We start from the raw sequence: 52,581 nt of genomic DNA on the forward strand, positions 1-52,581 counted from the left end.
AAGAAATGGAGGTTGGTGGTAGAGGAAACATTGGGGTTATTGGAGGAGCCATGGAAGTCATCAGAGGAGGAAGCAAGGAGGTTGGTGGGGGAGGAGGCATTGGGGTTGTTGGAGGAGCCATGGAAGTCATCAGAGGAGGAAGCAAGGAGGTTGGTGGGGGAGGAGGCATTGGGGTTGTTGGAGGAGCCATGGAAGTCATCGGAGGAGGAAGCTAGGAGGTTGGTGGGGGAGGAGGCATTGGGGTTGTTGGAGGAGCCATGGAAGTAATCGGAGGAGGAAGCAAGGAGGTTGGTGAGGGAGGAGGCATTGGGGTTGTTGGAGGAGCCATGGAAGTCATCAGAGGAGGAAGCAAGGAGGTTGGTGGGGGAGGAGGCATTGGGGTTGTTGGAGGAGCCATGGAAGTCATCGGAGGAGGAAGCAAGGAGGTTGGTGGGAGAGGAGGCATGGGAATTGGTAGAGCAGTATGCACAAAAGATGGAGAAGTGTTCATAGACTTACGAATGTGATGCTCCATGTTACCTATCAGAGTGCAAATCCCTTGTGGAGATAGGTGGAGCCCGTCTCTTGAGAGGAGGTTCCGGATCACATCACTGCCTTGGTCTTCACAATAATTATTATCATTCACCCAATCGATAATGAAGAGACTGAACATATAAGTATGAATGAATGAACATATTTATTACATGCAAGATGAAATATATTATAGATTTATAAAACTGTTGGAAATAGAATTAGAGAGATACTTGAACACAGATGGAAATTGATGAGAAATTGCATTCCAAATCCTAATGAATGAACATAATTATTATTAAAACAGAAAATACAAAGTTACATATAAATGTTGTGAACCACCCGGAAGACTTCTGTACTGTAAATATTGACAGCATATCCAGAATGGTTTACATCGTTATACTTCGGATTCTCGTTTGATAATAATTATACACTTGATCAATTGCAAATACATTCATGAAATATCCTACCTATCACACATTTGTCTGAACAAGACGTTCGCAACAATTGCCTTTCCATTCAAAAAATCGATTCACTCCTCTCCATTACGTCCCCAATTTTTGAACCCACTCACATCCCTCGGCAAGATGCTGGAAATGTGAATCAATGCTTTCTTGTGCTGAATGTGAATTTTCTCAATCAGCTTCAAAAGTCGCTGTGCAATTGTTGCTGGCCGGTCCCTGGTAGGGACATTATTTGTTCCCAAGTGAAGAATGATGTGATCTGTGTTCTCTGAGATTTGAACCTCAATCACATCTTAGATTCTCCGTCCTGATACAGAGTCCACAGTCACCTGAAGGAATACAAATCTTCATTGCATTAATCTATATACCCAAATCTAGTTCATATAAACAAAGTCAATGTATATTTGACATTGAATTTTAAGTAGGCCTAAATATCAAGTAATTATGGATATACCAAAAATTGATAGTATCAAGTTTAATATCTGTAATTGAATGAAATTTCAAGGAATCAACTTACTTTCAGATATCCTTTTTTTAAATATTTGTTAAAATATTTAGTTTGGCTAGCACCAATTATTATCATCACGTGGTTAGCCATTTTCACCTGCAATGAGAATTTCAGGATATCACAAAACATTACAACTCTTACTTATAGTGCCGGTTGCATAAAAGCCGGTCACATTTTAATCATGATGAATTCCAGGAAAACCAATCAGAGAAACCGTCTTATCAAAGAGACATTCTCTGATTGGCTCTTGTGATATTAATCACGGTTAAAATTTAACCGGCTATTGTGCAACCAGGCCCTAGTGTGAGAATGTGATTGCTATTATGAAACTCATTGATCAATTGGGCTAATATTATCATTAACGTGTAGCCTACATATCTACAAATACATCAAGTTATTTCTCATCAGCATGGCATATCTCTAATTGACACGTGGTTGGGCATTTTTACCTGCAATAGTTGCAGACTTAAAGAAAAACAAATAAGAATAAATAGATTTAAGAATAACATGGAAAGTGCTTAAGAAAAAAAATTATAGTAGGTACCTATATTTAAATGTTGGGATCATTGAAACAGATTGAGCAGATACTTATGTGCGAGATTCACTATTAATTTTCTTTTGAAATTCTGTATCGAAATCATATATCACATGACCACGTTACCATTTGAAAAAAATAACTTGGATTTCAAAACCTGAAGCTTCGAAATGAAGTTGGATCTGTATGACGCCAAGATGGTGGACAAAAGTTTTGAAGCGACAGAAAGTACTTTTTTCAAAAAAGTCCCTTGGACTTGCTTCTTATAACACCACTATGGATACATTTGTACTTTAATTCGTAGTACACGAGCTCTTCTTTTATAAAACGTATTACTCCTCTTCTTCTTGCATTTTCTATTGTTCTTGAATCATTTATAAAACATTGAATAAAATCTTTCTTTTCTTTTTCACTAATAAACTTTTTTAAATCTTTAAAGGATGTAAACTTCATGATTGATAGTTAGAAATCATAACCATAACCATGTGACCAAAAACCACTCACATCAACCACATGTGTAAATAGTCAGCCGTGCATGCAAAAGCAAAATAGATCCGTGACGGTCATGACTTTACCAGAAAGCGAATTGGATCCATGACGTATAACTTTACCGGAACCCGAATGGAGTTACGGTTACCGTAACTGTAGTCACTGCATTTTTCAAATTGGAGTAGGATTCCCATGATGAAACCTACTGTCATATCATACTTGTGGGGGCTAAAAGCAAAAGCTGCAAAATCCACTTTTTTCCGGAATTGAATTATTGGTACCACTGTGAGCTGTTCTGTGTCTAGTTTTAGAATATGTAACTCTTGAAGGCAAAAACTGCTCGGAAATATTTTATTTTAATATATGAAATATAGCCTTGTTTGCAAAGTCTGCAATATCCAAGTTCAAAGTTTGACGTCTGAGAAGCATAACCAACAAAATCCAATTCCACCAATCAGAGTTCTTGATTTTGTCATGTGACCAACATGGCCGCTTTTAGTTGTGATGGGCTGTATGTTGTTGACTTCCAATGAGGATTGGTTTGTAGTGAATACAGTAACTGCTCACGAATTTATTAATATTCATATTATTAAGTTATTTCAATAAACTTAAAGTGTAATGGAACCTGATGAAGAAAATGGTATTTCACCTGTGTCACCCAGTAAAGCAAGGAAAAGGCAGCGTCGTCCTGAAAAGTGGAAAAGAAATATTGCTAAGAAGTTGAGGTTAGTGTCTGCCTACTATAAATTTTATGAATATCCATAGTTTTCTTAGTTTGATTGTAATCTTAGTTGAAGCACCAAATTGTTAGCGTTGCCGTATGTTATGATTTTCGTAGGGTAACAATTGTGGGGCCTAAAAGCAAAAGCTGCAAAATCCACTTTGTGAAATTTTACAGGAGAGCAAAAAGAAAAGTTGAGGTGGTGAAACCAAATATACAGGGATGAAATTTTTTCTATGAATTCGAATATATTAATGATGAATTTTCCCAAAGTATTAAGGCTTCAAATTCATTTGTTGAGTAGTTACAGCAGTTTTTAGTTGTGACTTTGCAGGTTTTGCTTCTCAGTTTTGGATATTGCTGATTTTGCTTCCAACTTTCTATTTTATGGCTCAAGATGTTAATGAATATTGGGCATTTAAATCTAGCATTGCCTATTTTAACATAATATATTAAATTTTAGCATTGTTAAACCATCATGTTAGCGTTGCCTTTACCATAATACTACTTAGGATTTGAGGAAATAATGATGTACACAGGAATAAAAAGGTAACTTTTTTATTGGAAATGGAAAAAAGTCATTGAAAAGTGAGTAGGTAGTTGAGTTCTTCTACAGTTGATTTTCTTCTAAACAATAGTCTCAGGTGATTCTACAGTCTCCTCACACTCTGGTTCTTGGTCACCATACTTTTCGAGAAGATTTTTGTAGAAATTCAAACTCATGTTTTGAATCCAGTTGGGTCCGTAGTGAATTGCAAGAAGTCTTTGAACGTCGGTTAGTTTCACTTTTTTCACCAAGCCAACCTTTCCAGGAGAAATCAACTTAGGCTTAATGTCAGCTATTGTTAATTTCGATTTTGTCAGGAATTTGTATTGGCACGACTCATGATAATAGAAGTGCTCCCCCTTCACTACAACCTGGCTTTTATTTCTCACTGATCTCTTCAGGAAAAATCTTTTAGTTGGTGCGAACTTGAAGTGCCAGCTATTCACAGACTTGAAAACTCTGTAGGCTTCCTCCCTCCAGTCATGGATGTGACAATCTGTTCCCACATTCACTACAGTTGAAAAACTTGATACAATCTCCACATATTTGTCTGGGTTTTCTACTTGCTGCAACGCTTTAATTTTTTTCTCACAGTGTCCAAATACCCTGTCTGGTGGCATGAATGAATGGCCCCGAATTGGAAAAATGATTTCAATGGTTTCGATAGTTGATGTGGTGTCCAAAAGCCATTTGGAGCACATGGCAAGGAGAATTTGATTTTTATTCTGTCCCCCACATCCGTCAGCGAAGAGCCGTAATTTTGTTTTATTGTTGAAATCAGTGTTGTTCAATAAGTGAAAGATACATGAAGAAATCTCACTCAACCCCTTCTTGTGTTGGTCTTCTGTGCATAAGTAGCTGGTGCAGTTTTTTTTTGTTAGTTGATCTTTTGATGTACCTTTTACTGCAGTTAGATTATAAAGATAAATCTGCCGTCTGTAATAGGCTTCCTGGTCAGGGACTTTTGGCAGTGGCAAATTTTTTTGACAGTCAAATGATATATTCATTGCTTCTGGGTCATCTTGTTTTAGAAGGTCAAAAAATGCTTTGGCTCTCTTCTTGTGTATTGTTCTTTGAATGAGTTCTTGTTTTTTCTGAGGATCTTTCTCAAGTTTCATTCTTTCCTTTAGTTCAATGCAGGTTGAACACATGTCCAACCGTGGGCTGCCAAAGCCAATGTTAAAATTTCGATTAAAAACAAACCTAAAGTAACATTCTTTTGCTTTTAAATTTTCCTCAACTTTTCTATTATACATCCTGTGCAATTCTGCTATGTTGAGCTCACCAGGTAAATATTTACATCCACTCTTTGATCGGCAATAATGCACGTCACTGCAAGTCAAAGAAGAGATAAACTGAATGATTGCTTGCTTCTTCTCATTGAATTTTGTCGATACATGATCTCCTCCTCTGGTCTCTTCAGGTAAGTATCCTTTGTTCAAAAAGTTCTTTGAAACAGATTCAACTCTTGTTCTTTTAATTTGAAGAATTTGAAGAAATGCTTTTTGACATACAGGAATCAAATCATTGTCGTTGTTTTTCCTCACAAAAAAAGTTGTACTGAAAGATCTTTGATTGTTGTCATTATTTTTAGGTCTTCTTCTCACTACTGGTTTTGATTTTATGTACTGCAAAATGAAATTATTTTAGTCTGTCTTTATTTTCATAGAAGTTGGTGTGGAAATCCAAACACTGCTTCATTGTCAGGATGCTACATCTATAACTTTTGGTATGGTGACCACAGGTAGGGAAGGTAGGAAGGTTTTGTGCTTCGTATCTGTAATGAAAGAATAAAATCTTGTAGAGGAGATATTAAGCTGTTTCCATAATAATTTTCATCAACTCTGTTTAATTATAACAATTTGCGGATCTTTGAGATCAATACAACAGTTTGTATTGCTAGTTTGTTCTAATTAGAATGTTATAAACTCGCTTTAACTGTATGATTTGTATAAATTCTCACTATAATAGATGTTTAAAAAAAAAAACAATTTAATAAATGAATAATTTTTACGAAATCGCAAGCAAACTGACCATTCAATTGATAGGTGGTCGGACCAGCAAGTTGTTGACCAGCTGTTGTTGAAGAACCGCTAGTGCTAGAGTGCAGCAGATTGAAAAGAGAATAACTTGTAAAATGGGGTGAATAGGAACAGTTTTGAACTTTGGAGCTATGAATAAGTACTAAATTCAATAATAAATTATCAAAACTATACTCATATTTCCGGTCCTACCTTGTTCTTTGAAAAACAGTATGAATTTCATAGATATAAGTTATCAAAAAAATATAAAAAAATAAAATTATGGTGTTCCTATTCACCCCTCACAGCGGGATGAATAGGAACAGACCTTGTTTTTCAGCTTTGTTTTGATTTATAAATGTGTTTGGTGGATGGAAATATAATAAAAAGAAACTGTGGGCTTTTATAACATTTAATACATAAAATTTAATCGAAGAAAAGATAGATGTTCTTTGCAAGCTTTGTCTACATATCAAGATAAAAAATATCACGATACAGCTAATTAATTTCTAATTAACTGGGTAGGTAGTTAAGGGTTAATAAATTGACAGATTATCCAAGTCGTCTTGGAAAGAAACCATGTTACTGTATCCTGAGTTTGATGATGTTAGTGGTGGACGAAGCTTGCGAACAACATCTACCTTTTGTACAAAAGATTCTTCATCTGTAGGAGAAAATTTCTTTGTAAACAGAACTTTATTGAAAAATTGACAAATGTAGCCACCTTCTTCAAAGTCCTTGACTTTACACACATACAACCTACACTTAATTTTGGTTTTGCCAAACACTTTTACAACTACAAAATCATCTGGTAGCAATGATATTTGAGGGATTGAGGTATCAGCGCTAGGTTCATTATCATCATCTGAGTCGGACATGGAGAAGTCATCATTGTCAGTATCTTGCAGAGAGTAGTCAGAGGAATCATCATCGGAGGAAGAGGCTGATGTTTTCTTCTTTTTTGAAGTTTCAGTAGCATCAGTTGTAGAGGTACCGGTACTGGTACTTGGCTCGACTGAAGGTTCTTCAAAATCTGTAGCAGTGACACTTTTTCCAGCTTGAACTGGAATCTTGACCCTTTTTTTCCTAGTAGTTGGTGCATCAGTTCCTCTCAGGTTTTTCAACAGTTCTTTGAAGCAATCATCAATCTCTTTGACACTTGATTCAGGAGTGTTGGTGTTGGTACTGGTGCATGTTGACTGGTCAGTGAAGGATGTCTTTGGTAGCCTATCAAGAAGTTTTTTCCGATCTAGAGGGATGATTCCAGTTTTTTTAAAACCCGATATCACATTATCAGACTTGCAGGTGTCTAACAGCTTCTTCAATAAAGAGGGGAACTTGTCTTTTGGGATGGTTGCTTCATATCTACCAGGCCCATTTTTCCAGTCCTCAAGGATGGTCCGCCATGACATCTTTAGAGGACGAAAAAAGCTACATCCAGTGGCTGAGTAATGTGAGTTGAGTTTTTTGGTAGGAAAATGAACTTGATGTTGAAATTTTCACATTTCTCTATGATGTTAAGGGACAAGTGGGAAGACAAGTTGTCACCAATAAGATATTTCACTCCATCAAGGCGTCTGAGATGAGGGATAGCTATAGTTTCAACCCAATCTGAAAAAGTGAATGAATCAAACCATCCACTTTTGGTTTGATTGTATCTTGAATTGGCTGGGCCTCCTTCCCTCCAGCTCTCATACAAATGTAATGCCTTGTACACTACATACGGAGGCAATATGGTACCATCACCACTTGCTGAAAACATAACTGAGATGGAGGATTTTGTGGAATTCATGACTCTTTCCGGGTATTTATGACCTCTCCGAGTTATAACCTTTTTGCGACCCGGGTCGTCAGAAAGGTTGGTTTCATCATAGTTTATAATATTTGATGCAGGTACATCTTTCAGCTCATTTTCAAGGTTGTTGAAGTAATCATTGATGACGTCTTCAGATATTTCTGCTCGAGATCTCTTGATGTTCTGGCACATTCTCAGTGACAGGTCAGCTTTATGGCGTCCTAGAAATTAATAAACAAAGTCTCTGCCAGGGAGATTGTCCTTGAATTTCTTCACAGTCTTACCCCTTCGATCAAGGTAATCCTTAATTAACAGTCTTAGAGTTGTCGAATCTACTGGATATCCCCACTCACTGCACACTTTGAGCCTATTCACAAGTAGCTTCTCTTCTTCGCTGGATAAGGCAGTTTGACCACCCTTTCGCTTCATTGTGTTGCCGTTTTTACTATGTCGAAACAGTACACTTAAACTTATACCTGTAGTTTTTGCTGCCAGCCTCAGAGACATCCCATCGCTTACCAGTTGCAGTGCATTTTCAATCGACTGCGGCGAGTGTGTCTTGTGCTTTTCCAAGCTCTGATATTTCCTCGGCATCCTGAGAAAAAAAATACCATAGGTTAGGGCCATATTATATATTTATGTAAACTGAATGAATGAATGAAATAGACCTTTACCTTATTAAAGAATACTGAAGATATAAAGTACATGCCAGAGAAACAGAAATAGGTACCTTACAAATAATGTAAGAAAGAAAAATTAAGAAGATAATAAAAAAACTAAGCCATATAATTTTGACATAACTAAGAAGGTTGTCTGCCAGGATTCAGTTCTCTACATAACATGGATTATATTGAATTATCAAGTAATAAATTTTCACTCAACTTATAGAGTATTTTAGAGATCATTATCAATTAAAGATTATTATTATATTTACACTGTACTAAATAGAAATTAAATAAACTTAAGCCAACCAAACTACTCAATTTTCAGGTTAAAAAAAGAAAAACAAGGGTACGGTACCCTATATACAAACATCAAGGCTACAGCTTGATGTTTTCAATTGTATTTATACAAAACTAGAGTACTAGATTGCATTAATGGGCCATACACAGCAATTTTTATGATTATAAATAAGTATCTACTCAAATTTTCAAGCGTTTGCTTCAATTATTATGATAAGGGGTGAATAGGAAAACAAAAATATTTGTTTCCATTCACCCCACTGATTAAAAATTCCTGTTGTCATGGAAACGATATTATTTTACAACAGGAAATAATGGAAATTAACAGTTTTAACTTATATCTACCTTCTAATATTAAGTTATTGTTCAAAATAATAACAAAACTGTTGGTTTACAGTACTTGTTATTGTACTTACACGGAAAGTTTAGAAAGATTCAAAATTCACGGTTCATTCAGCAATGGCTTCCCACATCAGAACAAGAATCTGCAGCGCTGCCAACAGACCAAACTGATTTTTACCTGTATCTACAAGTAGTGCTCGAAAGCAAGACGAAATTTCCCCGATGCTGTTTAGTTTTGTCCTGCTATGACAAATTATTGAAAATATCGTGAAGTTTTGTTCCTATTCACCCCACCGTTCCTATTCACCCCATTTTACGGTAACTTAAAACAATTCACTTAAATAATGTAATAAGATATGATAGATAATAAAATATAATAATAATATTAAATTAATTGATAATATAATAATTATAGCAGTTTTAATTCCTATTTATATAATATATAAATATAAAATAAATGGTATTATAAAATATTATGATATAAAATTGTTAGATATTAAATTCGGATAGGGAAAAATCAATTTTATGAATTTTAAAATTAAGAATTCAACTTTTTGATAATATTCAATTAATGAATTTAATTTTTTTATAATAAGTTATAATAATGATCATTATGTCTCATAGTTCACAAAACGCCCAGTGGAGCGCTGTCAGCATTCCAAGTTCAGAGTAAAAGTCGGCCATCTTTGTAAACATTTCAAATTCCACTTCTATCGTTAACACGACTCGCACTGGACGGCCTAATGCCAACTGACAATGAAAAATGGAGAAACAGCGCCAAAATCAAAATGCCGAAGTTTGAAATCAGTACGTGAGATTCAACAATAATTAAGATCTATTCTTGCTTTACATAAGTGTTATTTGCCATGAAAATTAAGTATCACATGGACACATTGGAAATAAAAATAACATTCTCATAATATAATTATGATAGAAAAAGTGGGTCCTCAGGACCCAGGCTCATTACAAACACTAGAGAAATTGAGGGTCACAACTAGAAGGTTAATGAAATAAACTTATTAATATAAAAAATATTAATCTGCTGCTTTGTATATTTGTGTTCCATGAAAAGAATTGAAATCATCATTCAAATCTTGGCTTGTGTTAGCCAAGTAGTCGATGGATGAGTGAGTCCTCTATATGATAAATGTGATATCCATGGGCTGTTACCGGTTCCAGAGTTCTCATCTTCCTTATCAGCTTTTCCTTCCATGTAGGGTACTTAAATTTAATTTTTTTGCTATCCATTCCGATAAATAAGAGATTGCATCTTGGTTGGATTCGTCTTCTGGTTCATCACAATCATTAGAGAAACTTATTTCAAGTCCCTGCTCTTCGTTTCCAGCATCTTGACTATAATCATCTGGATTTTTCCCATTCACTTCGATTCCAGTCACTCTTAATACTTTGCTGACAATTGTTTCAGTGGCATTGCCTTGAATGTTTGTATTCGTACCACATTGGAGTACACCTTGTGTTTTTCCTAAAATAATCATCCGAAGCCTATAGATTGCATCTAAAGGGGAAGGAAGGTCATTCAAACTACCAAGCGTTCTTATTCGAAAACAGATTCTCAAGACAAGCCTAATTCAATCTGTGAGTAAGTACATATATTTAGTGTTGTATGTTTCTTGCAGTCCCGTGAAAATTTGTCGTAGAGACCTAGTTGTTATTACACAACCCTTTTGAAAAAGCTGCATCGTCTTTTTGCCACAGCATCGCATGCTCCTCATCAACTTTTCAACTTTATCAAGGATGTCATTTTGTTTTTCAAGATCTTGTCCTTAAGCTCTTATGAAGGACTCTCCAAACTGGCTGGGACAATAAGAGTACATTGTATCAAACCAACTGATTATCAAATCAATAAACTCTCCCTGTGTTTTGGGCTACCCCATCACCCTTCAGGTAATGATTCAGAGCAGCTGCTGTCGTGTGAGACACCAACTGGTTGGCTTTCCTCACATTTTGACGCTCAATTCTCTGGACACTCAAGTGCTCCTCTGTCAGCTTGTAGCAAATTCGCAAATCATTCTCTTCATCCATTCTTATTATCGCAGCTACCGGATTTTTGATAATGATAGACCGGTTTGATAGCTCGAAACCAGTTTCTAAGAACTAATTTCTTATCAATTTTAATACGTGTGGAGCATCAGCGATAAAATATATCCTATTAACTTTATCTTCTTGGACCGTAAAGTACGCATTTTCAGTAGTTATGCCCAATTGTTTCCATAAACCTATATTACCTCCTCCCATATCGCTCACACAGGCTTTAACAGTGAATCCTATACCTTTCAATTTTTAAATGACATTGGTAAGAATTTCCCTCAAAATATATGAAAATCACTGTAATTTTCAATTGTATTGATGGTCTATATTAATTTTTTTATCAAATTTTATCATGTATATGTGAGCTGAATTCATAGCATTCCTGGATTCTCTGGATCATGAATAAATTTGATTTTTTTTTTAAATTACCTCATCCATCAAACAAAACTATTGAAAATAATTTTAACGAATTAGTGGATGAACCAAAAATTCGGAATTGAAAAAATAGGAGATAAGAATTGAAAAAATAGGAGATAAGAATTGAAAAAAAGAATTGAAAGTAAAATTAGGAAAATGAGGGAAAGAGAAGATAAAAGCCTTTACATCTCCATCGAAATCAATAGAAAAAGAAACAAAAATTATTCAATTGCCCCCCTGTGGGGCAGAAAAACATGAAGTGATTTAATCAGAGTAATATTGAAAACTATTAAGGTGAAGTTATTGAAGGTGTAGTTCAGTGGAGACATGAATGGAGAGCTTTTTGATTCTTATTATATCAGTCTTAAATAATTATCAAGACGTATATGTTATGTGGGATATTTTAAAAACAAATTGAAATGACCACATGCTAATGGCTATAGTGCACTTACCCGGTATGTCACCATTAACAAGTGGCAATTCCATATGAATAAAAAATTATTTATTTTCAACAAACTATTTCAATAATTAAATACTTCAAATTTGAAACAGCTGAATACTCTATTTGCAGGCTATCGAGCTTAATTCCAAATATGCCATAGAAATGACCACATGCTAATGGCTATAGTGCACTTACCCGGTATATACCATTGATAAATACACTTTTCACCATTAACATGTGGCAATTCCATATGGCAATTATTATTATATATCATGAGAAAAAACATGTCCTAAAAAGGGACAGAAGTAGAAACTATCAAAAATATCAATGAATGAGATTGTAAACAAAGGACTAATTTTCTGATTTACTAGTAGAGTTTAGGGGGTGATTGGGTTATTAATTACTGATGAGGACCTTCAATTAATTTCAATTTTCACATTTCAAAAGTTACATGGGGTTTTGACTTGAAAGATTTCATCTATTATGATCATGGAAACATTATCTGATAGAAAATATGGACATGAATGAACCAAGAGAATAAACATTGGTTTGAATAAACAAGAAATTTATTGGAAGAAATTAGATCAAGAGATTCAATAGATCTATATTAATTAGAGTCAGCGATTAATTAGAATGATGGTTAGAACGGTGTGCCTTTAGGAAGCTCATATATACAATAGTTATTTGTATATCTAGAGTGAAAAGTACGACTTTTTCTCCCTGTGGGAAAAAGTTTGAAGCCCGAGGCAAAGCCAAGGGCAGCAATTTTCCTGAGGGAGAAAAAGTATTTTTCGCTCGTGATGTACACAACATTTTTCCTCCATCCACATTTTTTTATAGAAACTGCAAATAAAATCGTTCTAATAACATACGTATTGGTGACAATGATTCCTAACAACATAACCTAAATCTAAAACCTAAAAACCGGTCGTCTGGTTGGCACTGCCGATTGCGCTATCTATCGGCAAAAGTTGTAACAATTATATCAGCTGAGCAGCTACCAAAAATGGCTGACTCCAGATCACGCGGCTCAGATTTGAATTGCAGATCAAAAATATTTGTTGGCTGGTATTTTGAATAGAATAAAATATTTTAAAAATTGTATAAATTTTTTTTGTCTACTAATATTAAGAATATAATAATTATCATACAAACATATATTTCATGAGTTAATCAAATTTCTGGTTGTGGTATTGAATTCAGTTGACTCAATGACAGACACCTCTATTATGCTTTCTCATCTGAGCTTAGACCTTCTAACCTATTACAATGTAAGTTTCAAAATAGAGATGCTCCCAATGTTATTTAAATGGAGTCACTTTTACTCCCTAGGGAGTTTTTTTCTGTTTTTTACTACCGAGAGCGAAAAAGTGACACTTTAGTATTAGGTTTCAGGGAGTAAAGTAAGTACTTTAGACAGTAGGTGGAGGAAAAATAACATTTGAACACTGTTTTGGATGGGGAAACAAGTTTTTCAGAATAAAAATATGAAGTGTTTCAATTAGGGTGAAAAATTTATGCCATAGAAATGCACTTACCTGGTTTGTACTGTTGATAAGTTTTCACCATTAGCATGTGGCAATTCCATATAGCAATTTATTAATCATTTAAAACTATTCAGAATTCTGCTATTGCGAAAATTATCAAACTTTCTGAAAATTAACATCATATATATAATAAAATGTATTATTAATTTTGCTATATCATGGGAAAAAGAATTGATTTGACATTTTGATTTAGGTCAGAGATAACACCACCAAATTTTCTCGTATGCAATTAATTTTTTATTAACTTATTAGTTATTTTGGATGTTGGAAATTTATTCGTGGATTTTGAAAACATAATAATTTCACCTTGAATATTTTTACAACCCAAATCATGCTAATCGGATTTTAACAAGGATGCATAGAATTTCTGAAAAAGAAGGCTATGGTATTAAAGTGTGTCCTTTAGATGGCAGAAAGTTTTCAGAAAATGCTAGACGAAAGAGAACATATTTTACAGATAGGACACAGGAATTTTGCACAAGATTTTTAGAAGGCGTTCTAACAAGGAATGGATTAACAAGTAGTAAAGTCACTGATTCAGGTTCTAATTTAGAAGGTGTTAGTCACAATCAGATATGTCAGAAAAAAATATTCCAAATATTCACTCTTCCATGAACACGAATTTGACCTTGAAAATAATTATAAGAATGAATTATAATCAGAGATGTGGATCAGCAAATTGTATGAACAGCGAAAGTGTTGAATCAGAGAGTGAAATCATAACATCATCTCGCACTTTCAAAATATCTAGATTTGAGAGAGAAATAATACAACGTGTAGCCTATCCTTAGTTTTTCTCTCCCATTCAGTGCTTTCTTGTAAAAATAGAAAGAAAAAATTGGTTTCTTGAGAGTTTTTCAAGTAATATGAATAAAGAAAGAAGTCGATCCATAGAATTGATGTCAATAGAAAAGCATGTTGAAATTTTAGAGGAAGGCATCAGGCATACAAATAAATCAGTTGTGGATAGAAAATCTGACTTTTCCTTATAAGCTCAAAGGGCAGTAGACTGTGTTAATCTCGGTACTTAATCAACAAACAAACAAGAGATAAAAGACAAAATTCACTGGTTCTTGAATAGAATAGTTTTTGTCAGACGACTTCTGACTACAATTGTCTTTATTGATGATCGACCTACTTAGGTGATGCAGTCTTACTCTACAGTACTAGTACACTATTGTCTCGATCAAATTATGGAGGTGGATAGATTCTATTGGAGAATCAAACATGTCTCTTTTTACTCCCTTCATCACACTCACCACCAACCGGAGCATAATAATATTAGATTGATTGTTCAAATCTCCTATTTTATTTCTGATTCCGTAACACTACAAACGTGGATTGCATCCTTTGACGGCTGTACTAGGCTCTGTTTGCTTGAGCCTGAGCCATATTGCTTCATTGCTAGGGGAGACTGGGGCTAGTGTGGACACTTTTTTTCATTTTGCTATAAAAACTTGGAAACCCGTTATTATCGACGAAATTCACATACTTTGCATAGGTATTCTATTTACCTATATAAAGAACATGTACTCAGAACATGTGCAAAAATTAATGTTCTGGGGATGGAAATCTAATTTTAAAATAATTCTACATTAATTTTTGCACATGTTTGTCTAGAGTAGACAATCAATATTTTCGAGTGGGGCTGGAGTGGACAAAATAAAAAAATCTACTTTTTACAATAATTTTATTAATAACACATTATTTAAGAAATCTGTGAGTCATTTATAAGATTAAAAATGGAATAATAAGTTGAAATTGCTAAGCCTTTAGATTATTTGATATAATAATTTTTGAAGTTTACTTCAAAACTAAAATAATTGGCTGTCCTCTTTGTTCCTCTTTTTTCCACTGGTTTTAGAAGCTTGAAGCAAATATCTCCAATGTCAACTGTTGATGCATCTGTCACATCTGGAAATATGAATTTCTTCTGCTTTTTCCTGAGGTATTTCACTTCATATTCATTATCTGAAATTCTACTCTGCAATTGTCCAACATAGTAAACAAGACTTCCTTTGAAGCTTTCAAATTTCACAATTACAAAATCTCCCTGTTTCAAATTGCAATTAGGCCTATCCAGAAGTTCAGGCTCAGGAAGATCACTATCACTGTCACTGTCTTTGAAGGCTCCATTCTCTGATTCTAGATCCATTTCTATTTCGGACTCTTCACTTTCGAAGCTTGAATCTTTTTTTGAAGAGAATCTGAGACGTTTACTTGTCTGTCTCTCTACTTTTCTCTTCAATTTTTCTTCCTTCTCAACCAATTTCCTTTTCTTCTTTTCTTCTATATCTTCCAAACGTTTCTTTTCTGGAGTTTCGGTGAAAACTCGAGATTTTCCTCTTTCCCTCCCACTTGAAGAAATTTTCCTGGGTCCAGCTTTAGGAAAAGGCAGAACATTTTCAGGTGTGATGTTAACATCTTGCCTTGAATTCGTAGATTTGATGATTGATGAAGATGGAGTCTTTGAAGGAGTGATCTCAATGATGGAGGATGAAGATGGAGAAGTCGGTGCAAGCATGGAAGTCTCATTCGAAGTTTGAGGAGTTGGTGCAATTGTGAGGATTTCCTTTTAAGTCTGATTAGTTTGTGGAATCATGGGAACATCATTTGTTGTGTTATCAGATGGTGGTGGCCTGTCAGTAACGTAGCTGCACAGAAAATCTTCATCACAGAATGCAAGTCTATTCACAGGCCAAATTCCAGGATTTGAAAAAGAAGACACAATATTTTTGGCGTGAATGAATTGAGATAAGCTTTACCTACAAGACTAGCAATGTGTTCCACTCTTATCCCTGTGTTTTTTGAAGACAGTGTGCGAGTTAGATTATTGAAAGCTACCCTCAGAGCGGCTTTGAAAGGACCAAACACACCAATGTCCAATGGTTGAAGCCGGTGTGAGCAATGAGGTGGAAATGTTAAAAGTACAATGCCACTGTCCTTGGCAAAAGATACAGCTTCCAAAGTAATATGACTAGTGTGGTTGTCCAACAGCAAAAGGTATGGCCTCTCTTTTGTACAGTTTGTTTGCTCTTTTATGTGCTGTAGAACTTTCAAGAAGTGTTCAGCAGTCATCCAACCTGTATTGGATGGAAATCCTAGGCTTCCAGTAGGAGCTCCAGCAAGGTAATGACTCTTGTAACGAAGTCTTGGGAAAATAAAAACTGGGGCTAAACTATTGCCATTTGCAATAATTATGGCACAGACTGTGACTAGTTCCCCTCTCTTTCTTGCTACTATTTGGCCAACTTGTTTCTTACCAGTTTCTGCTATCACCTTGGGGCTTGGAAGTACAGTTGTGACACCAGTCTCATCCAAATTTAAAATTCTATCTGGTGAAAAATTATATTTATCCATTACTGCACAGAAGTTTCCAAAGAATTCTTCAATACTTGTCTTGTTGAATGCACTTGCACGTGCAAGGCTGGTATTTTCAGGTTTACGGAGACTCAGATTAGGGTGGCGTTTCATGTAACTCTGAATCCAGTCAATACCTGCACACTCATTGCTATCCCAACTTTCAGGGTATTTTACTTTCAGTTTTTTTGCATATTCATATGCAAGTTTTCGTGCTTGTAAATAAGTCAAACCATAGTGCATTGATGAAGCTTTGGTTAGATATTCTTGCAGCATCTTTTCTTGATCATCAGAAAACACTTGGTGAACATGGTATTTATGCTTACCTTTCACTTTGAGATTTGATGCAACATCTTTCTCTGGTGTGTTGTCAGTCTCTGAATCATTGCCCTCACCTGCTTTTAGAGCTTTGAGTCACTTGAAGAGCATAGATTTTGTGAGTCCAAATTTAGCTGCAGTTGCTCGTATGGTCTTCTTCTCCTTCATCACCTCATGTATTGCTTTCTTCACATTCTCTTCAGAAATGTCAGCACGGGAAGTTTTCCTCTCATAAGTTCGTACCATCTGAAACAAACAAAAATGACAGTTTTTTTAGTACCAAGCAATTAAATCATTGGGCTAACCTTAAAAATATTCTTATTAATTAAATTCTCAAATGGATGATTATGAATAATAATCAGGCTGGTTGCAATTCCATATGTCTTGAACATTGTTCCAGCACAAACATTAACACCAATATCCCTAAAGTCACCCATAACCAAAGCTAGTCAATCTAACTAATGTTGATATAATAATTATGTTTGAGGCATAGCCTAAGAAACTGCAGCCATTAGGCGTATTTATATTCTTGAAAAATAATCTAAATATATAATTAAATAACTCTTTAACACATTATAATTACTTAATAATTGAGTAAATGTGATAAATCATTATGTGTGTAGTGTGGGGCTAATGTAGACAATGTCCACAACAGCCCCTATGTGCAATGTCCACTCTAGCCCCCATAGACCATTTTAAGAAGAAATAGATTTGACTTATGAAAATTAATTGAAATCGGAGGCTTTATTCCTGAGTAATCAAGATTATATAACTAATATTTGAATTAAATACAAAGAAACTTTCCAAACATATAATAATTGAATGATTTATTACCTTAAAAGATGACGAGATTTTACAGTTGAAGCGCCAAAAAACGTTGTAATTTTATTCCGACTTAACCTCAAATGCGATCGACTCCAAACTTACACATGCGGTTAGAAGTCATGTTGCCAACCTAAGAAAAATTAATTTCCCGAGATTGTATCAGTATAGATGGGAACAGCTGACTTGTCTACACCAGCCCCGTGTCCACACTAGCCCCAGTCTCCCCTATTAGTCTGCCAGATAGTCAGCAATAGCTGCTGAACAAATTTCACACTATAGATTTTTTTCAATTTGTTTACAACAAATCCTGCTACATACACCACCACTATGTCATTCACATACTCAGATAGTTGCTGAGTATCTGCGCTAGAAGTCAAAAAGTAGCTGTGGTCGAGATGTCCATTCTGAGATTTAAAGAAGCTGCTGACGACTTCTATTAGATTTTTATTTTTTGAGGTGATGTTGGAGCTTACTGTCAAAATGATAATAGGGATGTCCTCAACACAATTGCTGTTTGCTGCTCCCGTGACTGCTGTGTGCGAGCAGGCGTTTGTATGCTGCTTTTAATTGTCTTGATGTGGGATTGTTATTATGACCCCCCCCCACCACTTCTAATGACACTAAAAAACACCTCCAAGTGATCCTGGCACAGTTTGTATGTAAGCAGAAATCAGAACCTCCGTGTCTGGTATTTTTCACAGTAATACCCATAAATACCTATGACTGATTTCAAGTTCATCACCAGTCCAACAAAACCAGTTGGCACAGAGGGTTGTCAGTGGGTGTTGACTTCAAATTCATTATGTATTCTATAATTTCTTCAATTCTCATGAAATCCTCTCTTGTATCCTTTTGCTAAATAGTTTCTGCTATTCAGCAAATCAAAAGCATCATTTAACATGCCAATAAATTTTTCAGTAGCCTCACTTCCCACAAAGTGTTGAGAATATTCAATAGATCGAAGATACTTGATAGCTTTGGCAACGCTCTTGCTCAGTGTTTGAACTGCTAATTTAACCTTCATCTTCTCGCATTGCCAGTTTATGTGGCACCTGGTCATTTCTGTTCCAGGGTGCAAACCTCTTTTTTCTTGGATTAAAACTATTTATTCTAAGAGCTCCCACTTCACTGCCTTATTTTCAGAGTCATAAATTATTTTGCAAGTCCCAAAGGAATTTCTCACCAGCTTTACCATATGTGGAGGTTTCTTGGATAATAAAAACTGGAGCCCCTGAAATTGGGTGAGGAAAGTCTGTTTTTTCAGTTGCTGAGAATGAAACACCAAGGTCATCAGCAGCTGAAATGTTGCTTGAAGCTCCATCAAATGTGATACTACAAACTTCAACTCCCACATCATGTAGCATCACGAGAGATGTTGAAATCAAGTTTGATTTTTGGATTCCATTGACTCCGTGAATGTGGAAAAATCCAATTGGTAGTTTCCAGCCATCATTCATACAATTGATCATTAAAACAAGTTCTTCGTTTGCCTCTGAAGCATTGTCCTCATGGTTATTGGCATCATTCGCAAAATCAACATACCTGGAAAAAATTGTTTGTATAACTAAGATCACATATTTTTCGTCATACTTGTAGGTTATGTCCAGTTTACCAAGCAAGGAATGAATGTGGTAAACAGCTGATAACATAATCCTAAACCATCTGCTGTCATTATCATGACACAATGATCATTATTAGTCAAGTAGACTCATAAAGGTCATCAGATTATTATTACCACAATTTCTTGGGTGGCTTCTGACTAATTTTGCACTCAAACCCATTTGACCAAAAGTTGAACAGCTGGCTTTTGGACATGATTTTTCTACAATGCTTGTTATTGACTAATATCGATATTGTAAGGGCCCTATCTGATTCATATTTCTAAGGAGGTTGGTGGGGGAGGAGGCATTGGGGTTGTTGGAGGAGCCATGGAAGTCATCGGAGGAGGAAGCAAGGAGGATGGTGGGGGAGGAGGCATTGGGGTTGTTGGAGGAGCCATGGAAGTCATCGGAGGAGGAAGCAAGGAGGTTGGTGGGGGAGGAGGCATTGGGGTTGTTGGAGGAGCCATGAAAGTCATTGGAGGAGGAAGCAAGGGGGTTGGTGGAAGAGGAGGCATGGGAATTGGTAGAGCAGTATGCACAAAAGATGGAGAAGTGTTCATAGACTTACGAATGTGATGCTCCATGTTACCTATATGAGTGCAAATCCCTTGTGGAGATAGGTGGAGCCCGTCTCTTGAGAGGAGGTTCCGGATCACATCACTGCCACCCTTGAATACTCTATCATTATTGATGAATCGACAGTATTCTAATCTGTAGAATAGAAATAATTGCCTGTTATATTGTATGTGACCTGAGTGGGGATGAGAAAATTGGTCTTCACAATAATTATTATCATTCACCCAATCGATAATGAAGAGACTGAACATATAAGTATGAATGAATGAACATATTTATTACATGCAAGATGAAATATATTATAGATTTATAAAACTGTTGGAAATAGAATTAGAGAGATACTTGAACACAGATGGAAATTGATGAGAAATTGCATTCCAAATCCCAATGAATGAACATTATTATTATTAAAACAGAAAATACAAAGTTACATATATGTTGTGAACCACCCGGAAGACTTCTGTTGCTGTAAATATTGACAGCATATCCAGAATGGTTTACATCGTTATACTTTGGATTCTCGTTTGATAATAATTTTACACTTGATCAATTGCAAATACTTTCATGAAATATCCTACCTATCACACATTTTTCTGAACAAGACGTTCGCAACAATTGCCTTTCCATTCAAAAAATCGATTCGCTCCTCTTCATTAAGTCCCCAATTTTTGAACCCACTCACATCCCTCGGCAAGATGCTGGAAATGTGAATCAATGCTTTCTTGTGCTGAATGTGAATTTTTTCAATCAGCTTCAAAAGTCGCTGTGCAATCGTTGCTGGCCGGTCCCTGGTAGGGACATTATTTATTCCCAAGTGAAGAATGATGTGATCTGTGTTTTCTGAGATTTGAACCTCAATCACATCTTAGATTCTCCGTCCTGATACAGAGTCCACAGTCACCTGAAGGAATACAAATCTTCATTGCATTAATCTATATACCCAAATCTAGTTCATATAAGCAAAGTCAATGTATATTTGACATTGAATTTTAAGTAGGCCTAGATATCAAGTAATTATGGATATACCAAAAATTGATAGTATCAAGTTTAATATCTGTAATTGAATGAAATTTCAAGGAATCAACTTACTTTCAGATATCCTTTTTTTAAATATTTGTTAAAATATTTAGTTTGGCTAGCACCAATTATTATCATCACGTGGTTAGCCATTTTCACCTGCAATGAGAATTTCAGGATATCACAAAACATTACAACTCTTACTTATAGTGCCGGTTGCATAAAAGCCGGTAACATTTTAATCATGATTGGCTCTTGTGATATTAATCACGGTTAAAATTTAACCGGCTATTGTGCAACCAGGCCCTAGTGTGAGAATGTGATTGCTATTATGAAACTCATTGATCAATTGGGCTAATATTATCATTAAATTATCATTAACGTGTAGCCTACATATCTACAAATACATCAAGTTATTTCTCATCAGCATGGCATATCTCTAATTGACACGTGGTTGGGCATTTTTACCTGCAATAGTTGCAGACTTAAAGAATAACAAATAAGAATAAGTAGATTTAAGAATAACATGGAAAGTGCTTAAGAAAAAAATTATAGTAGGTACCTATATTTAAATGTTGGGATCATTGAAACAGATTGAGCAGATACTTATGTGCGAGATTCACTATTAATTTTCTTTTGAAATTCTGTATTGAAATCATATATCACATGACCACGTTACCATTTGAAAAAAATAACTTGGATTTCAAAACCTGAAGCTTCGAAATGAAGTTGGATCTGTATGACGCCAAGATGGTGGACAAAAGTTTTGAAGCGACAGAAAGTACTTTTTTCAAAAAAGTCCCTTGGACTTGCTTCTTATAACACCACTATGGATACATTTGTACTTTAATTCGTAGTACACGAGCTCTTCTTTTATAAAACGTATTACTCCTCTTCTTCTTGCATTTTCTATTGTTCTTACATATCATTACACAAATTACATATAAATGTTTTCAATCTGAATATTCATAAAAATGTCACTACTCTGATTCCTCTGATACCTCAACCTCATGCTCCAAGCAGGATTCACAAACAGTATTCATATGTTTCATACACATTTGTTTTTTGCACTTGAAACATGAGGTCTTTACCTTCACATCTTTTTTCCTGGGGCATATAGTGCATCTGGACCTTGATCCAGGAGTAGCAGAAGGACCTGCTTGTGGATCAGCAGGAACATTTAGAGGATCCATTTTAGCCCTCTTAGCTGCTCTTCCCCTTATTTCTTTTGGCAAGTGCTTATTACTAGCCCTCATTTTCAGTTGTTCTGAAACTAAGTCTAGGCCCAACCTCTGAAGAAATTTTCTACGGGAAATTCTACTCTGGGGGAAGTTACCCTGATATACAATATAGCTATTTATTGCAGCAATCTCTAAAATTCGAAAGAAGAGTGTGAGAGGCCAGCGGTTTGTTTTCCTGGCTGTTGAGTAGGTTGCACACAACTTGTCTACCACATCCACTCCACCTTTTGTCAAATTATAGAAAGTAATTATTTCTGGTTTAGATGCTTCTCCTGTTGTTTCATCAATTGTGTCATCTTCCAAGTGCATGGTCGATAACAATACAACATTTTTATTTTTTTTTGGGAACATATGAAACTATAGATTTGTTTTCTTGAAATGCAAATATTGAAGATTTCAATGGACGATTTTTAGAAAAAAGAACTGGTGGCAACTCCTTCTTGTTTTTCTTCACTGTCCCTACCATTGTTACTCTTTTTTCTAACAATTTGTCTGCAAGAGGAAAACTAGTGAACCAATTGTCCACAGTCAAGTTTCTACCTGTACCATGGATTGGTACTGTCAGACGCATTGTTACGTCCATTGTACTATTTGAAACATTGAAGGGCCCATCATTTTGCTTCCCTACATAGACCTCACTGTTGAGTACATACCATGTTCTGGCATCCACCAGAGTGAACACCTTCAAGCCATACTTAGCTGGCTTACTCGGAATGTACATTCTAAATGAACAGCGTCCTCTAAATGGCACTAACTGTTCATCCAGAGTACAATACTCAGAGACAGATTAATATTTTTTGCAGTTCGAATTGAACTCCTCAAAAATATTTCGGATTGGGGACAATTTATCATGTTGTCTTCTCTCAGTACGTGTATTTACATCATCAAACCTCAAGTATCTGAGTAGAAATCTCAATCTTTTCAGATTCATTGTGGTATGACAGATTTCAATCCCAAGTTCCTCAGCATTCCAAATATCATCTAAGTTTTGATGACCTGATTTCACCAGACCACAAATGATAAGCAATCCAAAAACTGCTCTCATTTCTATGATATTTGTAGGATAAGTACTATGATCATTCACATGTTTATCTACATCTTTTTCAATTTTCAAATTCGTACACCTAACTATTTCTTGAATCAAAGTATCATCTATGAACAATAAAAAACAATCTTGAGGAGTTTTGCACATCCTACCCTCTGCTCGAACTCCTGGTAAATGCATTACAATATTCTGCTGTCTAGTTCTAACATTCTTTTGTATTTTATGCCTCCTCCATTTCGTAACTTTATCTTTACCTATGTAAGTTGGTCCATCACAATCACCTTCACTTTCCTCTTCATCGGACTGCTCACTCACTGAGTCATGTTCAGAATGGATTTCTTCATCTGGTTCCGAATCTTCACCAGATATGTTGATGGGATCTTCATCCTCATCATCATCAAGTTCCTGGAGAAGGTTTCGAATCTTCTCGCAATCAGCATCAGGATCCATTCTGCAACAAACAAAATAAATGGATTTTTAGAATATTAACACCATGATCCAAGTAGAATGTAGGCCTAATGTGTTGTGATTCTTTACAAATAAAAATTCTTTATTCTAAGAATAGAAAAATGATTCATACTTACTTGAGATGTAGGAAAAGATGATCCTGTAGTTGACAAGAACTATCACGTGAATGGTAACATGGGGGTCCAGCGACACCCCAATGACTTTGAACACTTGTAGTTAATCAGGAAACATGCAGAGCTGAGTAGATTGGCTGTCAACTAAACAGCCTAGAGGTAGAAGAAAGGTACTGTGAGTGCCAGAGCTGCTACCAACCGAACAAGAAAAAAATTCCCACATTTGTAGTGATGGGGTCTTTCAAGACCCCACGTTAACAATTGAAGGTAGAACTTGGGCAGAACTTGGTTTACGCCCCTATTCCATCTAGCTCCTCAATTGGAGTAGGATTCCCATGATGAAACCTTCTGTCATATCATACTTGTAGAGGAGATATTAAGCTGTTTCCATAATAATCCTCATCAACTCTGTTTAATTATAACAATTTGCGGATCTTTGAGATCAATACAACAGTTCGTATTGCTAGTTTGTTCTAATTAGAATGTTGTAAACTCGATTTAACTGTATGATTTGTATAAATTCTCACTATTATAGATGTTGATTGACGTTTAAAAAAAAAGCAATTTAATAAATGAATAATTTTTACAAAATCAAGGTTGCTAGTTTGGTCTAAATAGAATGTTATAAACTCGATTTACCTGTATGATTTGTTTAAATTCTCACTATAATAGATGTTTAAAAAAAACAATTTAATAAATGAATATTTTTTACGAAATCGCAAGCAAACTGACCATTCAATTGATAGGTGGTCTGACCAGCAAGTTGTTGACCAGCTGTTGTTGAAGAACCGCTAGTGCTAGAGTGCAGCAGATTGAAAAGATAATAACTTAAAACAATTTACTTAAATAATGTAATAAGATATGATAGATAATAAAATATTATAATAATAATATTAAATTAATCGATAATATAATAATTATAGCAGTTTTAATTCTTCAATAATATAATATATAATTATTTTCGGATAGGGAAAAATCAATTTTATGAATTTTAAAATTAAGAATTCAACTTTTTGATTAATTTTTTTATAATAAGTTATAATAATTTATGTCTCATAGTTCACAAAACGCCCAGTGGAGCGCTGTCAGCATTCCAAGTTTAGAGTAAAAGTCGGCCATCTTTGTAAACATTTCAAATTCCACTTCCATCATTAACACGACTCGCACTGGACGGCCTAATGCCAACTGACAATAAAAAATGGAGAAACAGCGCCAAAATCAAAATGCCGAAGTTTGAAATCAGTACGTGAGATTCAACAATAATTAAGATCTATTCTTGCTTTACATAAGTGTTCTTTGCCATGAAAATTAAGTATCCCATGGACACATTGAAAATAAAAATAACATTCTAATAATATAATTATGATAGAAAAAGTGGGTCCTCAGGACCCACGCTCACTACAAACGCTAGAGAAATTGAGGGTCACAACTAGAAGGTTAATGAAATAAACTTATTAATATAGAAAATATTAATCTGCTGCTTTGTATATTTGTGTTCCATGAAAAGAATTGAAATCATCATTCATTTTGTGTTAGCCAAGTAGTCAATGGATGAGTGAGTCCTCTATATGATAAATGTGATATTCATGGGCTGTTACCGGTTCCAGAGTTCTCATTTTCCTTCCATGTAGGGATTTAATTTTTTTTTTTTTTTTGCTATCCATTCCGATAAATAAGAGATTGCATCTTAGTTGGATTCGTCTTCTGGCTCATTGCAATCATTAGAGAAACTTATTTCAAGTCCCTGCTCTTCGTTTCCAGTAACTTGTCTATAATCATCTGGATTTTTCTCATTCACTTCGATTCCAGTCACTCTTAATACTCTGCTGACAATATTGTTTCAGTGGCATCGTCTTCAATGTTTCTATTCTTACCACATTGGAGTACACCTTGTGTTTTCCCAAAATAATCATCCGAAACCTATAGATTGCATCTAAACGGGAAGGATGGTCATTCAATTCAACAAGCATTCTTATTCGAGAAAACTGATTCTCATGACAAGTGCACTTTTCACCATTTAATTAGCATGTGGCAATTACATATGGCAATTCATTAATCATTTAAAACTATTCAGAATTCTGCTATTGCGAAAATTATCAAACTTTCTGAAAATTATCATCATATATAATAAATGTATTATTAATTTTGCTATATCATGGGAAAAAGAATCGATTTGAAATTTTGATCCAGGTCAGTAAAACTTTACAGCCCTAGGGCTGTAAAATGACCTTGAATAACAGCTGATCGTGTCCGATCTCACAAAAATCATAGAGATAATCTCATAACGACTGTAATAATCTATATAATTATGTATCGTGAATCGCGGTATCATGTCTATAATATATTTTATGAATTACTGTTTCATAATTTAATATTTATTATTGTGTTCTTGATATCAAACAATAGAATACGATGATATCTCCATAGCCTCAACAATATAATGTTGGCTGCATTGTCCATTGTCAGAAAGGTAAGTATCGCAAGTCTTTAAAAGTGAAGAATCAAATTTGAAATCAAAGTGCAATAATTGTATCAATATTTAAAAGTGAGGTAGAGTAATAATTGTTTCTTTTTTATTATCGAATTCCACTTCTTAATGCAATACAATCAACAATAATAATAGGAAAATACAGCAGAGTTCTAAAGTTTAAGGTAAGCCTACTGGTGAAACTCAGCCTTGACTGAAAAATTCCTAGTAATTTTTCCGTAATTCATTATTAAAACCTTTAGATAATTTTTCTTCAATATCAAACCATATAGAGAAAACATTAGGCCCACTCAAGATTGAATCTTCGAATGTTTTCTCTATGATTTAACTATTTTCAGAGCAATATTTTGTTGTGAAAATGCCGGCAAACCAGCTTCAAGTGTGCTGCTAAGTTTTCGACTTTTATTAGCTATTTTTTATATTAGTTACCATAATTTAAATTTCAATCAATTTTTTAGATATATTTTGAGACAAAACTGTGAAATATGCAATTATATTAATTTTTTAATCACATTATTTCAAAATAGTAATGAAAATTCTATTCATCCATCTATCCATGAGATATTGCACCAGGCGCAAAGCGCGAGCTATAAAAATTCAAACAATTATTATTTGAAATATTAATAGTATAAAAATATTGTCACTATTGTAAATTATTAATTAGTAATATTGAAATTAATTGACAGTGAAAGTTGTCATAACCAAGATTCAAACTATCAAAATAGGCTGTTTGAATTTTATTTATTTTTTAATTTCTTATATATTGGGAAGTTTTTTTTTGGTGTGGCGAAAAATAGCGTTCGCACCATGGGCAAAATGGAATTTCCGGCTCTCAATCTTTTCTAGTCCTCGGCCTACGGCCTCGGACTTGAAAACCGATTTCGAGCCGGAAATATCTCATTTTCGGCCCTAGGTGCGAAATATACTATTACAGATAGGGCACAGGAATTTTGCAGAAGAAGATGTTTTAGAAGGCGTTCATTCAAATCATGATATTTCAAGGAATTGATTAACAAGTAGTAAAGTCACTGACTCAGGTTCTAATTTAGAAGCTGTTAGTCACAATCAGATAGGTCAGAAAAAAATATTCCAATAGCATCTTGATGATAAGAAGTATTTACTCTTCCATGAACACGAATTTGACCTTGGAGATAATTATAAGAATGGATTATAATCAGAAATGTGGATCAGCAAATTGTATGAACAGCGAAAGTGTTGAATCAGAGAGTGAAATCATAACCTCATCTCGGACTTTTAAAATATCTAGATTCGAGAGAGAAATAATACAACGTGTAGCCTATCCTTAGTTTTTCTCTCCCATTCAGTGCTTTCTTGTAAAAATAGAAATAAAAAATTGGTTTCTTGTGAGTTTTTTAAGTAATATGAATAAAGAAAGAAGTCGATCTCATTATTGATGGCAATAGAAAAGCATGTTGAAATTTTAGAGGAAGTGTCCCAGTTGAACGATAGTAATAAGGCATCAGGCCTACAAATAAATCAGTTGTGGATAGAAAAGCTGACTCTTCCTTATAAGCTCATAGGGCAGTAGACTTAATCATCAAACAACAACTTAATCAACAAACAAGAAATAAAAGACAAAATGCACTGGTTCTTGAATAGAATAGTTTTTGTCAGACGACTTCTGACTCTACAATTGTCTTTATTGAGGATCGACCTACTTAGGTGATGCAGTCTTACTCTACAGTACTAGTACACTATTGTCTCGATCAAATTATGTAGGTGGTTAGATTCTATTGGAGAATCAAACATATGTTTTTCGTATGATGAAAAATGTCTCTTTTTACTCCCTTCATCACACTCACCACCAACCGGAGCATAATATTAGATTGATTGTTCAAATCTCCTATTTTATTTCGGATTCCGTAACACTACAAACGTGGATTACATCTTTTGACGGCTGTACTAGGCTCTGTTTGCTTGAGCCTGAGCCATATTGGTTCATTGCTATTAGTCTGCCAGATAGTCAGCAATAGCTGCTGAACAAATTTCACACTCTAGATTTAAAAAAAATGTTTAGAACAAATCCTGCCACATACACCACTATGTCATTCACATACTCAGATAGTTGCTGAGCATGTGGGCTGGAAGTCAAAAAGTAGTTGTGGTCGAGAAGATGTCCATTCTGATATTTAAAGCAGCTGCTGACGACTCTATTAACTTTTTTTTTGAGGTGATGTTGGAGCTTACTGTCGAAATGATAATAGGGATGTCCTCAACACAATTGCTGTTTGCTGCTCCCGTGACTGCTGTGTGCATGAGCAGGCGTTTGTATGCTGCTTTAAACTGCCTTGATGTGGGATTGTTATTATGCGACCACCCCCCCCCCCACTTCTAATGACACTAAAAAACACCTCCAAATGATCCTGGCACAGTTTGTATGTAAGCAGATATCTGAACCCCCGTGTCTGGTATTTTTCACAGTAATACCTATTATAAATACATATGACTGATTTCAAGCTCATCACCAGTCCAACAAAACCAGTTGACACAGAGGGTTGTCAGTGGGTGTTCACTTCAAATTCATTATATATTCTATAATTTCTCCAATTCTCATGAATCCTCTCTTGTATCCTTTTGCTAAATAGTTTCTGCTATTCAGCAAATCAAAAGCATCATTTAACATGCCAATAAATTTTTCAGTAGCCTCACTTCCCACAAAGTGTTGAGAATATTGAATAGATCGAAGATACTTGATAGCTTTGGCAACGCTCTTGCTCAGTGTTTGAACTGCTAATTTAACCTTCATCTTCTCGCCAGTTTATGTGGCACCTGGTAATTTTTGTTCCAGGGGGCAAACCTCTTTTTTTGGATTAAAACTATTTATTCTAAGAGCTCCCACTTCACTGCCTTATTTTCAGAGTCATAAATTATTTTGCAAGTCCCAAAGGAATTTCTCACCAGCTTTACCATATGTGGAGGTTTCTTGGATAATAAAAACTGGAGCCCCTGAAATTGGGTGAGGAAAGTCTGTTTTTTCAGTTGCTGAGAATGAAACACCAAGGTCAGCAGCAGCTGAAATGTTGCTTGAAGCTCCATCAAATGTGATACTACAAACTTCAACTCCCACATCATGTAGCATCATGAGAGATGTTGAAATCAAGTTTAATTTTTGGATTCCATTGACTCCGTGAATGTGGAAAAATCCAATTGGTAGTTTCCATCCATCATTCATACAAATAAGATCATGAAAACAAGTGCTTCGTTTGCCTCTGAAGCATTGTCCTCATGGTTATTGGCATCATTCCCAAAATCAACATACCTGGAAAAAATTGTTTGTATAACTAAGATCACATATTTTTCGTCATACTTGTAGGTTATATCCAGTTTACCAAGCAAGGAATGAATGTGGTAAACAGCTGATAACATAATCCTAAACCAGCTGCTGTCATTATCATGACACAATGATCATTACCAGTCAAGTAGACTCATAAAGGTCATCAGATTATTATTACCACACTTTCTTGGGTGGCTTCTGACTAATTTTGCACTCAAACCCATTTGACCAAAAGTTGAACAGCTGGCTTTTGGACATGATTTTTCTACAATGCTTGTTATTGACTAATATCAATATTGTAAGAGCCCTATCTGATTCATATTATTATAATAGCATTAGGAAGGGTAGGACTAATGGGTGGACTTCCACCCATAATTACCGTGTATGAATATCCACTCCACTTGATTCCTAAAGGTATCCACTCACGATGCATTTTGCCAGGCCAGTCCATAAACGACAAGTTGGGCGTGAATTCCGTCAATCAACAATTTTAAGTAGTACCCTTAACTTCAAACAACAAATTTACGTGAAAATACAACACTGTCGTGTGCTGTTTGAACAACTATTCCCTCTTCTAATCACCCCCTCTCTCCCCCTGAAGTTTTGGCTGCTCATATTCACAGCTATCATTAGGGCATACATGACCTATGCCGCCCCTGTCTGGTTCCCATACCTATCTAAGGCAAATAGAAAACGTCTATTTAGCAAACAAAACCGAATCATAAGAGCCATCTGCAACTTTCACTACAAAGTGAACAATAGGCTACTCTATGAATATGTTTCCACTCCCCAACTGATTGACTTCATTCAGCTCAAGTATCAGATCAAAAGCAATTTTCCTATACCATTTCAACGAATGCCGTAAAGCAGATGAATAAGCAGCCATCTGATCTGCTCTATCTATGTACGATTTTGCTTTATTATAAAAGATAACAATTTCAGGTTTTAGCACTGTTGCAGATCTCTTTTGGACCTCAACCATTGAGTCATCATGTCTTGTAGAAAGCAAAAGGAGATCAGTGGCATTGTTCTTTTTCAAAGCCCTCCATTTCATGACAACAACATTTGAATCATTTTGCTGAGCAAATATTTCTCCTTTTTTCAATTTCTTTTGTATAACATCTTTAGGGTTGTCAGATCTTTTTGAATTTAATGTTCCAACTAAATGAGTGAGTCTATTGTTGAGTGCTTCTGCCAGCCCTACACTAGTATACCAATTATCAGTAATTAAGGTACGCCCAGAATCTAAGTACGACTCCATGAGATTCATTACAGTCTTGGCAGCAATATTTGTCTGCCTAACAGACTCTTTACCTGCATAAATACTATATTGGAGAGTATAAAAATCCTTACAACACAACTTATACACTTTAATACCATATTTATTCTTATTTGATTTATTATATTGCCGAAAAATAATCCTGCCTCTAAATGGGACCATAGATTCATCAATGCAAATTACATCTTCAGGACAATACCATCTCCCAAAATTCTCAACACACATATCTATAAGATCTTGAATCTTGTAGAGCCTCCCACCTCTTGGATTCTCATTGTTTCCACAATGAAACATTGCAAGAATCAGCTCAAATCTAGTGGAGCTCATTACTTCAGGTAAAAAATTATTATGAATGACTTATTTACTCCAATATTGCCTGAGTTTAGGTTTTCTGTTCATCCCCATGAACATTATCACACCAAGAAATTTCCTCTATTCTTGTGATGTGATATTGGCCCATTTTTTTATTCTAGAAATTTTTTTTAAATTAGGGGCAGCAAGGCGAACATTGGCATAGCGGTTTGTCTCTACTACAAGAAAGTTAATCAAATTATCATCAATCATTAAACAAAAAAAAAAATCATATGGATTTGCATCCAACATTGTATCAAATAGGTCAGGGTTAATACCTACAAAATCATCCTTAGAATTGAATAAAAAGTTATTGAGTACATTCCTATCTACATTGTCAGTCCAAATTTTATTTGATGGAAACTCCATACTCCTAACTGGCACATCCTCGGGTGTTGAAGCTGCATCAACTGACATACTAGTATCTATTATTTCAATTTCGTTCTCTGGTATTAGTGTAGGATCACATAGCTCAGGGTCATTCAAACAGCCAGGGGATCTGTGAAACTGGAGCAAGTATTTGAATGCCATTTGAACAGCCAGGGATTGGTGAAGCTGGAGCAAGTATTTGAATGTCATTTGAACAGCTAGGGATTGGTGATGCTGGAGCAAATATTTGAAATTCATCTGACCAGCCAGAGATCTGTGAAGCTGGAGCAAGTATTTGAATGTCATTTGAACAGCCTGGGATTGGTGATGTTGAAGGACAACTTACATTTGTTTTTTGTAAATCACCATAATTTCTTGTGATGCCTGTCTCATCAGTCTCAGACTCACTGGAGGAACTGGGCTCATAAGCTGGGTCAGCATCAGAATCGTATCCTGGAAGACTTTCACAGTCTGAATCTCCATTCAGTATTCTGAAGAGTTCATTGTCACTTAGTTTTTCACTCATATTCACTTTAAGACACACAAATAAAACACCATCAACTAATAAACTTCTGAAAACCAATCAGATACATAGAGTAGGCCAATGATACATCCATGCAGACAAACTAGAACACACATAACCTAAAACAGCTCAGTTTTAATATGCTGACTTGATCATATTTTTCTACTTTGAACAGCTGGAATACCATATCTCATGTCTACAGAAAGAAAAAATAAAGTTATCAATATTCCAGACTTTGAAAATAACCAGAACTAGGTCAAAATATCATACTACTCATTTCACAAGAACTATTCTTTTCAAATTCAGCAGAGAAAACTGAAAGGGAAATGTCCTGGGTTAAGTGCTGATCCTAGACCCTTGGGTTATGTTTATTAAGCTCCCATATGAAAAGCATAGAGACTGATGGATCCAGGTGGCCTCACAACCAATAAATAAAACATCTGTGTGAGGGGTATGAATGAGCTCAAAACCTATCAACATAATACACTTGAGGGTCATGGATGTCCCTCAAAACCGCCAACGTGTTAACACGACTCGCACTGGACGGCCTAATGCCAACTGACAATAAAAAATGGAGAAACAGCGCCAAAATCAAAATGCCGAAGTTTGAAATCAGTACGTGAGATTCAACAATAATTAAGATCTATTCTTGCTTTACATACTTTACATACCTAAGTGTTCTTTGCCATGAAAATTAAGTATCCCATGGACACATTGAAAATAAAAATAACATTCTAATAATATAATTATGATAGAAAAAGTGGGTCCTCAGGACCCATGCTCACTACAAAACGCTAGAGAAATTGAGGGTCACAACTAGAAGGTTAATGAAATAAACTTATTAATATAGAAAATATTAATCTGCTGCTTTGTATATATGTGTTCCATGAAAAGAATTGAAATCATCATTCAATTCTTGGCTTGTGTTAGCCAAGTAGTCAATTGATGAGTGAGTCCTCTATATGATAAATGTGATATTCATGGGCTGTTACCGGTTCCAGAGTTCTCATTTTCCTTCCATGTAGGGATTTAATTTTTTTTTTTTTTTGCTATCCATTCCGATAAATAAGAGATTGCATCTTAGTTGGATTCGTCTTCTGGCTCATTGCAATCATTAGAGAAACTTATTTCAAGTCCCTGCTCTTCGTTTCCAGTAACTTGTCTATAATCATCTGGATTTTTCTCATTCACTTCGATTCCAGTCACTCTTAATACTCTGCTGACAATATTGTTTCAGTGGCATCGTCTTCAATGTTTCTATTCGTACCACATTGGAGTACACCTTGTGTTTTTCCCAAAATAATCATCCGAAACCTATAGATTGCATCTAAACGGGAAGGATGGTCATTCAATTCAACAAGCATTCTTATTCGAGAAAACTGATTCTCATGACAAGTGCACTTTTCACCATTTAATTAGCATGTGGCATTTACATATGGCAATTCATTAATCATTTAAAATTATTCAGAATTCTGCTATTGCGAAAATTATCAAACTTTCTGAAAATTATCATCATATATAATAAATGTATTATTAATTTTGCTATATCATGGGAAAAAAATCGATTTGAAATTTTGATTTAGGTCAGAGATAACACCACCAAATTTTCTTGTATGCAATTTTTATTATTAGTTATTCTGAATGTTGGAAATTTATTCGTGGATTTTTGAAACTTAATAATTTCACCTTGAATTTTTTTTACAACTCAAATTATGCTTATCGGATTTATACAAGGATGCATAGAATTTCTGAAAATGAAGGCTATGTTAAAGTGTGTCCTTTGGATGGCAGAAAGTTCTCAGGAAATGCTAGATGAAAGAAAACATATTTTACAGATAGGACACAGGAATTTTGCAGAAGAAGATGTTTCAGAAGGCGTTCATTCAAATCATGATATTTCAAGGAATGGATTAAGAAGTAGTAAAGTCACTGACTCAGGTTCTAATTTAGAAGGTGTTAGAATCAGACTTTAGTCACAATTAGATATGTAAAAAAAATATTTCAATAGCCTCTTGATGATAAGAAGTATTCACTCTTCCATTAACACGAATTTGACCTTGGAGATAATTATAAAAATGATTTATCAGAAATGTGGATCAGCAAATTGTATGAACAGCGAAAATGTTGAATCAGAAAGTGAAATCATAACCTCATCTCGGACTTTTAAAATATCTAGATTTGAGAGAGAAATAATAAAACGTGTATCTTTAGTTTTTCTCTCCCATTCAGTGCTTTCTTGTAAAAATAAAAATAAAAAATTGGTATCTTGTGAGTTTTTCAAGTAATATGAATAAAGAAAGAAGTCGATCTCATTATTGATGGCAATAGAAAAGCATGTTGAAATTTTAGAGGAAGTGTCCCAATTGAACGATAATAATAAGGCATTAGGCCTATAAATAAATCAGTTGTGGATAGAAAATCTGACTTTTCCTTATAAGCTCAAAGGGCAGTAGACTGTGTTAATCTCGGTACTTAATCAACTAACAAACAAGAATAAAAGACAAAATTCACTGGTTCTTGGATAGAATAGTTTTTGTCAGACGACTTCTGACTCTACAAGTGTCTTTATTGATGATCGACTTAATTAGGTGATGCAGTCTTACTCTACAGTACTAGTACACTATTGAATTATGGAGGTGGTTAGATTCTATTGGAGAATCAAACATATGTTTTTCGTATGATGAAAAAATGTATCACTTTTGAAGAAAAAAAAGTATCTTTTAATATGAATATCTTAATATGAATATCTTAATATGAATAAAGAAAGAAGTCGATCTCATTATTGATGGCAATAGAAAAGCATGTTGAAATTTTAGAGGAAGTGTCCCAGTTGAACGATAGTAATAAGGCATCAGGCCTACAAATAAATCAGCTGTGGATAGAAAAGCTGCCTTTTCCTTATAAGCTCATAGACTGTTAATCTCGGTACTTAATCAACAAACAAACAAAGAAATAAAAGACAAAATGCACTGGTTCTTGATTATAATAATTTTTGTCAGACGACTCCTGACTCTACAAATTGTCTTTATTGATGATCGACTTAACCCTTTCGGTGCTAACGGGACCATATGTCCCAGTCTCTTCCAAGACTGAATACATTGAGTTTTTGTAGACCTTAAAAGACGTAATACATTGGGTTTTCATTTGTATTATTTCTACCTATTGAGCAACCATACAAATAGTCTAATACAATTATTTGAGACTATCTGATTTTTATCTCCTCCCCGGTACCCTCACCAGCCAGAATATCCCATGGGACATATAAGTCCCATCAGTCATTGAATGTGGGACATATATGTCCCATTGGACCAATTGTCATACATAAATGGAATCATTCACAGACAAAAAAATCTATTGGTTAGTTTTATATATTTTTGAATATTATTGTCTTGACAAATTATTGTAATGTATGTACAAAGTAAAAAATTCTAAAAAGTGAAAAATTATCTGTGGTGTACTGCATTACTATTTGTGTATACTGCATAATTTTTGTGGTATACTGCAAAGCATTTCATGCAAAATGGATGGTTGCAAGCTTCACACATTTTTTTTGTTCTTGTCTCTTTCCCTTGGGAACTGCACCCAAAACACCTCCTTTTTGGTATTTGAACATGTTCGCCAACATTCACCAGGTTTCAAGTTCGTTTTGGTGCTGGTCCAGAAGATGCTCTCCTTTTCAATTATAGGTTTGCCCTAGGTTACATAATGTTCAAGAGACCCACGAAAGCGCCTAACTATTTGTCATCAGCTGTATTACATCAAGAGTTGAACTGTCAGAAAATCGCAAATTATGATTAGTGGGACATATATCCCATTAGAAAAGTCTAATGGGACATATGCATCCCACCTGGAAACAATATTGCTCATTCACAGTCATGAAATCATAAATACTATGTTAATTTACTGTATTGATGTTTCACAGTATATATTGAATAATCAATAGTGATAGTAAATATTTCATGAGAATTGGTATCATTCCCAAAATCAACATATCTGGAAAAAATTGTTTGTATAACTAAGATCACATATTTTTCGTCATACTTGTAGGTTATATCCAGTTCACCAAGCAAGGAATGAATGTGGTAAACAGCTGATAACATAATCCTAAACCAGCTGCTGTCATTATCATGACACAATGATCATTACCAGTCAAGTAGACTCATAAAGGTCATCAGATTATTATTACCACACTTTCTTGGGTGGCTTCTGACTAATTTTGCACTCAAACCCATTTGACTAAAAGTTGAACAGCTGGCTTTTGGACATGATTTTTCTACAATGCTTGTTATTGACTAATATCAATATTGTAAGGGCCTATCTGATTCATATTATTATAATAGCATTAGGAAGGTAGGACTAATGGGTGGACTTCCACCCATAATTACAGTGGATGAATATCCACTCCACTTGATTCCTAAAGGTGTCCACTCATGATGCATTTTGCCAGGCCAGTCCATAAACGACAAGTTGGGCGTGAATTCCGTCAATCAACAATTTTAAGTAGTACCCTTAACTTCAAACAACAAATTTATGTGAAAATACAACACTGTCGTGTGCTGTTTGAACAACTATTCCCTCTTCTAATCACCCCCTCTCTCCCCCTGAAGTTTTGGCTGCTCATATTCACAGCAATCATCAGGGCATACATGACCTATGCCGCCCCTGTCTGGTTCCCATACCTATCTAAGGCAAATAGAAAACGTCTATTTAGCAAACAAAACCGAATCATAAGAGCCATCTGCAACTTTCACTACAAAGTGAACAATAGGCTATGAATAGGTTTCCACTCCCCAACTGATTGACTTCATTTAGCTCACATTTAGAAAACTTCATGACAAGCATCTATGTCATGGAGTACATCAGTAAGGCAGATGTATGAGATACCACGACCAGTTCAAACCAAAAAGCCACTCCCTTTTCAACTATGGTGGCCCAACTGATGGTCAGCGACTTGGTGTCCATGTTCAGATCACCATTGAGAACAGCCCAAATTCCTCCCGAGGTGAGCCCCTCTCCTTCACAACTTTTCCCAAATACAAGTGAATTATTGAAAAGCTGTACTTAATGACTTTTCCTCTCTCAAAAACTAGATTAGTTGTTACATGATGACATTGAATGTGAAACCTAAAACACAGATTTCAGTTCATATTTTCCAATCTGAACTTTTATTTGAGGATTTAAATTAAGAGTACTGCATAATTCGAGAATTTCTTAAATTATTTATACATTTAAAAAAAATGATTATAGATTTGGAAAAAGAATGAGTTATTTACATTATCTTTAAGCCTTACCAATTCAAAAGAAGCAAGCTATTCTTGTCATATTTTTCCTTTTTTATCATTATTGTGGAAAACACTATTATATCACTTCAGACATCAATATTCATCTAGCAATTACATTAAACTATAGCATTTAAACATTTTTAACCATCACAAAGAACCTTAATTCTTGTTAATTTGCCACCTCACGAAATAACTCGAATAATAATCATTTAAAGTCCTCACATGACATTATTCATAAATAAACTATATAAAAAACTATGACATACAAAACTATGGTCAATACTTTGCAAAAATATTAATATGTACATAGTAATTATTTTGAAACCAATAAATAAACTGAGAAACAACAATTCAATAATAATTAATTAGATTATCTTCTAAGCTATAAGAACGGTGAGATTCTCTAACAGAACATTCTCTAATCCTCTTCACCGTCACTGTTGTCAGAAACTCCTGGCTCAGGCAATCTGTCACTATTCTTCTCCACTGATGGCAAGTTTTGATACCAATTGTGCAATTCTTCTGGTATTATGTTTTTTGGCACAATCTGATGAGATCCTTCTTCTTAGCAGCACTGATGGGTAAAATACTTGGGTATGCTTTCACAAGTTGAGGATTTAAGTTCCGGGGTCTTCCATGACCAAATACCATTATTGGCTCAAATACCATGGCTCTGAGTCTTCAGAATCATCCAGGTCGAAATCTGATTCTTCAGCGTTGAAAGCAGAAAAATGTGAACGTTCTCCATCTCCATAATTTTGGTTGTCACGATTTTCCCGTTGGCGCACGTTTTCAGGAGTCGATTGAAATGTCTTTCCATGAAACATTTTTGGCTTCTTGCATTTTTTTGCAATGTGATTTTTACCACGACAGTTATAGCAAATTACTGTCCTTTTTTCTGATGGCGTATTCTTCTTCTGAACTGTTGAGGTAGATAGAGCTTGATCATTGCTTTCCTCTTCAGTTAGAGCTCTCTCTTCATCAAGAAGTCTTGAAGTCAAATTCGTTATAGTTTGTTTTTCTTCAGGCATTGAGAACCAAGCTTGTCTCACTGTCCTATATTTTGATGGTAGGGTACTCAAGATTTTTGTTATTATCGATAGTTCACTTATATTCTCGCCTATATCCCTGGCTTCTTTAGCAAGACTTTCAATTTTATTAATGTGGGTTGCTACATTATCACACGGGTCCATTTTGTATTGATGAAATTTGTCTATTATTAAAATTTTGTTAATTTCGGATTTTTGACATTAGATTGAGTCAAGTTTTTGAATGATTTCAAATGAAGTTTCACAGTTTTTGATCAACACAATTTGTTTCTGGTCCATTGCAGTAGATAGTGTAAACATAGCAGTTGCATCTAACTTATTCCAGTCCTTCAATTCTTTTTCGTCGATTGGTTTTGTTTCTTTGCCAAAAGCAACATCTAGGCAGCCTTTAGCTCGAAGAGCACATTTCATTTGAAATAGCCATTGTTTGTAGTTGGTGCCATTGAACCTAGCTACCAAGTCGGAAGAGTTCATCTTGAGACTTAAAATTGTCCGAAACACAGCAGAAAACTGTTCTCGTTTTCCAATTCAATATTATTATTTGAATTTCAGCTTAAAACACTTAAGGAAGCAATAAGCATAGCACGTTGCATCATAACACACGGTATTTTTGATTGGCCTACAGCACACATCAATTCACACAGGTTTCAGTTTTTCACGAAGAAAATTCACATAGAATTCACTTTGACTTTCAACATACTTTACTAGAAAGTAAAATAAAACATTTAATTTACTTTATTAGAGCTTCCTGGGTCCATAACCTATATAGAATGTAGCCGAGACAAGGTTTAGCTGGCAAGTCGCGCTTTATTCAGATCACACAGATACACACAATACAATAAGATATAGATGGCACTACTCCAAGTAGGCGGCAAAATACAAATTTCTCCAACATATATTGAGAGTTTTTTCGAAAAATTTAGCACAAACTCTATGAGTACCATCTTTATTTGATAAGGAGTATTGTTTTGATAAGATACGTGCACTTGGACTGGACTCATCCACTTTACGGCGTTTAGGCAATGTGCTCACAATATGTTTCAATATGAAATCTTTTTGCCTACCATAATCTCTTAGTGACCAGTAGGACTTGCAGATATATTTCCTGTCGTCTTCACTGAAATTCTTTTGACACTTAAACCGGCAGGAGCTGCAATCAATAGGCTTTGGGGCCTTGCCATCCATTCCCCCTCTCTTTGTTACATAAGGCATGCACTGGGCACGCATTTCTTTGGCCTTATTAACTTTCCACATCATAGGACGAGATGTTCTCCAACGCTTCCCTCTTGTTTGCTCTTCAATGGCAGTTTGTTCCTCGTTAGAAGATGACATACTCTCGTTTGCTTCTTGATGATATGATTGATCAGCATCAGTGTCGTCGACTATGGATTCCTGAGAGATGAAAGAGAAAAACAGTATTATTCTATGGAAGGGAAGTATTAACTGCAATATTCGCATAAATCTAGTCAAATATTGCTGAATAACATTCACAAAAAATAAATCTTATTGGTATTGAACCCAAACTTTACATCAGCTTGTGTCAAATAGCTTGTCAGTTTGATATTTTTCCCCATGAACTAGCAGAAATCATTGCTTTACATGGGAAGAGAGAGAAATGTCATATATCCATATGAGATTGATAACGAGTCAGTAACAACCCATGAAAATAGTAGATTTATAGCAGATGTTTTTTGTCTTGATCAATAAAGAATTACTTGTAATCCATGCATGACTATTATTCTAAAAATATAGTGATAGAAATACTATTTGATCTAAGAGCTTGAAGAATAGTTGTGATTAACAACTTGCTAATTATTCAAACAAGCATCTTAGATCCAGCTCAATCATCATTATCTTGTTCACATAACAGGTAGTGATATAATAATATTGTGAATCTTGTACTGTACAAAATACCCCTTTACCGGCTAATGATTTTTCATACAGTTTAGTAAGATGAATGTCAAACTAGTATCTAGCTGCTAGATCAGTGCTTCCACAGCCGTTATGCCCCTAGTAAACATGACTATTATCAATTTGGGCTTACCTCTTCGTCATGTGAGATGGATTTCTGAATATCAATGTCATTACAACCTCCATTTTTACAGTTTTCATCTGGTGTTTGAGACAATTGTGCAGGTGAAACTCGTTCTCCATAATCCAACTCATTACCTTAATTTGAAAACCTCGTAACTCCATAGTGTAAAATTTTACAGGAGATGAAAAAAACCTTACCAATTTTTACCTACATTAGGAAATTGTTTCAAAACTTGAAAAAATAATTGTATATAATGTTTTGGTGAGTTTAAAATATTCAAAAGCAATTTTCCGTTTTTCTTGCATATTTTAAAGGAGTTAAGTGGTTTTCACACCGTTTGCACTGGAGATACGTGGTTATCAAAATGGTCATGATGATATTAAATAGGACCAGAAATGAATGAACAATTTTTGTATAGAATTCAAGTAGGTTTATTATTAAAACATGATAATATGATATATATTTTTTCAAAATTGTCATTGCAGCAAATTTCTTTAATAAACACTATTGGAGAAATAATATGAGCACAATGCATATCAATAGTTTCAAGTTTTTCATCAGTCGAAACAGCACACAGTAAAGTAGGCCTAAGGTCGAAAAGAATGATTAACTATGAAAATATATTTTCTGATTCACAATAGAATCATGATAGGAAATACAATTATAACTTCATGGATATTGAGTAATTTATTTTTTAAATTGACACTTCACTAGATAAACATTAATTCTTAATAATAATAGATGAGTAGTTTGAAAAAGTACATAGCCTAAGTATTTAAGTTCATCGTGTATCTGCAATAAATTGTGGGCTTTTACTGCTAAATTACTAACACTAAAAATGAGATTAGGATTTATAATTAAAAAACATAAAAATTCAAACTTGGAATTGATTGATTGAAATCAATTATTCATCAGAAAGAATTGAACATTTAGGCTACTGGATTTGAAATAAATTTTGACTTTTGAGTACAATACAATAGTTGTTATGATGAGCTAAAAGATAAAAATCATGATTGATTGGAATTAACAGTTAAATAATTGTTTGAAATTAATAGTGAAAATGATTGGTTGAAAAAGTTGTATCTCAATGAGGGAGCTCATCATAAAAACTATGGTAGTCGAACTCCAAAATAGATTTCAAATCTTGTAAATCTTCATATTTCCTGTGCTTTACTGCAATCCTTTCTTCATAGAGGCTAGGTAGACATTCAATATTTGTGGGCTTCACTACTTTGTTTAACCTCTGTGGGATATCCTGCCACTCATCAGAAAAGCTAAGCTTATACTGGAATTTCAAATTTGGCAGGTATCTTAATGCACGAATCTCATTCACTCTTGACTGACCAACGCCTCTGCCAGGACGAATACTGTTGTAAAACAAATGATTATCAATTTTTTTGAAAAATCGGTGGTTTAAATAGTAAACATTGAAAGGTGTAGGTGATTTTCGTGCTTCCCTACAAACATTGATGTAGTCAGCCGGCACATTAATTTTTTTGTTTTTAAGTCTACGTTCAATGAGTGAGTGCATCGCATCCGCTTCCATCTGTGTATGGCCAACTTCTAAAAATTTCTGCTCGATTATCACGTTTTTGGTCGATGCTACATGTAGCAGAGCGTTGGATAAATTGCAACAACGATTTTGGTATGAGCAACCATCACTATATAAAACAATTTTTTCTTTATCTGGAAGTAAAGGAAGTTGTGATAAAACAAAATTAGAAATTAAAGTTGAAAACTCATTCGACGAGAGTCCTCCCTCAGTCTCATTCAAAGGTAGCAGAATCCTTCTTTTGTACCCAAATTAAAAATAGTGAAGTTGTGAACTGACAACTTCATTTTATAATAGAGTGATGATACGTTTGATCTGGGACTAAGCAACAGCGATTGCAGGTCCATTGTAAATGTAATTGATTTAATGTCTTCTTTGTCTCTCTCTTTTTCCACTCTTGCTTCATCCTTTCTCAAAATATGAGCTTCATACTCTTCTCTGCTCATATTTCCGGATTTATAAGATTCACAATAGTCACATGCATCTTTTTTGGGCTGAAATATGGACAAATTTCTGTCTTCAAAACAGTTCAAAAATGTACAAAGAGAAACTGGATTGATGTTTTTTTTCATGCACCAATCAGTCTTATAAAATTGAAATAGTTCTTGTTTGGAATGCCATAAAGGTTCACAGTATAGTTTTGCTGATCTTCTTCGACAATAATGAGACTCTACCTTCGGTAGAGAAGTGAAAAAATCCTCCAGTGCCTCCATTTCCTTTGGCTTTCTGAGCTTTTTAGTAGCAGGAACAATCTCATTTTCATGATCTGAGTTGTCAGAGTGTGATGAATTGTCTTCTGTTGTGTTGTTTTTTTTCTGCCAATTTATAGCTGTCCACTCCCCAATGCTCAGTGTGTTTAAGAACATGGTTTTACAAACTCGTACTATGTTGGTGCCTTTTTTTAGATAATATTGACATGAGTTTTTCCTTCTACTTTTTGTCTCTTCTTTACGATCCCGAGGTCTAGCAATGTTTGATTTTCTAGTCAACAACTGTACAAAGACTTTTTTAGCTGACCACGCATCTAGATTCCCAAATTCATCAAAATTCTTCTTTCTCTCTTCTTCAGTTAAAGTGCTGCATTGTAATAAACTTTTATCTTTTCTGTTGCATTTACATCTTTGTCTCATTACTCTAGCACACCTTTTCTTTATAAATTTTGACTTTGCATTTACTTGATCTTTAGCTCTCCCCACATATTCCTTACCAGCTTTCGACTTTCTTTCCACTGATTTATTTTCCAAGTTGATGAATTGACCTGGTGTCTCTTCTTCCGTTTATTCATTTTTGGTTCATCATGTTCAAATGGCTTGAAATCTTCATCAGAAATATTAGCGTCTCCCAGATTTTTCATATCCATATTTTCTCTCAATCCAGTAGTTGATCTTTCATTATCAGAATTATCTAATTCAGATTCCGCGTTATTTAAAAGTCCAATTTCTGTATCCATATCATTATTTTCAAGTGAATGAAGAGTAAGATGAGTGTCATTTAGGTTTGAAGCGTCAGTTGAGTTATCCTGTGGCATTTCAGTGGTCAAATTCGTCGGATTTACATTTTCTCTCAATAGAGTCAAACTTTTAGAATCTGAATCATTCAAAAACGGGTTATCAAAAAGTCTAAATTCTATATCCATATCATTATTGTCAAGTGAATGTAGAGTAAGATGAGTGTCATTCAGGTTTGAAGCATCAGTTGACTTGACTTCTGGCGTTTCAATTACCGGTATAATGGTCTCAAAGCAGTTTTCATTATTATCAAATATTACTGGAGTCTCTTCTGTCAGTATAGGGATATCATTATTATAACAATTTCCATAGTTACAAGGAGCCTCGCGATGTTTTAAGGAAGTTGGATGTGCAAGATGAGTGTCATTCAGGTTTGAAGTATCAGTTGACTCGTCTTGTGGCGTTTCAATTATTGTGGTCTCGAAGCAGTTGATAGTATCATCAAATATGACGAAAGTTTCTTCTGTCACTTTGGGGACATCATTAGAACAATTTTTTCCATAAAGATTGTTACACGGAGCCTCATGCTGTTTGTCAGAAGTTGGTTGAGTGAGATGAGTTTCATTCAGGTGTGAAGCATCAGTTGTATTATCTTGTGGCGTTTCTGTAGTGGTTTCTAAGCTGTGGATATTATCAAAATCAGACATAATTGGAGTTTTTTCTGTCACTATGGGGACATCATCGACATTATCATTTCCATTGTTACAAGGAGCCTTAATATGCTGTTTGTAGAAAGTTGGTTGTGTTGAATGATTTCCTTTGACTGCCATCTCTACCAAACGTCTTGATCTGGATTCAGGAAAGATTTTTGCTGGTTTCCGTTTTCGTGTTCTGGAAGGGAAATATTTAATTAAGTACTGCAAAGTATTAAATAATACTCAACAGTACCTCCAGGCAAACGGGATTGGCCGGTTTTTTAGGGACACATATTGATAGCCTAATAATTGATCATGCTTTGTAAATAATTGGTCATTCACAAAGTATTAACAACAACAATATTTGTGATTGACTTCACTGTTAATCAATTCAATTATGATTCAATAAATAATAGTTATTATTTATTTTTATAGGAAAAAGGTTTTAGTTTCTTTACTACCTACTTAAAATGCTAAAAAAACCTCGTAACTCCACATAAGAGAACATAACCTGTAAAAGTTGCCGCCCAGATAACCTCTTAACTCCTTGTCTATTTTTCAAAGTCGTATTTAGAATAAATAAATATAATTTTACTATAGTTTTGAATAATATATCAGTAATTACTTCTCCATGATTGGATAAATGTAGCAGAAGTTTTTTTCAGTGCAATTACATCTCAATCACCATGACATAAAATATAATCAGTTAGAAGGATGAACCAGTAATTGATCAGTTAAGAACATGATTGTGATCAAATAATATTTTCTCCTAATAACATTGTGTGAAGATGTTCCTTCCTTGACCAAGGTTGTAGTACTTTTTCTGGTGAATGCAACCATATAATCAAAATTTATTTTCAATTAGAGGTTGTATATTTTATTCCATTTGATCAGTTTGAAAACATAAAGTGGCAGTTATTGATCGACCAGAGCCAATGATTGATCAGGGAAGATCCAATGATTGATCATAAAATATGATAGTAATATTAGTCTGATAGGCTAGGTATTGGAGTTGATAAAACAAGTTATAAGAACAAATAAACATGTTTATTAATAGATGTTATGAATTATATATAGTCATCAATATTTAGGTTCAATCATCATCATCAGTATTTACATCTTCTAGGCCTAAATCATCATCACTTATTCCAAAACACATATCACACACAAAGTCAGTTTCATCATCATCACTAACATCATCTAGAGCAAACTTCACAATTAACTTTTTTGAAATGCAGCTCTTATGGTACCAACTCTTACAGTCATTGCAAGGACCCACCCACTTCTTCCCACTGCGCATCTCAACGTCCATGTTGTAGCTCCCATTACATTTGGGACAGAACCAATCTTTCTTCTTATTTTTTTTGGAAGTAGATGGCATTGGGTCAGAATTGCATGTTGGCTCTTTTTTCTTATTTTTTGTTTTTCCCAAACTTTTTTTTTCTTCCCTTACCATCTTCCTCCTTTCTTTTTCCTCTTCTTTTTTATTCTTTTTCTCGTCCATTTCCTCCCAGTAATTCAGCCATTTACGCGATGTTGCTGCATGAGGAAGCTGTTCCTTGGGTTTATTGGGATTCTTTGATGGTGACTCCACTGGCCACACAATATTATCCATGAATGCAGGACTAATATTGAGTGACTTGCACTTGGGTATCTTGACTGGCGTAATAACAATTTTTTCAGAGGGCCCTGGTGGAATTTCAATGGTGAGCTCTTCAAGTTGAACAGCTGGTAATATAGACTGCTCTGGAGTGTGTTCTGCTTCTTCTTGCGGTAGGGCCTGTTGAGTAGCTTGTTGAAGTTCTGGTACATCTTGTGGTGGCTCTTGTTGAAGTTCTGGTAGATCTTGTGGTGGCTCTTGTTGAAGTTCTGGTAGATCTTGTGGTGGCTCTTGTTGAAGTTCAGGTCTAGCTTCATTGTCAATAGACCTACACTTGTTTCTCAGCTTTTTCCACAGATAGAACAGCTCCTTTGCACTTTCCTCTCCTTCCCATGGCTTATTTTCATTGGCTCTAAACTCCTCTGCTCTATTTTCTCTCATGCAGGATTCGATGAAAAGTAGATGAGGAATGCCAAACTCAGTAGGTTTTGCCGGTATAGCATTTGCATGATCAGTTGTCGGTCTACTTTCTATCCGTGATGAATGGGTCATGCATTTGGAATAGTCGATGTTGTCTAAATCAAATGGAAATATCCCACACTTTCGAAATCCATTTTGAATAACTTTGATAGTAGCCCTCTCCTGAAGTACTGTTTCAAAAAGCTGGGGAAACTTTGCTCTTGACAAAACTCTATTTTTAGAAACCTTCTTCCAGTCTTCAATAAGAATCCTCCAACCAGCTTTTAACGCCCGGAAAACTGACACATCCAATGGTTGAATGATGTGTGTTGCATTAGGCAGCAGTGCATAGAGAATAATTTGATTTGCTTCACACAGTCTGCACACATTCAAAGTCAGATGACTTCTATGTCCATCAATTAATAATAGAACTGGTAATTTGATGTTGTATTTCTTCAGCCAAGGAATAAAAGTGTTGCCGATATAACAAAAAAAAATTTGACCAGTCATCCAACCTGATGAAGAACGGCCAAGTGACCATTCTGGATTGCAATTTCTTGCTACTTCTTTTGGAATTCTTACATATGGAAATACAATGCAAGGTGGCAAAACATCTCCTGCTGCATTTGCTGTGACTAGACAAGAAATGTTTTCTTTTTCCGATCCATCTTTTATTATATAAAAGTTTTCATAGTTCACAGGTCCAAGTACAAGGCCAGAATCAGGATTTGTTCGAAACCCTGATTCATCACAGTTGAAAATTCTCTTTGGATCTTCAAGGATATCTAAAGCATCTTCTTCGTCCAAGTGGGATTTGAGATCCAATCCCCAATGTCGAATCTTTTCTTCTGTTACCTGAGCTCGGCCTCGATTGATTACTTCTGCATGACACTGTGTGAGTCCAGGATTCCGCTTCATAAAGGATTTCAGCCACGATCTTCCTGGTTTGTTGTTGATAAAAGGGTTGGGCCGGTTATCTTCATTCAATATATTCTGAACTGTCTCAGCTAATGAGCGCTTACTAAGAGGGAACCCCTTTTTTGCATTTGCAACGATGTATCTTACTAGAATATCTTCTTCCTCTTTAGTGAGGACTGTCGATGGGCCCATTTTCCTATCCTCTGGAGATTTACCCTTAACTTTGTATTGTAGGGTGGAAAAGGGGACAGAAAATTCACGTGCTGCCTTCCTACTGGACATTTTCCCCTCCCTGACGGCTTGTAAGGCTGAATGCATTGCCTCTTCTGAGTACAGAAATTTTGGCTTCTTTTTAGGAGCAGGTCTTCCATCAGGATCTTTACCAGCTTTTCTTCGAGGAGGCATTCTGAAACAACATGAGAATATGTCTACATTAGTAGAGGCATAGCCAACAAAACGTTTTCATAAAATACATTTTATACTAGCCCAGTCCAAGGGCTAAGCCTAACACAAATATATGTTAGTAGATTCATAACCTTGAATCAATTCAAAAAGATCACAATGAAAGAGCCAAATATTTAAAACTGGTTACTATTAATAAACCAAATCAAATAATTATTCAAAATTGTTATTTTTTCCATAATTGATATCAACTGTGAACTAAACTGAACTGAAAAATGAATATGAACTGAACAGTGCTACAACTCCCCCATCAATTTTTATGGGGATGAAAATAATTAATAATGAACCAACTAGCACACACATTTGTGCTGGTTGGGCTACTATAGATGATGTATTTATTATTTGAGAGTGAAAGAGTAATGGTAATGATCAAACACTGATACATAATTGTAATTCAGTAATTGATCAATTTGATCAATCACTAATACATGATTCAGTTTTGTGATTCAGTAATTGATCACTTGAATACTGACCAATCATAATGAACCTGGATTAAATCTTCATACATAACCTCAAAGAGTATATTTCAGACATCATATATATACAATTTTGAAAGCAATACCTTAAAAACTTGATGAGAAATTAGAAAAAACAAACTTACCTGGAAAAATCAGATGGCTTATAGTGGCAGTGAAGAGAAATGACACGAAAACAGATGAGAAATTGTCAGCTGGAAAACAACAGGCTTTAATCGGTTAGCTGTTCTGAAGTGAAGGTGTACAGTCATACCAACACTCAGAAACAAAAAATACCCCCATAGCTCAAATAGAACCCTTATTATAGACGAAAATATCCCAAACGATCAATCACTGAACCTTGATCAATTACTGATTCATCCTTCCACTTGTTCTAAAATTATGTATCTTTATTCACTAACACAAACTGCACTTTCAAGTTGAAATGAAGATTAAGTTCACCTCATTGCACAAAAATTGTAGAAATGTGTTTTAAGAATATGCTTTAATTGAAAGTTATATGTTTTATGTGATTAAGTGAAAATGCTAAACTCAAAAATGTCTCACAAATCACAATATTTTCAAGTGAAAACTTCCATAATCAAAAACAACTATAATAATTTAACATAACTATATTGATTTTTAATTACAATAAATTCTATTGCACCAAAAAATAAATGAGTCTTTTTCAACGAACCTCAAATATTTATCATTTTAATAGAAAGAAAAATCACATCCTCAAAATTTCACTCCAATTTATCGATAATTGAAAAATTGAAAGAGTCAAATAATTCAAACGGTTCTCGACATTATTGATGAAAACAATCATAATAATTGATGATAGGATTGAAAGCTATAAGTTGAAATTGTCCTTGAAACATTTATGAAATGAACAAGCATAGAATTTTTCATCACTAATTGTGACCATGATTATTATATTGCTTAAGAGCTAATAAACGTATCGTGAAGAAGAAAAAGTGATGATTCCTTTCATATAAATATCACTCAATGAATGTGATCATTCTTCTGATCCCAACAAACGTACAATTCTGGCGCTCTGTTTCTTTATGTCAGCTCTAGATGGCACTGATGGATCTTCTATCATTACCACTTCTTTCAGAATCTCAGACATAGCTGTTGACAAATATAAATGCTGTTATGAAAAGTTCATAATCCACATAAAGAACGAATATAATGAAATCGTGCAATATTTTATGGTGAAAGATTGTTTCAAATATTGTCTCTTTCCATCATTACTATCATAATTTTTTTGTCATAATGCTTTTGATAAACCAAGACTATTTTGTTGCATTGATATTAATATTTTATTGTTATTGTACATTCTCGAAAGCTCAGAAACACACACTTTTACAATTCAGTATTAAAAATATTCTACTGAATAACTTATCGATCAATACATCGATAAATAATAAATTTATACCATAAATAAATAGTAAATGAAAGAATTGATATTATAACAGAATAATAGATTAGAGAAATAAAACAACCGTGTTCATAAACATCCTCCACAACTTCGGTGGCATTGATCTGAATGATTTGCTGCTCAAGTTTCTTTTTGCCTCTCAAATATTGTGCATTGGTTAACGGAACATCAATCAGCTTGTACCTATTTACCAGCATCAGTAGTTTTGTGTTCACACTTTCCAAAATCGAAAGCGCTAGAACATTCAAGTAATACATTAATTACAAAATATCAATTTTTTCTCCATCGTATTCTATTTATTTGGCTCTATTTCATAGGACGTAAAGAAATATTATAATGAAAGGGCATCGGCATGAGTTGAATTGATATTGATTACTCTTTACAATGCTGAAATCAATCTAGAATGCATTTGAAAAAAAAGTTGCATCAATACATTATCCACCTTCGAATAGACCCGTTCAAAATAACTGCGAAAAATTGATCTCAGTTCCTCCACGACGTTCTAGACATGCCAAAAAAACCCATTGAACGATAAACTAATTTACAAAAGATGTTTAATCAACAATCATTAATGGTGTAATAGGTAATCTTCTATTAAATTTGATAGTCTAATATGGATTACGGATCAAAATATTTGATCATGTAATCGGTCACAAAGTAACACATATTCCCCTAGAATTTACGATTTGTAATTGAAATTGAATTATACACAGTATATATAGGAAATTCATCAACTAGAAAAAAATGAGCGTTGTTTTAGTCTGAGCTAAAACTAAGATCACGTTGTAGTGTTGAGACCAATGACTGCAGTGTCACCATTGTGAATAAATTTGCTTCTTTTTTAAACATAAATTCCCAAGTAGTCTCTGAAGTCAAAACTAACAGCATGGCTGAAGTACTGAAACAAAACTTGTATGACTAGAAAACCTTATTCAATAAAAATATATTGTTCCACTTACGATCAGTTGTTGAAGATGGAAGTATGTCATTGGTCTCAGAAACGCATGGATTCTCCAATTTATTCAACTGTGCTTCGTATCTTGACAGCCTATCAACCCGGTCCAACTTTCTGTTGAGTGTTATCAAACCCATCCTTATGTCTGACACATATGCTCCTATGTATTCTCTCTCTTGCTCTGCAAGTTTCTTATCTTCTATCATTTTATTTGTTTCTTCAACCAACTTCTGTTGTTCTATCTTGAAACTAGAATTATACATTCAATAATGAGTTTGGTAACTTTTGTAGCATGGAGAGAATATGGTACTCAGTAGAAATTTTAGCAAGTTGAAATTTATTCTATTGATTTAGGCTTGTTCTTGGTGACTACAGCTATTGAATTGAATAATTGCTTTTATTAAGGGCGGAGCTAGGACTCTAGGTCCTGTCTGCAGTCTGCCACACAACCCTAGTAATGGCCACACAATCTAGTAACCTAGTAACACAAACCTAGTAATCTGCCACACAACACAGCTGTTATGAGACACAGAACACTGTTAACGTATACTATAGGCTACTAGGAATGCAATTTAAATTCATTGAAATCACAAAATCATTCCAATATCAAATCATTGATTAACTCAATCAGGTCATGGAATGAAGTAATGAATTATATGTCTATCCACTCCTTACAAAGCCTAACAAAGTTCTCAAGTATTCTTCATTTTGAACAATTTTATCGCCCATATCATTTATTTGGTTCCATAAATAATAATAATATATCTTAGCTGTAAACTGTAAACTGTTTCATTAATACCATCTTGACCAACATAATTATTATGTTGCCGATACATTATAATTATTATCCTTTCCAATTATTTTCATCACTATTATAATAATCAAGTAGACCTATCCGTGATTGCCAGGTTTTTTACCTTTCTGTGGATGGCACTATTGTCTGCTCAAGATGTTCGCAGCAAGCAAATAACTCGGTATTTTGTTCCAGTAGTTTTTCTCCGAGTGAGTCTTGCTGTTTGACCATATCTAGCAAGGCATTTCTAGTGTCATTTTGCAGTTTCATTCTGAAAAATAAAATACGAAAGTCAGCTTCTATTTTTGAATAGGCTAATTTATAAGATACTATATGAACAAGTTGATGAAACTATTTTGGGTGCTGAAGATGGAAAGTCTATGAGAAGAGTTTCTTAGGAAATGATTCAACAAGATTGTTTTATAGCCTGTATTGAAATTGCAAGCAATCAACCCTATCACTTCGTTGAACAATAAAATTTAACAAAAAGAATAGTTATAAAGAAAAATAAAAATCTCAGTACCCTTTTTGAAATATTTTATCACAACATGTTAAAATATTTCAAAAAGGGTACTGAGATTTTTATTTTTCTTTATAATTATATTACAAGTAGCCCTATACAGGAAAGAGATAAAGAATAGAGTTGTATAGCCTACTATCTGTGTACTATAGTATTGTGTAACCAACCTACTGGTAGAGGGCTACATACAGAAAGTATATGTACTACTCCATTCTCCTGTATCGTAAGATAGAAATTTAAAGTTATTGTCCAGTAATTTCACCTTGGATAAATATCAGCAATTGTCAGAACCTCGGTGATATCCTTCAAATGTAGTAGATGTTTTTCCAGCTCAATCAATTCTTCTTTCAAATTGTCTGGTACAACTGAGTCTTTATTGAATTCTTCTTCGTCATCATACAGAATAAGACTCTGTAATCAATTTTTAACACCATTATTTATTTTTTTCAATTGCTTGGAAGTTGAGGTAGATTTATTTCAATCAAAATTTTGGAAATATAGTTTGAATTTAATATTTTTTTGAAACAGTTTGTATGTGAAAATAGTAAATACACTTGTATTTGATTGATTGATTGAGTACTTTATTTATGTATATTACAATATATACTGGCTTATACATTTATATACAATAGCTTACAATACAGCAAAATTATAGATCAATTTACATAATATAGACTAAGAAAATAATTATTGAAC

At 34.6% G+C, this 52,581-nt stretch overlaps 4 protein-coding genes across 4 annotated transcripts in view; 1 reads left to right on the forward strand and 3 right to left on the reverse strand.

The window, feature by feature from the left end:
* Positions 1–257: 257 nt before the first annotated feature.
* LOC120349686 (glycine-rich protein 23-like) lies at positions 258–21,243 on the forward strand. Its single transcript, XM_039420195.1, has 2 exons — positions 258–425; positions 19,742–21,243. The coding sequence occupies exons 1-2, from the start codon at positions 258–260 to the stop codon at positions 20,027–20,029; spliced, it is 456 nt and encodes a 151-aa protein (XP_039276129.1). The 3' UTR covers positions 20,030–21,243.
* Positions 21,244–39,404: 18,161 nt separating this feature from the next.
* LOC120349687 lies at positions 39,405–40,703 on the reverse strand. The gene is made up of 2 exons (XM_039420196.1): positions 40,594–40,703; positions 39,405–39,941 (listed from the first exon to the last, which is right to left on the reverse strand). Exon 2 carries the CDS (start codon positions 39,879–39,881, stop codon positions 39,405–39,407), a length of 477 nt encoding a protein of 158 aa, XP_039276130.1. The 5' UTR covers positions 39,882–39,941; positions 40,594–40,703.
* Positions 40,704–41,410: 707 nt separating this feature from the next.
* LOC120349688 lies at positions 41,411–45,328 on the reverse strand. Its single transcript, XM_039420197.1, has 3 exons — positions 44,905–45,328; positions 43,860–44,475; positions 41,411–41,416 (listed from the first exon to the last, which is right to left on the reverse strand). Exons 1-3 carry the CDS (start codon positions 44,910–44,912, stop codon positions 41,411–41,413), a joined length of 630 nt encoding a protein of 209 aa, XP_039276131.1. The 5' UTR covers positions 44,913–45,328.
* Positions 45,329–48,695: 3,367 nt separating this feature from the next.
* The window catches only part of LOC120348717, a 4,716-nt gene continuing 830 nt past the window's right edge, over positions 48,696–52,581 (reverse strand). The window contains exons 2-6 of the mRNA XM_039420199.1: positions 52,148–52,296; positions 51,490–51,636; positions 50,577–50,821; positions 49,682–49,852; positions 48,696–49,307 (exon numbers count right to left, since the gene is read on the reverse strand). Of these exons, the coding sequence (XP_039276133.1) occupies positions 49,192–49,307; positions 49,682–49,852; positions 50,577–50,821; positions 51,490–51,636; positions 52,148–52,296 (828 nt within the window). The 3' untranslated portion in view covers positions 48,696–49,191. The remainder of the gene's footprint in view (positions 49,308–49,681; positions 49,853–50,576; positions 50,822–51,489; positions 51,637–52,147; positions 52,297–52,581) is intronic.

Source organism: Nilaparvata lugens, chromosome 2 (genome assembly GCF_014356525.2).
Source record: "Nilaparvata lugens isolate BPH chromosome 2, ASM1435652v1, whole genome shotgun sequence".
NCBI lineage: Eukaryota > Metazoa > Arthropoda > Insecta > Hemiptera > Delphacidae > Nilaparvata > Nilaparvata lugens.

Bases quoted from the DNA above. Each gene is read 5' to 3' on its own strand.
- LOC120349686 (XM_039420195.1), top strand. From the start codon at position 258: ATGGAAGTAATCGGAGGAGGAAGCAAGGAGGTTGGTGAGGGAGGAGGC. The intron at 426-19,741 runs GTTGGTGGGAGA...ATTTCTAAGGAG, and splicing joins TCGGAGGAGGAAGCAAGGAG to GTTGGTGGGGGAGGAGGCAT.
- LOC120349687 (XM_039420196.1), bottom strand. From the start codon at position 39,881: ATGTCATCTTCTAACGAGGAACAAACTGCCATTGAAGAGCAAACAAGA.